We start from the raw sequence: 72,089 nt of genomic DNA on the forward strand, positions 1-72,089 counted from the left end.
TACTCCCTCCGTTCCTTGTTAATAGAGACATTTTTTTTCGGTACGGAGTTTAAGAATAGTGTGTTAGATGGATGGTGAAAAGTAAGAGAAAATAAAGTAAGAGAAAACAAAGTAAGAGAGAAAATAAAGAAAGAGAAAATAAAGTAAGAGAATAAAGTAAAAGGGAGAATTACTTTTTGCCAAAAATAGAAATAATTCAATTAACTTAGAACTTCCCGAAATAGAAAAATGACTCTATTAACATGGAACGGAGGGAGTAATTCATTTGTCTGTTCCAGTGTACTCCCTCCGTCCCGTGTTACTTGCACTTATTTCCTTTCTGGACGTCCCAAGTTATTTGCACTCTTTCCATTTTTAGTAAAAATTATCACCTACAGTCGCAATTGTTGACTTTGCTATACACTCATTCCTTAATCTCTGTGCCGAAAAGCAAACGTGCGAGTAGCACAGGACGGAGGGAGTACAATCATAATACTAGGATGCTGACAAAATAATAATAGATGCATTGAAGTAAGACAAATCAACCATTGCAAGTAATTTTTTGTGTAGAAAATTAATCTACATAGCAGGAGTAGCTGAAAAGTTTCGTCCCTACTAAAATTAATTTTAAAACTATATACTTCTTCCGTCCAACAATAATTGTCACTTTTTCATTTCGGTCTGTTCCACAATAATTGTCACATTTCATTTTTTCCATAAATGGTAAGTATGTCTCACATTCCACTAAATCATTTCACTCACATTTTATTATAAAACCAATATAAAAAAATGGATTTCACATTCCACTAATTTTTCCAACCAACTTTTATTTATATCTCTTAAAACGCGTGCCCACAATAAGAGTGACAATTATTGTGGGACAGAGGAAGTAAAAATTTTGACAGAGATTTAATTTAAAAGTAATAGGAATTGAATTGTAATCTGACACTAAATAATTACCGACCACATTCCATAGTAGTAGAGTAATTTTACTATTTTGTTCGTTCTATATTAATAGAGTTATTTCTTTTTTAGTAAGAAGGAACATCTTTTTTAGTACATCAACTATCTTAAATGAGCAAATTTGGTCTGTAACATTTCCTAATATCTTTTGAAGTATATCAACTATAAGTTAATATCAATTCAACTATAATTTGAGTCCGTTCTAAGAAATTGCATGCTACCAGTATAAAACGGATATAAAAATACGGTCACATTACCGTTGCAAAAAAAAAAAATTTTTATTAAATTCGTATTTTTTAAAAAAAAATTGAATTATTGCGTCACAGGGACGAAGCCCACTCGCGGGGCAGCGAGTGGGCTTCACGCGTCGAATGGGAGGCCGCCACGTCGCCTAGGCGCGTGGCGGAACGTTTCGTTCCGCGTTCCTCCAGAACGGAACGCGGCACGGCATAGGAACGGGGGCGGCACGGAATGGCGACGGAACGCACGCTGCAACGCGTGACGCCGCGGAACCGTTCCGCCGGAACGGCATAGGAACCGCAACGGCACAGCGTTGCGGGTGCCCTTACTCATCTCTTGATATGCATCTCTTTTGCTCTCCAACCTTGGCCCCACCTCGTTCCATTCAATACATGCAGTAAATAGTAGGAGTAGTACTAGAATGCAGATTTGAATATTTTTTGTAGCTTCAGTAATGATTACAACAGTATTTGCATTATTAATTATTACTAGTAAAAAAGAATTTGAAACATTAATATTTGTAAGAATAATATTTGAAGGTGAAAATTTGGCTAAATAAATACTACTCCTACTAGTAAGTAGTATTAGTTATAGTTTTTCAAATTGTATGATATTTCTTTATAACGACTTTTTTATTAGTATAATGCTTATGCTAATATATTATAAAGTTGATTTCAATATTTTTTGTGGTTAATGCTTTATTAATATATATAGAAGCAGTGCAATAAATGTATTTATATCAAAACTAGTTTCTATTTTATTTGTAAGTATTGATAGTAATACATAAAAACTAAGGAGTATTGTTGTAATACATAAAATATAGTATAATGAAATACAGCTTGAAAATAAATAATTAACTCACATATTGAAATCAAACAGCGTGAAACATAATCTAGTAAATGGACCGTGTAGTACTAGTATTTAATATTGGAGAGAAAGCATTTTACAAGGAGTATTAATGTACTAGTACTAGTATTTTTTACTCTATCCGACCATAAAAAATAAAGCACATTTACTATTTTTGGTCGTCATAGAAAATAGAACATATTCATTATGGAAAGTTTTCAATAAATAATAATCCTATACATCATTCCACTAACACAACTTTTGACTTAATTTTTTTCATTATCTCTTATTTTATTAATTTTATATTAAAAAGTCATGCCATACACCAATTGCTCTATTTTTTTATAAAAGGAGGGAGTAGTAAATGGAAAACGTGTAGTACTATTATTTAATATATTAGGGAGAAAGCATTATAATGAAAGTTGTTTAATTATTTTTTGTTTTGGGTTCCCAATGTAATGTTTGGGTTCCCAATGCCTCTCTTCACATGCAATGTTTGTGTTCCCAATGTAATGTTTGGGTGCCCAATGCCTCTCATATCTATTGAATTTCTCCGTACTCCTAATAATTAGCGTAGACATAATTACAACTCCATGCAATCACCTTTTTTTCATTTCCAATAAATTACTCCATCCGTTCCTTGTTAATAGAGACATTTTTTTTCGGCACGGAGTTTAAGAATAGTGTGTTAGATGGATGGTGAAAAAGTAAGAGAAAATAAAGTAAGAGAAAACAAAGTAAGAGAGAAAATAAAGAAAGAGAAAATAAAGTAAGAGAATAAAGTAAAAGGGAGAATTACTTTTTGCCAAAAATAGAAATAATTCAATTAACTTAGAACTTCCCGAAATAGAAAAATGACTCTATTAACATGGAACGGAGGGAGTAATTCATTTGTCTGTTCCAGTGTACTCCCTCCGTCCCGTGTTACTTGCACTTATTTCCTTTCTGGACGTCCCAAGTTATTTGCACTCTTTTCATTTTTAGTAAAAATTATCACCTACAGTCGCAATTGTTGACTTTGCTATACACTCATTCCTTAATCTCTGTGCCGAAAAGCAAACGTGCGAGTAGCACAGGACGGAGGGAGTACAATCATAATACTAGGATGCTGACAAAATAATAACAGATGCATTGAAGTAAGACAAATCAACCATTGCAAGTAATTTTTTGTGTAGAAAATTAATCTACATAGCAGGAGTAGCTGAAAAGTTTCGTCCCTACTAAAATTAATTTTAAAACTATATACTTCTTCCGTCCAACAATAATTGTCACTTTTTCATTTCGGTCTGTTCCACAATAATTGTCACATTTCATTTTTTCCATAAATGGTAAGTATGTCTCACATTCCACTAAATCATTTCACTCACATTTTATTATAAAACCAATATAAAAAAATGGATTTCACATTCCACTAATTTTTCCAACCAACTTTTATTTATATCTCTTAAAACGCGTGCCCACAATAAGAGTGACAATTATTGTCACGCCCGCATTTCCTAAGGATAGGAAGTACGGTGGACCGCGACTAGGGGAGGGATAAAGAAGCGGGGAAGAAAGGGGAGAACAGGAATATTTGACCCAAAAGCATTTATTAAAAAGAAGTTCACTTCAAACATTGTACTAAGAAGACATTTCTAAAGTTAATGTAAACAGAGTTAAATAAAAACAATGTATCGGATTACAAAGCAGCGGAAAAGGCCAAAAGACAGATGATGCCGGGTATGACAACACGACACCATCCAAGTTTATACGGTTAAAAATTCGTACCAAAAGGAGATCGTTTGCTCAGTCAAAACGGGGTCGGAACCCACTGTCAGTTACTAACAAAACATGCTCGACAACAACACATAATCACAAAACCTATTCAGCATCTAAACCTTCCCAAAACGTCCTACATGCATGTTTTTCGAATTAAACGAGAGTTGAGGCCTTGTATTACCTTTCCCGGATAGTTCAACGTAGTGTAAAAGCTTTACTTCCTCTTACGACTCCGATTCGCGACGAAGGAGGGTATCACCTTGAGGAATCCAAGAAGATGATGAGAGGGAGTGAATGGAAGAAGGTAAAAACTGAGAGGGAGAAGGGAGGAAGCTTACCGGTGTTGAGATTGTGAGGGAGAAGAGAGAACCGATGATTGATTGTGATTGGGAAGGGAAAGATATCGGTTTTGTGGGAGTGGGGGGGGGGGGTTGAGAAGATCGTGGGGTGAGGGAGAGAACCGAGAGAGAGAGGGAGAGAGAGAGAGAGAGAGATATTTAATTTATTAATTAGGATATTAATTTGCTTTTCAAAAACCATAAACTAAAAAATTCACACCCATAAATAATGTAAAACAAATAAAACATACCACACCATATCTTAAACAAGATATTCACAAAAAGCAAACACCCTTTAAATAAAAAAAACGGACATTACATTCCTCCCACCTTAAAAAAAATTTCGTCCCGAAATTTCCCTAGATTACTCAAACAGCTCCGGAAACTTCTCTCTCATCTTATCTTCTAATTCCCATGTTGCTTCTTCGACTCCATGATTCCTCCACCGTACTTTCACCGAAGCAATTGACTTATTCCTCAATTCTTGCACCCTTCGATCCAAAATGGCCTCGGGCTTCTCCTCATAACTTAGATCGGGATTTAGGACCATCATCTCTTCTTGGTGAACGACGTGTGTGGGGTCAAACACGTACTTCCTCAATTGTGACACATGGAAGACGTTGTGCACATTTCCAAAGCTTGGTGGTAGAGCCAACCTGTATGCTACCACGCCGACTCTATCCAAAATCTCGTATGGACCAATAAATCGGGGTCTCAGCTTTCCCTTCACTCCAAAACGAGTTATTCCCTTAGAAGGGGAAACTTTCAGAAAGACCTTTTCCCCGACCTCGAACTGTGACTCGGTCCTTCGAACATCCGCATAAGATTTCTGTCGGTCTTGTGCCTCTTTGATCCTCCCACGGATTTGTCGGACAATCTCTATCATCTCTTCTACAGAGTCTGGTCCGAGAATTCTTCTCTCACCCACTTCATCCCAATAAAGTGGCGATCTACACTTCTTTCCATACAAGGCCTCATATGGGGCCATCTTGATAGTCGCCTGGTAACTATTATTGTAAGCGAACTCTACCAAGGGCAACACTTCTTCCCAACCTACGCCTCGATCTAGCACCACGGCTCGTAGCATGTCCTCCAATGCTTGTATCGTTCTCTCCGACTGCCCGTCGGTTTGCGGGTGGAACGCTGTACTGAAATTCAACTTAGTCCCCAACTCGCTCTGCAGGCTTGTCCAAAATCTAGAAGTGAATTTAGCATTACGATCAGATGTGATTGTCGCTGGAACTCCATGCAAGCGTATAATTTCCCGTACATATACCTTAGCCAACTGATCGGATCCATAAGTGGCACGAACCGGCACAAAATGGGCAGATTTGGTGAGGCGATCTATAATCACCCAAATCACCGTGTTCCCTCGCTGGGATTTTGGCAGTCCTACCACAAAGTCCATTGCAATATGTTCCCACTTCCATTCCGGAATCTCGAGGGGTTGCAATTTCCCATAGGGCCGTTGGTGTAGCGCCTTTACTTGTTGACATGCCAGGCATCTCTCCACAAATGCCGCAACATGCTTTTTCATACCGTTCCACCAAAACTGTCTTTTCAAGTCTTGATACATTTTGGTGCTCCCTGGATGAGCAGCGTATGGGGTTTCATGTGCTTCTCTCATGATTTCCATCCTCAGGCCTTCATCCTTAGGCACACACAACCTTCCCTTGTATGTGAGACCATTATCCGCTGCCTCACGAAAATTTCCGAGTTCACCAGTCCTCACTTCTGAGCGAATCTTTTCTAGTAACGTATCTCGCCGTTGAGCTTCTACAATTCTGGCTCTTAAGTCGGGTTCCATCACCAACGTGGCTACTATCCCTTCCACAGTCTCGGGCATTCTCACCACTTCCAAGCGCATCTTACTGAACTCTTGGATTATACTCTCCTCGATAGTAAGAAAGGTGGCCAGCTGAGATTGAGACTTCCTACTAAGAGCATCGGCCACTACGTTTGCTTTTCCCGGATGGTAATTTATACCACAATCGTAGTCCTTTACCAACTCGAGCCACCTACGTTGGCGCATGTTCAACTCCTTTTGCTCAAAGAAGTACTTTAGACTCTTATGGTCCGTGTATATCTCACAACGGACTCCATAAAGATGATGTCTCCAGATCTTCAAAGCATGTACCACAGCTGCCAGTTCCAAGTCATGCGTCGGATAATTCAGTTCATGGGGCTTCAATTGTCTCGATGCATATGCAATCACTTTCCCCTTCTGCATAAGCACACATCCCAGTCCCACCTTCGACGCATCCGTATATACCGCATAGTCAGTCTCTGGCTCCGGCACAGCTAGGATTGGTGCGGTGGTCAATTTCTCCTTCAACAACTGAAAGCTCGCCTCACATTCTGGCGTCCAAATCATCTTGACTCCCTTTTTCAGTTGTTGCGTCATTGGCCTTGCTATCTTCGAGAATCCCTCGATGAATCTTCGATAATAGCCCGCCAGTCCTAAAAAGCTTCGGATTTCGTTTTGTGTAGAAGGTGACTTCCACTCCTGCACCGCTTCTACCTTGGCCGGATCTACACGAATTCCATCTGAAGTTACTACATGTCCAAGAAAATTTACTTCCTTGAGCCAAAACTCGCATTTACTGAACTTGGCATATAGTTTCTCGTCCCTTAGAGTTGCTAGGACGGTTCTCAAGTGCTCTTTGTGCTCCTCCTCGTTCTTTGAGTAAACAAGCACGTCATCGATGAAAACCAGGACAAACCGATCCAGAAATGGATGGAACACGCGGTTCATAAGGTCCATGAACACTGCCGGGGCGTTCGTCAGTCCAAAAGGCATTACAACGAACTCATAATGACCATATCTTGTTCGAAAAGCTGTCTTGGGTACATCTTCTCGCCGAACCCTCAGCTGATGGTACCCAGACCTCAAATCCATCTTAGAGAAGACTCCTGCCCCTCGAAGTTGGTCAAACAAGTCGTCTATCCTTGGTAGTGGATACTTGTTCTTCAGCGTTAGTTTGTTTAGCTCCCGATAGTCGATGCACATCCTCATCGTTCCATCCTTCTTCTTTACGAACAACACTGGTGCTCCCCATGGTGACACGCTAGGTCTAATGAATCCCAATTCCAGTAGCTCTTGCAGTTGTACCTTAAGCTCCTCCAACTCTTTTGGCGCCATTCTATAAGGTGCTTTGGATATTGGTGCCGATCCGGGCTCCAGATCGATCGTGAATTCTACTTGCCTGTCGGGTGGGGGTCCCGGCAATGCATCGGGGAAGACATCGGGATATTCACTCACTATCGCCACATCTTCTATCTTCCTGTCTTTCTTCTCCTCCCCATTCAAATAAACAAGGTACGCTGGACATCCCTTCCTCATCATTGTAGTGGCTTGCAGCGCAGAGATAATGGACTTGCGTCGGCTCATTGGGACTCCGTGAAACTTCATCGGCTCTTTTCCGGGGGTTTCAAACGAAATTTCCCTTTCTCTACAATGAAGGGTAACGTGGTTCTCCGCTAACCAATCCATACCCAAGATTATGTCTACGCTACCCATCGTCATTACTTGCAAATTATAAGCCACTAAACTGAGTTCACCTATTCCAAAGTTCACACATGCACAAGATCGGGATATATCTATAGTCCCGCCTACCGGTGAGGTCACAGTCATAGTGGGTTCGGTCTTAACAGTAGGTAATTCCAAAGTATCCACACAAGACGTTGATATAAAGGAATGCGACGCACCCGTATCAAACAAGACAACTATAGGCATATTGAGAAGTGTGCCCATACCTGCCAAGTTTCCTTGCTCAAAGGTTTCTTTCCCGTTTGCCGGCTGTTTCCCCTTCAAGGCGTAGGCCCTTGCTTGCGATGGTAATCCTTGGCGGCGTTGTTGCGGTGGAGGTGCAGGTAGTGCCTGGGATTGTGGACGGAAACCTAGCTGGTTCTGTCTCGTTCCCGTTCCCATGTTCTTATTTGGGCAGCTTCGGAAGTAATGGCCACTTCCACCACAGTTGAAGCACCTAGGGTCTCGACACTCCCCGGCGTGGTACTTGTAGCACCTTCCACATTGAGGGTTCCTCGGCGGAAAGTTTGCCCTCGGTTGGAAAGTATTCTGTCTCCCGCCATTGTAGGGTGGGTTCCTCATGTGTTGTGGCCTCTTACCACCATACTGAGCCTGGTCACCATCCCACCTCCTCTTCTCTTGGTGGCCCGGCTGAGCTTGTAGAGGTGTCGCGTTTGTTGTTGCCACAACTCTTGGCTTAGGGAGTGCATCTTCCACGTCCAGTGCACAAGTCAAGATCTCCGAGTAGGAGAGTTCTCCTCGACAGGCCAACGCGGCCTTTATCTCATCTCTGAGCCCGGCCCGGAACTTCACCGCCCATTTCTCATCGGTGTCCATCAACTCGGGCGCATATCGTGCCATCTGCGCGAGGGCTCGGTCATACTCGGTTACAGTCATTCGGCCTTGGCTTAGTGTGTGGAACTCTACCACCTTGGCCCGTCTGTACGTCTTTGGAACATACTTGTTATCGATCTCTACTTTAAACTCCTCCCATGTTAGCGCCTCCAGGCGGGCAGGATTCATAGTTCTTTGCCGAGACTCCCACCAGTAATCGGCAGCACCTGACAGTTGAAAGGTAGCACCAGCAATGCGCTTCCTATCTGTGCACTCCATGACCCTGAAGATACGCTCGAGGCCGCGTATCCACTCTTCCGCTTTGGATGGGTCTCCTTGTCCGTCAAATTTTGGGGGATTCTGCCTTGAGAACGTAACTATGAATCTTTCTTGTTGAGGCGGGGGTGGAGGTGGTGGTGGCGGTGGTGGTGGTGGAGGTGGTGCCTCCACGTTGGGTCCTTGTCGTGGTTGGCGTGCACGTCTTGGCGGCATTCTGATTCAATATCCAAAAAGTGTTACTACAATTCTCATCCAAAATTACCACTTTCTCAAAATTTTCTTATAAAATCTTCATGTAGTATAAGGTGCAACACATAGGATATATATATCAAAATCCAAATTCTCATTAAAAGAAAGAAGGCCAACATTGTTCCCAAGAGTAGATCGTACTGAAAGCAAAAACTGAAAAGACAACGAACTATTCTAATTCTAGACTACGACTCTATCATCCTCATCCATAGGCCCTTCCTCCGGGTCTTCGTCGTCGTCCTCCTCGGAGTTCCCTGGCAGAGCCTCCTCATAAACATCTTCATACCCTTGTTCACCCTCGTACATGCTCACATACTTGTCCTGATACACGACCCTCTCTTCCACCTCCTGTGGGGGCTGCTCCTCTCGAGAGTCCACCAGTGCACAATACACGGCTTTCCGAAAGCCAGCCATGTCACCCACCATGTCATCGGTAGCGGGCTCATGCCACGTGTACCTCCTCGTCGTTCTTTCGGCCCACTCCTTCCAGCTATCGGGAAGCAAATCTATTAGCTTCTCAATGCCGTCATGCTCTGTCACTCCGAACTCCTGAGCTGCCCTCCAGAGGGTGTCGAAGTGTGCCACGAACTCGATCAACGGTACGTGATCCTTCTTCCGGTACACTCTATAATCCCTGAGCACCCTCTGTGCCCTAAGTCTATCGCGATCACTCCGTCGCGGGGTTCGGAACATACGCGCCATCTATAGAAAAACAGAAACAACCGCCTCGCGTATAAAAAACAGAGTACATAACCGAAGAAGAGAGAGAGAGAGAGAGTGTATGCACGTATCGCTGTTCTAACCCAAACCCGCTGGTGTTCAAAGGCCAAAAGCTCTTATCTATCATAGGTCCAAGAAGCACTAGTGAAACTCTATCACGTCTAAGTTCAAACATTCAAAAGGCCAACACATACTCACATAAAAGCTCACATCAACATTCACGTCATCATATCATCACACATCAGCCACATGCTTTCATATAAGTTCATCATACATCAACAGTTCATAACACCATAACAGTTCATAACTCAAATAATTTCCAACTTTTCCACATCACGTTGTACCCTTCCACATGTCTCAACATTTACTTAAACTTTACATAAAAATCATTTTCAACACCAAAATCACAATTTCCTCCACTTCCATATACTTTCCAAAATTTCGAAATTTTCATTACCTCATTTCAGGTTGAGTGCGATGAGTCGGATGTTGAGCCAATGACACTTTTGAAAACTTACTCCAGTCAGAAAAAGAATTTTTTTTTTTTGGGTCCAGAGCAGAAAGAGAAAACCTAGGCTCTGATACCACTCTGTCACGCCCGCATTTCCTAAGGATAGGAAGTACGGTGGACCGCGACTAGGGGAGGGATAAAGAAGCGGGGAAGAAAGGGGAGAACAGGAATATTTGACCCAAAAGCATTTATTAAAAAGAAGTTCACTTCAAACATTGTACTAAGAAGACATTTCTAAAGTTAATGTAAACAGAGTTAAATAAAAACAATGTATCGGATTACAAAGCAGCGGAAAAGGCCAAAAGACAGATGATGCCGGGTATGACGACACGACACCATCCAAGTTTATACGGTTAAAAATTCGTACCAAAAGGAGATCGTTTGCTCAGTCAAAACGGGGTCGGAACCCACTGTCAGTTACTAACAAAACATGCTCGACAACAACACATAATCACAAAACCTATTCAGCATCTAAACCTTCCCAAAACGTCCTACATGCATGTTTTTCGAATTAAACGAGAGTTGAGGCCTTGTATTACCTTTCCCGGATAGTTCAACGTAGTGTAAAAGCTTTACTTCCTCTTACGACTCCGATTCGCGACGAAGGAGGGTATCACCTTGAGGAATCCAAGAAGATGATGAGAGGGAGTGAATGGAAGAAGGTAAAAACTGAGAGGGAGAAGGGAGGAAGCTTACCGGTGTTGAGATTGTGAGGGAGAAGAGAGAACCGATGATTGATTGTGATTGGGAAGGGAAAGATATCGGTTTTGTGGGAGTGGGGGGGGGGTTGAGAAGATCGTGGGGTGAGGGAGAGAACCGAGAGAGAGAGGGAGAGAGAGAGAGAGAGATATTTAATTTATTAATTAGGATATTAATTTGCTTTTCAAAAACCATAAACTAAAAAATTCACACCCATAAATAATGTAAAACAAATAAAACATACCACACCATATCTTAAACAAGATATTCACAAAAAGCAAACACCCTTTAAATAAAAAAAAACGGACATTACAATTATTGTGGGACAGAGGAAGTAAAAATTTTGACAGAGATTTAATTTAAAAGTAATAGGAATTGAATTGTAATCTGACACTAAATAATTACCGACCACATTCCATAGTAGTAGAGTAATTTTACTATTTTGTTCGTTCTATATTAATAGAGTTATTTCTTTTTTAGTAAGAAGGAACATCTTTTTTAGTACATCAACTATCTTAAATGAGCAAATTTGGTCTGTAACATTTCCTAATATCTTTTGAAGTATATCAACTATAAGTTAATATCAATTCAACTATAATTTGAGTCCGTTCTAAGAAATTGCATGCTACCAGTATAAAACGGATATAAAAATACGGTCACATTACCGTTGCAAAAAAAAAATTTTTTTTATTAAATTCGTATTTTTTTAAAAAAAATTGAATTATTGCGTCACAGGGACGAAGCCCACTCGCGGGGCAGCGAGTGGGCTTCACGCGTCGAATGGGAGGCCGCCACGTCGCCTAGGCGCGTGGCGGAACGTTTCGTTCCGCGTTCCTCCAGAATGGAACGCGGCACGGCATAGGAACGGGGGCGGCACGGAATGGCGACGGAACGCACGCTGCAACGCGTGACGCCGCGGAACCGTTCCGCCGGAACGGCATAGGAACCGCAACGGCACAGCGTTGCGGGTGCCCTTACTCATCTCTTGATATGCATCTCTTTTGCTCTCCAACCTTGGCCCCACCTCGTTCCATTCAATACATACAGTAAATAGTAGGAGTAGTACTAGAATGCAGATTTGAATATTTTTTGTAGCTTCAGTAATGATTACAACAGTATTTGCATTATTAATTATTACTAGTAAAAAAGAATTTGAAACATTAATATTTGTAAGAATAATATTTGAAGGTGAAAATTTGGCTAAATAAATACTACTCCTACTAGTAAGTAGTATTAGTTATAGTTTTTCAAATTGTATGATATTTCTTTATAACGACTTTTTTATTAGTATAATGCTTATGCTAATATATTATAAAGTTGATTTCAATATTTTTTGTGGTTAATGCTTTATTAATATATATAGAAGCAGTGCAATAAATGTATTTATATCAAAACTAGTTTCTATTTTATTTGTAAGTATTGATAGTAATACATAAAAACTAAGGAGTATTGTTGTAATACATAAAATATAGTATAATGAAATACAGCTTGAAAATAAATAATTAACTCACATATTGAAATCAAACAGCGTGAAACATAATCTAGTAAATGGACCGTGTAGTACTAGTATTTAATATTGGAGAGAAAGCATTTTACAAGGAGTATTAATGTACTAGTACTAGTATTTTTTACTCTATCCGACCATAAAAAATAAAGCACATTTACTATTTTTGGTCGTCATAGAAAATAGAACATATTCATTATGGAAAGTTTTCAATAAATAATAATCCTATACATCATTCCACTAACACAACTTTTGACTTAATTTTTTTCATTATCTCTTATTTTATTAATTTTATATTAAAAAGTCATGCCATACACCAATTGCTCTATTTTTTTATAAAAGGAGGGAGTAGTAAATGGAAAACGTGTAGTACTATTATTTAATATATTAGGGAGAAAGCATTATAATGAAAGTTGTTTAATTATTTTTTGTTTTGGGTTCCCAATGTAATGTTTGGGTTCCCAATGCCTCTCTTCACATGCAATGTTTGTGTTCCCAATGTAATGTTTGGGTGCCCAATGCCTCTCATATCTATTGAATTTCTCCGTACTCCTAATAATTAGCGTAGACATAATTACAACTCCATGCAATCACCTTTTTTTCATTTCCAATAAATTACTCCATCCGTTCCTTGTTAATAGAGACATTTTTTTTCGGCACGGAGTTTAAGAATAGTGTGTTAGATGGATGGTGAAAAAGTAAGAGAAAATAAAGTAAGAGAAAACAAAGTAAGAGAGAAAATAAAGAAAGAGAAAATAAAGTAAGAGAATAAAGTAAAAGGGAGAATTACTTTTTGCCAAAAATAGAAATAATTCAATTAACTTAGAACTTCCCGAAATAGAAAAATGACTCTATTAACATGGAACGGAGGGAGTAATTCATTTGTCTGTTCCAGTGTACTCCCTCCGTCCCGTGTTACTTGCACTTATTTCCTTTCTGGACGTCCCAAGTTATTTGCACTCTTTCCATTTTTAGTAAAAATTATCACCTACAGTCGCAATTGTTGACTTTGCTATACACTCATTCCTTAATCTCTGTGCCGAAAAGCAAACGTGCGAGTAGCACAGGACGGAGGGAGTACAATCATAATACTAGGATGCTGACAAAATAATAATAGATGCATTGAAGTAAGACAAATCAACCATTGCAAGTAATTTTTTGTGTAGAAAATTAATCTACATAGCAGGAGTAGCTGAAAAGTTTCGTCCCTACTAAAATTAATTTTAAAACTATATACTTCTTCCGTCCAACAATAATTGTCACTTTTTCATTTCGGTCTGTTCCACAACAATTGTCACATTTCATTTTTTCCATAAATGGTAAGTATGTCTCACATTCCACGAAATCATTTCACTCACATTTTATTATAAAACCAATATAAAAAAATGGATTTCACATTCCACTAATTTTTCCAACCAACTTTTATTTACATCTCTTAAAACGCGTGCCCACAATAAGAGTGACAATTATTGTGGGACAGAGGAAGTAAAAATTTTGACAGAGATTTAATTTAAAAGTAATAGGAATTGAATTGTAATCTGACACTAAATAATTACCGACCACATTCCATAGTAGTAGAGTAATTTTACTATTTTGTTCGTTCTATATTAATAGAGTTATTTCTTTTTTAGTAAGAAGGAACATCTTTTTTAGTACATCAACTATCTTAAATGAGCAAATTTGGTCTGTAACATTTCCTAATATCTTTTGAAGTATATCAACTATAAGTTAATATCAATTCAACTATAATTTGAGTCCGTTCTAAGAAATTGCATGCTACCAGCATAAAACGGATATAAAAATACGGTCACATTACCGTTGCAAAAAAAAAAAATTTTTTATTAAATTCGTATTTTTTTAAAAAAAATTGAATTATTGCGTCACAGGGACGAAGCCCACTCGCGGGGCAGCGAGTGGGCTTCACGCGTCGAATGGGAGGCCGCCACGTCGCCTAGGCGCGTGGCGGAACGTTTCGTTCCGCGTTCCTCCAGAACGGAACGCGGCACGGCATAGGAACGGGGGCGGCACGGAATGGCGACGGAACGCACGCTGCAACGCGTGACGCCGCGGAACCGTTCCGCCGGAACGGCATAGGAACCGCAACGGCACAGCGTTGCGGGTGCCCTTACTCATCTCTTGATATGCATCTCTTTTGCTCTCCAACCTTGGCCCCACCTCGTTCCATTCAATACATGCAGTAAATAGTAGGAGTAGTACTAGAATGCAGATTTGAATATTTTTTGTAGCTTCAGTAATGATTACAACAGTATTTGCATTATTAATTATTACTAGTAAAAAAGAATTTGAAATATTAATATTTGTAAGAATAATATTTGAAGGTGAAAATTTGGCTAAATAAATACTACTCCTACTAGTAAGTAGTATTAGTTATAGTTTTTCAAATTGTATGATATTTCTTTATAACGACTTTTTTATTAGTATAATGCTTATGCTAATATATTATAAAGTTGATTTCAATATTTTTTGTGGTTAATGCTTTATTAATATATATAGAAGCAGTGCAATAAATGTATTTATATCAAAACTAGTTTCTATTTTATTTGTAAGTATTGATAGTAATACATAAAAACTAAGGAGTATTGTTGTAATACATAAAATATAGTATAATGAAATACAGCTTGAAAATAAATAATTAACTCACATATTGAAATCAAACAGCGTGAAACATAATCTAGTAAATGGAACGTGTAGTACTAGTAATTAATATTGGAGAGAAAGCATTTTACAAGGAGTATTAATGTACTAGTACTAGTATTTTTTACTCTATCCGACCATAAAAAATAAAGCACATTTACTATTTTTGGTCGTCATAGAAAATAGAACATATTCATTATGGAAAGTTTTCAATAAATAATAATCCTATACATCATTCCACTAACACAACTTTTGACTTAATTTTTTTCATTATCTCTTATTTTATTAATTTTATATTAAAAAGTCATGCCATACACCAATTGCTCTATTTTTTTATAAAAGGAGGGAGTAGTAAATGGAAAACGTGTAGTACTATTATTTAATATATTAGGGAGAAAGCATTATAATGAAAGTTGTTTAATTATTTTTTGTTTTGGGTTCCCAATGTAATGTTTGGGTTCCCAATGCCTCTCTTCACATGCAATGTTTGTGTTCCCAATGTAATGTTTGGGTGCCCAATGCCTCTCATATCTATTGAATATCTCCGTACTCCTAATAATTAGCGTAGACATAATTACAACTCCATGCAATCACCTTTTTTTCATTTCCAATAAATTACTCCATCCGTTCCTTGTTAATAGAGACATTTTTTTTCGGCACGGAGTTTAAGAATAGTGTGTTAGATGGATGGTGAAAAAGTAAGAGAAAATAAAGTAAGAGAAAACAAAGAAAGAGAGAAAATAAAGAAAGAGAAAATAAAGTAAGAGAATAAAGTAAAAGGGAGAATTACTTTTTGCCAAAAATAGAAATAACTCAATTAACTTGGAACTTCCCGAAATAGAAAATCGACTCTATTAACATGGAACGGAGGGAGTAATTCATTTGTCTGTTCCAATGTACTCCCTCCGTCCCGTGTTACTTGCACTTATTTCCTTTCTGGACGTCCCAAGTTATTTGCACTCTTTCCATTTTTAGTAAAAATTATCACCTACAGTCGCAATTGTTGACTTTGCTATACACTCATTCCTTAATCTCTGTGCCGAAAAGCAAACGTGCGAGTAGCACAGGACGGAGGGAGTACAATCATAATACTAGGATGCTGACAAAATAATAATAGATGCATTGAAGTAAGACAAATCAACCATTGCAAGTAATTTTTTGTGTAGAAAATTAATCTACATAGCAGGAGTAGCTGAAAAGTTTCGTCCCTACTAAAATTAATTTTAAAACTATATACTTCTTCCGTCCAACAATAATTGTCACTTTTTCATTTCGGTCTGTTCCACAATAATTGTCACATTTCATTTTTTCCATAAATGGTAAGTATGTCTCACATTCCACTAAATCATTTCACTCACATTTTATTATAAAACCAATATAAAAAAATGGATTTCACATTCCACTAATTTTTCCAACCAACTTTTATTTACATCTCTTAAAACGCGTGCCCACAATAAGAGTGACAATTATTGTGGGACAGAGGAAGTAAAAATTTTGACAGAGATTTAATTTAAAAGTAATAGGAATTGAATTGTAATCTGACACTAAATAATTACCGACCACATTCCATAGTAGTAGAGTAATTTTACTATTTTGTTCGTTCTATATTAATAGAGTTATTTCTTTTTTACTAAGAAGGAACATCTTTTTTAGTACATCAACTATCTTAAATGAGCAAATTTGGTCTGTAACATTTCCTAATATCTTTTGAAGTATATCAACTATAAGTTAATATCAATTCAACTATAATTTGAGTCCGTTCTAAGAAATTGCATGCTACCAGTATAAAACGGATATAAAAATACGGTCACATTACCGTTGCAAAAAAAAAAATTTTTTTATTAAATTCGTATTTTTTTAAAAAAAATTGAATTATTGCGTCACAGGGACGAAGCCCACTCGCGGGGCAGCGAGTGGGCTTCACGCGTCGAATGGGAGGCCGCCACGTCGCCTAGGCGCGTGGCGGAACGTTTCGTTCCGCGTTCCTCCAGAACGGAACGCGGCACGGCATAGGAACGGGGGCGGCACGGAATGGCGACGAAACACACGCTGCAACGCGTGACGCCGCGGAACCGTTCCGCCGGAACGGCATAGGAACCGCAACGGCACAGCGTTGCGGGTGCCCTTACTCATCTCTTGATATGCATCTCTTTTGCTCTCCAACCTTGGCCCCACCTCGTTCCATTCAATACATGCAGTAAATAGTAGGAGTAGTACTAGAATGCAGATTTGAATATTTTTTGTAGCTTCAGTAATGATTACAACAGTATTTGCATTATTAATTATTACTAGTAAAAAAGAATTTGAAACATTAATATTTGTAAGAATAATATTTGAAGGTGAAAATTTGGCTAAATAAATACTACTCCTACTAGTAAGTAGTATTAGTTATAGTTTTTCAAATTGTATGATATTTCTTTATAACGACTTTTTTATTAGTATAATGCTTATGCTAATATATTATAAAGTTGATTTCAATATTTTTTGTGGTTAATGCTTTATTAATATATATAGAAGCAGTGCAATAAATGTATTTATATCAAAACTAGTTTCTATTTTATTTGTAAGTATTGATAGTAATACATAAAAACTAAGGAGTATTGTTGTAATACATAAAATATAGTATAATGAAATACAGCTTGAAAATAAATAATTAACTCACATATTGAAATCAAACAGCGTGAAACATAATCTAGTAAATGGAACGTGTAGTACTAGTAATTAATATTGGAGAGAAAGCATTTTACAAGGAGTATTAATGTACTAGTACTAGTATTTTTTACTCTATCCGACCATAAAAAATAAAGCACATTTACTATTTTTGGTCGTCATAGAAAATAGAACATATTCATTATGGAAAGTTTTCAATAAATAATAATCCTATACATCATTCCACTAACACAACTTTTGACTTAATTTTTTCATTATCTCTTATTTTATTAATTTTATATTAAAAAGTCATGCCATACACCAATTGCTCTATTTTTTTATAAAAGGAGGGAGTAGTAAATGGAAAACGTGTAGTACTATTATTTAATATATTAGGGAGAAAGCATTATAATGAAAGTTGTTTAATTATTTTTTGTTTTGGGTTCCCAATGTAATGTTTGGGTTCCCAATGCCTCTCTTCACATGCAATGTTTGTGTTCCCAATGTAATGTTTGGGTGCCCAATGCCTCTCATATCTATTGAATATCTCCGTACTCCTAATAATTAGCGTAGACATAATTACAACTCCATGCAATCACCTTTTTTTCATTTCCAATAAATTACTCCATCCGTTCCTTGTTAATAGAGACATTTTTTTTCGGCACGGAGTTTAAGAATAGTGTGTTAGATGGATGGTGAAAAAGTAAGAGAAAATAAAGTAAGAGAAAACAAAGAAGAGAGAAAATAAAGAAAGAGAAAATAAAGTAAGAGAATAAAGTAAAAGGGAGAATTACTTTTTGCCAAAAATAGAAATAACTCAATTAACTTGGAACTTCCCGAAATAGAAAATCGACTCTATTAACATGGAACGGAGGGAGTAATTCATTTGTCTGTTCCAATGTACTCCCTCCGTCCCGTGTTACTTGCACTTATTTCCTTTCTGGACGTCCCAAGTTATTTGCACTCTTTCCATTTTTAGTAAAAATTATCACCTACAGTCGCAATTGTTGACTTTGCTATACACTCATTCCTTAATCTCTGTGCCGAAAAGCAAACGTGCGAGTAGCACAGGACGGAGGGAGTACAATCATAATACTAGGATGCTGACAAAATAATAATAGATGCATTGAAGTAAGACAAATCAACCATTGCAAGTAATTTTTTGTGTAGAAAATTAATCTACATAGCAGGAGTAGCTGAAAAGTTTCGTCCCTACTAAAATTAATTTTAAAACTATATACTTCTTCCGTCCAACAATAATTGTCACTTTTTCATTTCGGTCTGTTCCACAATAATTGTCACATTTCATTTTTTCCATAAATGGTAAGTATGTCTCACATTCCACTAAATCATTTCACTCACATTTTATTATAAAACCAATATAAAAAAATGGATTTCACATTCCACTAATTTTTCCAACCAACTTTTATTTACATCTCTTAAAACGCGTGCCCACAATAAGAGTGACAATTATTGTGGGACAGAGGAAGTAAAAATTTTGACAGAGATTTAATTTAAAAGTAATAGGAATTGAATTGTAATCTGACACTAAATAATTACCGACCACATTCCATAGTAGTAGAGTAATTTTACTATTTTGTTCGTTCTATATTAATAGAGTTATTTCTTTTTTACTAAGAAGGAACATCTTTTTAGTACATCAACTATCTTAAATGAGCAAATTTGGTCTGTAACATTTCCTAATATCTTTTGAAGTATATCAACTATAAGTTAATATCAATTCAACTATAATTTGAGTCCGTTCTAAGAAATTGCATGCTACCAGTATAAAACGGATATAAAAATACGGTCACATTACCGTTGCAAAAAAAAAAATTTTTTTATTAAATTCGTATTTTTTAAAAAAAATTGAATTATTGCGTCACAGGGACGAAGCCCACTCGCGGGGCAGCGAGTGGGCTTCACGCGTCGAATGGGAGGCCGCCACGTCGCCTAGGCGCGTGGCGGAACGTTTCGTTCCGCGTTCCTCCAGAACGGAACGCGGCACGGCATAGGAACGGGGGCGGCACGGAATGGCGACGAAACACACGCTGCAACGCGTGACGCCGCGGAACCGTTCCGCCGGAACGGCATAGGAACCGCAACGGCACAGCGTTGCGGGTGCCCTTACTCATCTCTTGATATGCATCTCTTTTGCTCTCCAACCTTGGCCCCACCTCGTTCCATTCAATACATGCAGTAAATAGTAGGAGTAGTACTAGAATGCAGATTTGAATATTTTTTGTAGCTTCAGTAATGATTACAACAGTATTTGCATTATTAATTATTACTAGTAAAAAAGAATTTGAAACATTAATATTTGTAAGAATAATATTTGATGGTGAAAATTTGGCTAAATAAATACTACTCCTACTAGTAAGTAGTATTAGTTATAGATTTTGAAATTGTATGATATTTCTTTATAACGACTTTTTTATTGGTATAATGCTTATGCTAATATATTATAAAGTTGATTTCAATATTTTTTGTGGTTAATGCTTTATTAATATATATAGAAGCAGTGCAATAAATGTATTTATGTCAAAACTAGTTTCTATTTTATTTGTAAGTATTGATAGTAATACATAAAAACTAAGGAGTATTGTTGTAATACATAAAATATAGTATAATGAAATACAGCTTGAAAATAAATAATTAACTCACATATTGAAATCAAACAGCGTGAAACATAATCTAGTAAATGGAACGTGTAGTACTAGTAATTAATATTGGAGAGAAAGCATTTTACAAGGAGTATTAATGTACTAGTACTAGTATTTTTTACTCTATCCGACCATAAAAAATAAAGCACATTTACTATTTTTGGTCGTCATAGAAAATAGAACATATTCATTATGGAAAGTTTTCAATAAATAATAATCCTATACATCATTCCACTAACACAACTTTTGACTTAATTTTTTTCATTATCTCTTATTTTATTAATTTTATATTAAAAAGTCATGCCATACACCAATTGCTCTATTTTTTTATAAAAGGAGGGAGTAGTAAATGGAAAACGTGTAGTACTATTATTTAATATATTAGGGAGAAAGCATTATAATGAAAGTTGTTTAATTATTTTTTGTTTTGGGTTCCCAGTGTAATGTTTGGGTTCCCAATGCCTCTCTTCACATGCAATGTTTGTGTTCCCAATGTAATGTTTGGGTGCCCAATGCCTCTCATATCTATTGAATTTCTCCGTACTCCTAATAATTAGCGTAGACATAATTACAACTCCATGCAATCACCTTTTTTTCATTTCCAATAAATTACTCCATCCGTTCCTTGTTAATAGAGACATTTTTTTTCGGCACGGAGTTTAAGAATAGTGTGTTAGATGGATGGTGAAAAAGTAAGAGAAATAAGTAAGAGAAAACAAAGTAAGAGAGAAATAAAGAAAGAGAAATAAAGTAAGAGAATAAAGTAAAAGGGAGAATTACTTTTTGCCAAAAATAGAAATAACTCAATTAACTTGGAACTTCCCGAAATAGAAAAATGACTCTATTAACATGGAACGGAGGGAGTAATTCATTTGTCTGTTCCAATGTACTCCCTCCGTCCCGTGTTACTTGCACTTATTTCCTTTCTGGACGTCCCAAGTTATTTGCACTCTTTCCATTTTTAGTAAAAATTATCACCTACAGTCGCAATTGTTGACTTTGCTATACACTCATTCCTTAATCTCTGTGCCGAAAAGCAAACGTGCGAGTAGCACAGGACGGAGGGAGTACAATCATAATACTAGGATGCTGACAAAATAATAATAGATGCATTGAAGTACGACAAATCAACCATTGCAAGTAATTTTTTGTGTAGAAAATTAATCTACATAGCAGGAGTAGCTGAAAAGTTTCGTCCCTACTAAAATTAATTTTAAAACTATATACTTCTTCCGTCCAACAATAATTGTCACTTTTTCATTTCGGTCTGTTCCACAATAATTGTCACATTTCATTTTTTCCATAAATGGTAAGTATGTCTCACATTCCACTAAATCATTTCACTCACATTTTATTATAAAACCAATATAAAAAAATGGATTTCACATTCCACTAATTTTTCCAACCAACTTTTATTTACATCTCTTAAAACGCGTGCCCACAATAAGAGTGACAATTATTGTGGGACAGAGGAAGTAAAAATTTTGACAGAGATTTAATTTAAAAGTAATAGGAATTGAATTGTAATCTGACACTAAATAATTACCGACCACATTCCATAGTAGTAGAGTAATTTTACTATTTTGTTCGTTCTATATTAATAGAGTTATTTCTTTTTTAGTAAGAAGGAACATCTTTTTTAGTACATCAACTATCTTAAATGAGCAAATTTGGTCTGTAACATTTCCTAATATCTTTTGAAGTATATCAACTATAAGTTAATATCAATTCAACTATAATTTGAGTCCGTTCTAAGAAATTGCATGCTACCAGTATAAAACGGATATAAAAATACGGTCACATTACCGTTGCAAAAAAAAAAATTTTTTATTAAATTCGTATTTTTTAAAAAAAATTGAATTATTGCGTCACAGGGACGAAGCCCACTCGCGGGGCAGCGAGTGGGCTTCACGCGTCGAATGGGAGGCCGCCACGTCGCCTAGGCGTGTGGCGGAACGTTTCGTTCCGCGTTCCTCCTGAACGGAACGCGACACGGCATAGGAACGGGGGCGGCACGGAATGGCGACGGAACGCACGCTGCAACGCGTGACGCCGCGGAACCGTTCCGCCGGAACGGCATAGGAACCGCAACGGCACAGCGTTGCGGGTGCCCTTACTCATCTCTTGATATGCATCTCTTTTGCTCTCCAACCTTGGCCCCACCTCGTTCCATTCAATACATGCAGTAAATAGTAGGAGTAGTACTAGAATGCAGATTTGAATATTTTTTGTAGCTTCAGTAATGATTACAACAGTATTTGCATTATTAATTATTACTAGTAAAAAAGAATTTGAAACATTAATATTTGTAAGAATAATATTTGAAGGTGAAAATTTGGCTAAATAAATACTACTCCTACTAGTAAGTAGTACTAGTTATAGATTTTCAAATTGTATGATATTTCTTTATAACGACTTTTTTATTAGTATAATGCTTATGCTAATATATTATAAAGTTGATTTCAATATTTTTTGTGGTTAATGCTTTATTAATATATATAGAAGCAGTGCAATAAATGTATTTATATCAAAACTAGTTTCTATTTTATTTGTAAGTATTGATAGTAATACATAAAAACTAAGGAGTATTGTTGTAATAGCATAAAATATAGTATAATGAAATACAGCTTGAAAATAAATAATTAACTCACATATTGAAATCAAACAGCGTGAAACATAATCTAGTAAATGGAACGTGTAGTACTAGTAATTAATATTGGAGAGAAAGCATTTTACAAGGAGTATTAATGTACTAGTACTAGTATTTTTTACTCTATCCGACCATAAAAAATAAAGCACATTTACTATTTTTGGTCGTCATAGAAAATAGAACATATTCATTATGGAAAGTTTTCAATAAATAATAATCCTATACATCATTCCACTAACACAACTTTTGACTTAATTTTTTTCATTATCTCTTATTTTATTAATTTTATATTAAAAAGTCATGCCATACACCAATTGCTCTATTTTTTTATAAAAGGAGGGAGTAGTAAATGGAAAACGTGTAATACTATTATTTAATATATTAGGGAGAAAGCATTATAATGAAAGTTGTTTAATTATTTTTTGTTTTGGGTTCCCAATGTAATGTTTGGGTTCCCAATGCCTCTCTTCACATGCAATGTTTGTGTTCCCAATGTAATGTTTGGGTGCCCAATGCCTCTCATATCTATTGAATTTCTCTGTACTCCTAATAATTAGCGTAGACATAATTACAACTCCATGCAATCACCTTTTTTTCATTTCCAATAAATTACTCCATCCGTTCCTTGTTAATAGAGACATTTTTTTTCGGCACGGAGTTTAAGAATAGTGTGTTAGATGGATGGTGAAAAAGTAAGAGAAAACAAAGTAAGAGAGAAAATAAAGTAAGAGAATAAAGTAAAAGGGAGAATTACTTTTTGCCAAAAATAGAAATAACTCAATTAACTTGGAACTTCCCGAAATAGAAAAATTACTCTATTAACATGGAACGGAGGGAGTAATTCATTTGTCTGTTCCAATGTACTCCCTCCGTCCCGTGTTACTTGCACTTATTTCCTTTCTGGACGTCCCAAGTTATTTGCACTCTTTCCATTTTTAGTAAAAATTATCACCTACAGTCGCAATAGTTGACTTTGCTATACACTCATTCCTTAATCTCTGTGCCGAAAAGCAAACGTGCGAGTAGCACAGGACGGAGGGACTACAATCATAATATTAGGATGCTGACAAAATAATATAGATGCATTGAAGTAAGACAAATCAACCATTGCAAGTAATTTTTTGTGTAGAAAATTAATCTACATAGCAGGAGTAGCTGAAAAGTTTCGTCCCTACTAAAATTAATTTTAAAACTATATACTTCTTCCGTCCAACAATAATTGTCACTTTTTCATTTCGGTCTGTTCCACAATAATTGGTACATTTCATTTTTTCCATAAATGGTAAGTATGTCTCACATTCCACTAAATCATTTCACTCACATTTTATTATAAAACCAATATAAAAAAATGGATTTCACATTCCACTAATTTTTCCAACCAACTTTTATTTACATCTCTTAAAACGCGTGCCCACAATAAGAGTGACAATTATTGTGGGACAGAGGAAGTAAAAATTTTGACAGAGATTTAATTTAAAAGTAATAGGAATTGAATTGTAATCTGACACTAAATAATTACCGACCACATTCCATAGTAGTAGAGTAATTTTACTATTTTGTTCGTTCTATATTAATAGAGTTATTTCTTTTTTAGTAAGAAGGAACATCTTTTTTAGTACATCAACTATCTTAAATGAGCAAATTTGGTCTGTAACATTTCCTAATATCTTTTGAAGTATATCAACTATAAGTTAATATCAATTCAACTATAATTTGAGTCCGTTCTAAGAAATTGCATGCTACCAGTATAAAACGGATATAAAAATACGGTCACATTACCGTTGCAAAAAAAAAAATTTTTTATTAAATTCGTATTTTTTAAAAAAAATTGAATTATTGCGTCACAGGGACGAAGCCCACTCGCGGGGCAGCGAGTGGGCTTCACGCGTCGAATGGGAGGCCGCCACGTCGCCTAGGCGTGTGGCGGAACGTTTCGTTCCGCGTTCCTCCAGAACGGAACGCGGCACGGCATAGGAACGGGGGCGGCACGGAATGGCGACGGAACGCACGCTGCAACGCGTGACGCCGCGGAACCGTTCCGCCGGAACGGCATAGGAACCGCAACGGCACAGCGTTGCGGGTGCCCTTACTCATCTCTTGATATGCATCTCTTTTGCTCTCCAACCTTGGCCCCACCTCGTTCCATTCAATACATGCAGTAAATAGTAGGAGTAGTACTAGAATGCAGATTTGAATATTTTTTGTAGCTTCAGTAATGATTACAACAGTATTTGCATTATTAATTATTACTAGTAAAAAAGAATTTGAAACATTAATATTTGTAAGAATAATATTTGAAGGTGAAAATTTGGCTAAATAAATACTACTCCTACTAGTAAGTAGTATTAGTTATAGATTTTCAAATTGTATGATATTTCTTTATAACGACTTTTTTATTAGTATAATGCTTATGCTAATATATTATAAAGTTGATTTCAATATTTTTTGTGGTTAATGCTTTATTAATATATATAGAAGCAGTGCAATAAATGTATTTATATCAAAACTAGTTTCTATTTTATTTGTAAGTATTGATAGTAATACATAAAAACTAAGGAGTATTGTTGTAATACATAAAATATAGTATAATGAAATACAGCTTGAAAATAAATAATTAACTCACATATTGAAATCAAACAGCGTGAAACATAATCTAGTAAATGGAACGTGTAGTACTAGTATTTAATATTGGAGAGAAAGCATTTTACAAGGAGTATTAATGTACTAGTACTAGTATTTTTTACTCTATCCGACCATAAAAAATAAAGCACATTTACTATTTTTGGTCGTCATAGAAAATAGAACATATTCATTATGGAAAGTTTTCAATAAATAATAATCCTATACATCATTCCACTAACACAACTTTTGACTTAATTTTTTTCATTATCTCTTATTTTATTAATTTTATATTAAAAAGTCATGCCATACACCAATTGCTCTATTTTTTTATAAAAGGAGGGAGTAGTAAATGGAAAACGTGTAGTACTATTATTTAATATATTAGGGAGAAAGCATTATAATGAAAGTTGTTTAATTATTTTTTGTTTTGGGTTCCCAATGTAATGTTTGGGTTCCCAATGCATCTCTTCACATGCAATGTTTGTGTTCCCAATGTAATATTTGGGTGCCCAATGCCTCTCATATCTATTGAATTTCTCCGTACTCCTAATAAATAGCGTAGACATAATTACAACTCCATGCAATCACCTTTTTTTCATTTCCAATAAATTACTCCCTCCGTTCCTTGTTAATAGAGACATTTTTTTTCGGTACGGAGTTTAAGAATAGTGTGTTAGATGGATGGTGAAAAAGTAAGAGAAAATAAAGTAAGAGAAAAAAAAGTAAGAGAGAAAATAAAGTAAGAGAAAATAAAGTAAGAGAATAAAGTAAAAGGGAGAATTACTTTTTGCCAAAAATAGAAATAACTCAATTAACTTGGAACTTCCCGAAATAGAAAAATTACTCTATTAACATGGAACGGAGGGAGTAATTCATTTGTCTGTTCCAATGTACTCCCTCCGTCCCGTGTTACTTGCACTTATTTCCTTTCTGGACGTCCCAAGTTATTTGCACTCTTTCCATTTTTAGTAAAAATTATCACCTACAGTCGCAATTGTTGACTTTGCTATACACTCATTCCTTAATCTCTGTGCCGAAAAGCAAACATGCGAGTAGCACAGGACGGAGGGAGTACAATCATAATACTAGGATGCTGACAAAATAATAATAGATGCATTGAAGTAAGACAAATCAACCATTGCAAGTAATTTTTTGTGCAGAAAATTAATCTACATAGCAGGAGTAGCTGAAAAGTTTCGTCCCTACTAAAATTAATTTTAAAATTATATACTTCTTCCGTCCAACAATAATTGTCACTTTTTCATTTCGGTCTGTTCCACAATAATTGTCACATTTCATTTTTTTTCCATAAATGGTAAGTATGTCGCACAGTCCACTAAATCATTTCACTCACATTTTATTATAAAACCAATATAAAAAAATGGATTTCACATTCCACTAATTTTTCCAACCAACTTTTATTTATATCTCTTAAAACGCGTGCCCACAATAAGAGTGACAATTATTGTGGGACAGAGCAAGTAAAAATTTTGACAGAGATTTAATTTAAAAGTAATAGGAATTGAATTGTAATCTAACACTAAATAATTACCGACCACATTCCATAGTAGTAGAGTAATTTTACTATTTTGTTCGTTCTATATTAATAGAGTTATTTCTTTTTTAGTAAGAAGGAACATCTTTTTTAGTACATCAACTATCTTAAATGAGCAAATTTGGTCTGTAACATTTCCTAATATCTTTTGAAGTATATCAACTATAAGTTAATATCAATTCAACTATAATTTGAGTCCGTTCTAAGAAATTGCATGCTACCAGTATAAAACGGATATAAAAATACGGTCACATTACCGTTGCAATTTTTTTTTTTTTTATTAAATTCGTATTTAAAAAAAATTGAAATATTGCGTCACAGGGACGAAGCCCACTCGCGGGGCAGCGAGTGGGCTTCACGCGTCGAATGGGAGGCCGCCACGTCGCCTAGGCGCGTGGCGGAACGTTTCGTTCTGCGTTCCTCCGGAACGGAACGCGGCACGGCATAGGAACGGGGGCGGCACGGAATGGCAATGGAACGCACGCTGCAACGCGTGACGCCGCGGAACCGTTCCGCCGGAACGGCATAGGAACCGCAACGGCACTGCGTTGCGGGTGCCCTTACTCATCTCTTGATATGCATCTCTTTTGCTCTCCAACCTTGGCCCCACCCCGTTCCATTCAATACATGCAGTAAATAGTAGGAGTAGTACTAGAATGCAGATTTGAATATTTTTTGTAGCGTCAGTAATGATTACAACAGTATTTGCATTATTAATTATTACTAGTAAAAAAGAATTTGAAACATTAATATTTGTAAGAATAATATTTGAAGGTGAAAATTTGGCTAAATAAATACTACTCCTACTAGTAAGTAGTATTAGTTATACATTTTCAAATTGTATGATATTTCTTTATAACGACTTTTTTATTAGTATAATGCTTATGCTAATATATTATAAAGTTGATTTCAATATTTTTTGTGGTTAATGCTTTATTAATATATATAGAAGCAGTGCAATAAATGTATTTATATCAAAACTAGTTTCTATTTTATTTGTAAGTATTGATAGTAATACATAAAAACTAAGGAGTATTGTTGTAATACATAAAATATAGTATAATGAAATACAGCTTGAAAATAAATAATTAACTCACATATTGAAATCAAACAGCGTGAAACATAATCTAGTAAATTTAACGTGTAGTACTAGTATTTAGAGAAAGCATTTTACAAGGAGTATTAATGTACTAGTACTAGTATTTTTTACTCTATCCGACCATAAAAAATAAAGCACATTTACTATTTTTGGTCGTCATAGAAAATAGAACAAATTCATTATGGAAAGTTTTCAATAAATAATAATCATATACATCATTCCACTAACACAACTTTTGACTTAATTGTTTTCATTATCTCTTATTTTATTAATTTTATATTAAAAAGTCATGCCATACACCATTTGCTCTATTTTTTTATAAAAGGAGGGAGTAGTAAATGGAAAACGTGTAGTACTATTATTTAATATATTAGGGAGAAAGCATTATAATGAAAGTTGTTTAATTATTTTTTGTTTTGGGTTCCCAATGTAATGTTTGGGTTCCCAATGCCTCTCTTCACATGCAATGTTTGTGTTCCCAATGTAATGTTTGGGTGCCCAATGCCTCTCATATCTATTGAATTTCTCCGTACTCCTAATAATAGCGTAGACATAATTACAACTCCATGCAATCACCTTTTTTTCATTTCCAATAAATTACTCCCTCCGTTCCTTGTTAATAGAGACATTTTTTTTCGGTACGGAGTTTAAGAATAGTGTGTTAGATGGATGGTGAAAAAGTAAGAGAAAATAAAGTAAGAGAAAAAAAAGTAAGAGAGAAAATAAAGTAAGAGAAAATAAAGTAAGAGAATAAAGTAAAAGGGAGAATTACTTTTTGCCAAAAATAGAAATAACTCAATTAACTTGGAACTTCCCGAAATAGAAAAATTACTCTATTAACATGGAACGGAGGGAGTAATTCATTTGTCTGTTCCAATGTACTCCCTCCGTCCCGTGTTACTTGCACTTATTTCCTTTCTGGACGTCCCAAGTTATTTGCACTCTTTCCATTTTTAGTAAAAATTATCACCTACAGTCGCAATTGTTGACTTTGCTATACACTCATTCCTTAATCTCTGTGCCGAAAAGCAAACATGCGAGTAGCACAGGACGGAGGGAGTACAATCATAATACTAGGATGCTGACAAAATAATAATAGATGCATTGAAGTAAGACAAATCAACCATTGCAAGTAATTTTTTGTGCAGAAAATTAATCTACATAGCAGGAGTAGCTGAAAAGTTTCGTCCCTACTAAAATTAATTTTAAAATTATATACTTCTTCCGTCCAACAATAATTGTCACTTTTTCATTTCGGTCTGTTCCACAATAATTGTCACATTTCATTTTTTTTCCATAAATGGTAAGTATGTCGCACAGTCCACTAAATCATTTCACTCACATTTTATTATAAAACCAATATAAAAAAATGGATTTCACATTCCACTAATTTTTCCAACCAACTTTTATTTATATCTCTTAAAACGCGTGCCCACAATAAGAGTGACAATTATTGTGGGACAGAGGAAGTAAAAATTTTGACAGAGATTTAATTTAAAAGTAATAGGAATTGAATTGTAATCTAACACTAAATAATTACCGACCACATTCCATAGTAGTAGAGTAATTTTACTATTTTCTTCGTTCTATATTAATAGAGTTATTTCTTTTTTAGTAAGAAGGAACATCTTTTTTAGTACATCAACTATCTTAAATGAGCAAATTTGGTCTGTAACATTTCCTAATATCTTTTGAAGTATATCAACTATAAGTTAATATCAATTCAACTATAATTTGAGTCCGTTCTAAGAAATTGCATGCTACCAGTATAAAACGGATATAAAAATACGGTCACATTACCGTTGCAATTTTTTTTTTTTTATTAAATTCGTATTTTAAAAAAATTGAAATATTGCGTCACAGGGACGAAGCCCACTCGCGGGGCAGCGAGTGGGCTTCACGCGTCGAATGGGAGGCCGCCACGTCGCCTAGGCGCGTGGCGGAACGTTTCGTTCTGCGTTCCTCCGGAACGGAACGCGGCACGGCATAGGAACGGGGGCGGCACGGAATGGCGACGGAACGCACGCTGCAACGCGTGACGCCGCGGAACCGTTCCGCCGGAACGGCATAGGAACCGCAACGGCACTGCGTTGCGGGTGCCCTTACTCATCTCTTGATATGCATCTCTTTTGCTCTCCAACCTTGGCCCCACACCGTTCCATTCAATACATGCAGTAAATAGTAGGAGTAGTACTAGAATGCAGATTTGAATATTTTTTGTAGCGTCAGTAATGATTACAACAGTATTTGCATTATTAATTATTACTAGTAAAAAAGAATTTGAAACATTAATATTTGTAAGAATAATATTTGAAGGTGAAAATTTGGCTAAATAAATACTACTCCTACTAGTAAGTAGTATTAGTTATACATTTTCAAATTGTATGATATTTCTTTATAACGACTTTTTTATTAGTATAATGCTTATGCTAATATATTATAAAGTTGATTTCAATATTTTTTGTGGTTAATGCTTTATTAATATATATAGAAGCAGTGCAATAAATGTATTTATATCAAAACTAGTTTCTATTTTATTTGTAAGTATTGATAGTAATACATAAAAACTAAGGAGTATTGTTGTAATACATAAAATATAGTATAATGAAATACAGCTTGAAAATAAATAATTAACTCATATATTGAAATCAAACAGCGTGAAACATAATCTAGTAAATTTAACGTGTAGTACTAGTATTTAGAGAAAGCATTTTACAAGGAGTATTAATGTACTAGTACTAGTATTTTTTACTCTATCCGACCATAAAAAATAAAGCACATTTACTATTTTTGGTCGTCATAGAAAATAGAACAAATTCATTATGGAAAGTTTTCAATAAATAATAATCATATACATCATTCCACTAACACAACTTTTGACTTAATTGTTTTCATTATCTCTTATTATATTAATTTTATATTAAAAAGTCATGCCATACACCAATTGCTCTATTTTTTTATAAAAGGAGGGAGTAGTAAATGGAAAACGTGTAGTACTATTATTTAATATATTAGGGAGAAAGCATTATAATGAAAGTTGTTTAATTATTTTTTGTTTTGGGTTCCCAATGTAATGTTTGGGTTCCCAATGCCTCTCTTCACATGCAATGTTTGTGTTCCCAATGTAATGTTTGGGTTCCCAATGCCTCTCATATCTATTGAATTTCTCCGTACTCCTAATAAATAGCGTAGACATAATTACAACTCCATGCAATCACCTTTTTTTCATTTCCAATAAATTACTCCCTCCGTTCCTTGTTAATAGAGACATTTTTTTTCGGCACGGAGTTTAAGAATAGTGTGTTAGATGGATGGTGAAAAAGTAAGAGAAAATAAAGTAAGAGAAAAAAAAGTAAGAGAGAAAATAAAGTAAGAGAATAAAGTAAAAGGGAGAATTACTTTTTGCCAAAAATAGAAATAACTCAATTAACTTGGAACTTCCCGAAATAGAAAAATGACTCTATTAACATGGAACGGAGGGAGTAATTCATTTGTCTGTTCCAATGTACTCCCTCCGTCCCGTGTTACTTGCACTTATTTCCTTTCTGGACGTCCCAAGTTATTTGCACTCTTTCCATTTTTAGTAAAAATTATCACCTACAGTCGCAATTGTTGACTTTGCTATACACTCATTCCTTAATCTCTGTGCCGAAAAGCAAACGTGCGAGTAGCACAGGACGGAGGGAGTACAATCATAATACTAGGATGCTGACAAAATAATAATAGATGCATTGAAGTAAGACAAATCAACCATTGCAAGTAATTTTTTGTGTAGAAAATTAATCTACATAGCAGGAGTAGCTGAAAAGTTTCGTCCTACTAAAATTAATTTTAAAATTATATACTTCTTCCGTCCAACAATAATTGTCACTTTTTCATTTCGGTCTGTTCCACAATATTGTCACATTTCATTTTTTCCATAAATGGTAAGTATGTCGCACAGTCCACTAAATCATTTCAATCACATTTTATTATAAAAACCAATATAAAAAAATGGATTTCACATTCCACTAATTTTTCCAACCACTTTATTTATATCTCTTAAAAACGCGTGCCCACATAAGAGTGACAATTATTGTGGGACAGAGGAAGTAAAAATTGTTGACAGAGATTTAATTTAAAAGTAATAGGAATTGAATTGTAATCTGACACTAAATAATTACCGACCACATTCCATAGTAGTAGAGTAATTTTACTATTTTCTTCGTTCTATATTAATAGAGTATTTCTTTTTAGTAAGAAGGAACATCTTTTTTTTAGTACACAACTATCTTAAATGAGCAAATTTGGTCTGTAACATTTCCTAATATCTTTTGAAGTATATCAACTATAAGTAATATCAATTCAACTATAATTTGAGTCCGTTCTAAGAAATTGCATGCTACCAGTATCTAGTATTTAGAGAAAGCATTTTACAAGGAGTATTAATGTACTAGTACTAGTATTTTTACTCTATCCGACCATAGAAAATAAGAACAAATTCATTTATGGGAAAGGATCTTATGGAAAGTTTTCAAATAATAATCATATACATCATTCCACTAACACAACTTTTGACTTAATTGTTTTTCATTATCTCTTATTATATTAATTTTATATTAAAAAGTCATGCCATACACCAATTGCTCTATTTTTTTATAAAAGGAGGGAGTAGTAAATGGAAAACGTGTAGTACTATTATTTAATATATTAGGGAGAAAGCATTATAATGAAAGTTGTTTAATTATTTTTTGTTTGGGTTCCCCAATGTAATGTTTGGGTTCCCAATGCCTCTCTTCACATGCAATGTTTGTGTTCCCAATGTAATGTTTGGGTTCCCAATGCCTCTCATATCTATTGAATTTCTCCGTACTCCTAATAAATAGCGTAGACATAATTACAACTCCATGCAATCACCTTTTTTTCATTTCCAATAAATTACTCCCTCCGTTCCTTGTTAATAGAGACATTTTTTTCGGCACGGAGTTTAAGAATAGTGTGTTAGATGGATGGTGAAAAAGTAAGAGAAAATAAAGTAAGAGAAAAAAAGTAAGAGAGAAAATAAAGTAAGAGAATAAAGTAAAAGGGAGAATTACTTTTTGCCAAAAATAGAAATAACTCAATTAACTTGGAACTTCCCGAAATAGAAAAATGACTCTATAACATGGAACGGAGGGAGTAATTCATTTGTCTGTTCCAATGTACTCCCTCCGTCCCGTGTTACTTGCACTTATTTCCTTTCTGGACGTCCCAAGTTATTTGCACTCTTTCCATTTTAGTAAAAATTATCACCTACAGTCGCAATTGTTGACTTTGCTATACACTCATTCCTTAATCTCTGTGCCGAAAAGCAAACGTGCGAGTAGCACAGGACGGAGGGAGTACAATCATAATACTAGGATGCTGACAAATAATAATAGATGCATTGAAGTAAGACAAATCAACCATTGCAAGTAATTTTTTGTGTAGAAAATTAATCTACATAGCAGGAGTAGCTGAAAAGTTTCGTCCCTACTAAAATTAATTTTAAAATTATATACTTCTTCCGTCCAACAATAATTGTCACTTTTCATTTCGGTCTGTTCCACAATAATGTCACATTTCATTTTTTTCCATAAATGGTAAGTATGTCGCACAGTCCACTAAATCATTTCAATCACATTTTATTATAAAACCAATATAAAAAAATGGATTTCACATTCCACTAATTTTTCCAACCAACTTTTATTTATATCTCTTAAAACGCGTGCCCACAATAAGAGTGACAATTATTGTGGGACAGAGGAAGTAAAAATTTTGACAGAGATTTAATTTAAAAGTAATAGGAATTGAATTGTAATCTAACACTAAATAATTACCGACCACATTCCATAGTAGTAGAGTAATTTACTATTTTGTTCGTTCTATATTAATAGAGTTATTTCTTTTTTAGTAAGAAGGAACATCTTTTTTAGTACATCAACTATCTTAAATGAGCAAATTTGGTCTGTAACATTTCCTAATATCTTTTGAAGTATATCTACTATAAGTTAATATCAATTCAACTATAATTTGAGTCCGTTCTAAGAAATTGCATGCTACCAGTATAAAACGGATATAAAAATACGGTCACATTACCGTTGCAAAATTTTTTTTATTTATTTTTTAAATTCGTATTTTAAAAAAAAATTGAATTATTGCGTCACAGGGACGAAGCCCACTCGCGGGGTAGCGAGTGGGCTTCACGTGTCGAATGGGAGGCCGCCACGTCGCCTAGGCGCGTGGCGGAACGTTTCGTTCCGCGTTCCTCCGGAACGGAACGCGGCATGGCATAGGAACGGGGGCGGCACGGAATGGCGACGGAACGCACGCTGCAACGCGTGACGCCGCGGAACCGTTTCGCCGGAACGGCATAGGAACCGCAAAGGCACAGCGTTGCGGGTTCCCTTGCTCATCTCTTGATATGCATCTCTTTTGCTCTCCAACCTTGGCCCCACCTCGTTCCATTCAATACATGCAGTAAATAGTAGGAGTAGTACTAGAATGCAGATTTGAATATTTTTTGTAGCTTCAGTAATGATTACAACAGTATTTGCATTGTTAATTATTACTAGTAAAAAGAATTTGAAACATTAATATTTGTAAGAATAATATTTGAAGGTGAAAATTTGGCTAAATAAATACTACTCCTACTAGTAAGTAGTATTAGTTATAGATTTTCAAATTGTATGATATTTCTTTATAACGACTTTTTTATTAGTACAATGCTTATGCTAATATATTATAAAGTTGATTTCAATATTTTTTGAGGTTAATGCTTTATTAATATATATAGAAGCAGTGCAATAAATGTATTTATATCAAAACTAGTTTTTATTTTATTTGTAAGTATTGATAGTAATACATAAAAACTAAGGAGTATTGTTGTAATACATAAAATATAGTATAATGAAATACAGCTTGAAAATAAATAATTAACTCACATATTGAAATCAAACAGCGTGAAACATAATCTAGTAAATTTAACGTGTAGTACTAGTATTTAGAGAAAGCATTTTACAAGGAGTATTAATGTACTAGTACTAGTATTTTTTACTCTATCCGACCATAAAAAATAAAGCACATTTACTATTTTTGGTCGTCATAGAAAATAGAACATATTCATTATGGAAAGTTTTCAATAAATAATAATCCTATACATCATTCCACTAACACAACTTTTGACTTAATTTTTTCATTATCTCTTATTTTATTAATTTTATATTAAAAAGTCATGCCATACACCAATTGCTCTATTTTTTTATAAAAGGAGGGAGTAGTAAATGGAAAACGTGTAGTACTATTATTTAATATATTAGGGAGAAAGCATTATAATGAAAGTTGTTTAATTATTTTTTGTTTTGGGTTCCCAATGTAATGTTTGGGTTCCCAATGCCTCTCTTCACATGCAATGTTTGTGTTCCCAATGAAATGTTTGGGTTCCCAATGCCTCTCATATCTATTGAATTTCTCCGTACTCCTAATAAATAGCGTAGACATAATTACAACTCCATGCAATCACCTTTTTTTCATTTCCAATAAATTACTCCCTCCGTTCCTTGTTAATAGAGACATTTTTTTTCGGCACGGAGTTTAAGAATAATGTGTTAGATGGATGGTGAAAAAGTAAGAGAAAACAAAGTAAGAGAGAAAATAAAGTAAGAGAATAAAGTAAAAGGGAGAATTACTTTTTGCTAAAAATAGAAATAACTCAATTAACTTGGAACTTCCCGAAATAGAAAGATTACTCTATTAACATGGAACGGAAGGAGTAATTCATTTGTCTGTTCCAATGTACTCCCTCCGTCCCGTGTTACTTGCACTTATTTCCTTTCTGGACGTCCCAAGTTCTTTGCACTCTTTCCATTTTTAGTAAAATTTTATCACCTACAGTCGCAATTGTTGACTTTGCTATACACTAATTCCTTAATCTCTGTGCCGAAAAGCAAACGTACGAGTAGCACAGGACGGAGGGAGTACAATCATAATACTAGGATGCTGACAAAATAATAATAGATGCATTGAAGTAAGACAAATCAACCATTGCAAGTAATTTTTTGTGTAGAAAATTAATCTACATAGCAGGAGTAGCTGAAAAGTTTCGTCCCTACTAAAATTAATTTTAAAATTATATACTTCTTCCGTCCAACAATAATTGTCACTTTTTCATTTCGGTCTGTTCCACAATAATTGTCACATTTCATTTTTTCCATAAATGGTAAGTATGTCTCACATTCCACTAAATCATTTCACTCACATTTTATTATAAACCAATATAAAAAAATAGATTTCACATTCCACTAATTTTTCCAACCAACTTTTATTTACATCTCTTAAAACGCGTGCCCACAATAAGAGTGACAATTATTGTGGGACAGAGGAAGTAAAAATGTTGACAGAGATTTAATTTAAAAGTAATAGGAATTGAATTGTAATCTGACACTAAATAATTACCGACCACATTCCATAGTAGTAGAGTAATTTTACTATTTTCTTCGTTCTATATTAATAGAGTTATTTCTTTTTTAGTAAGAAGGAACATCTTTTTTAGTACATCAACTATCTTAAATGAGCAAATTTGGTCTGTAACATTTCCTAATATCTTTTGAAGTATATCAACTATAAGTTAATATCAATTCAACTATAATTTGAGTCCGTTCTAAGAAATTGCATGCTACCAGTATTCCAAAATGTACAATTTTCATTTACATTTATCACATTCATATCATGTGTTTTATTATGGGGTAATTAAGTTATTATTTTGATCCCGAATCCTCTGCTGTGCAGAAATTCAGTAAAGCAGCCCCTGCTGCACCTCACAAAAAACATAATATTCAAATAAAATCAAATAAATAAATATATCTTATGTATTTTAGGGCATTAGCAATGGGGCGCCCTAAGGCGCGCCACGTCAGCAGTTTTATCCTCCTACCTCCCTACCTGCAGTGGGGCACCCTAAGGCGCGCCCTATAGCGCGTCACGTCATCATTTTTTTAATATTTACAAAATCCATACGAATTTAAAAAAATAATACATTAAAATACGAATTTCATAAACTTCATTTCATTTAATAAAAATTAATACGTTACAATGCGAATTAAAAAAAACGCAAACTCAGCCACGGCGGTTACGAGCCCACACTTCTTCAATCATGTCACTCATGAGCTGCGCATGCTCCTGTTGGTTGCGCATTGAGGCCTGTCTAGATAGAACCTCTTCGAAGCCTAACGGTAACCCTCTATCGGGTGTGTCGGTCGATGTACCGGAAGAGCTAGATGCACGGTCGTCTTCATTCCAGTCGGTGATGCTTCCGCCTTCACTCTCGACTATCATGTTGTGCATGATTATGCACGCATATATGACATCGGCGATGACTTCCCTGTACCAGAAACGACCGGCCCTTTGCCCACCGTGATTGGAGCACCCCAAATGCCCGCTCGACATCCTTCCGCGCCACCTCCTGCTTTTGCGCAAATAAAACCCTCTTCTCACCAATTGGGCAGCTGACCGTCTTTAGGAAAACTGGCCACCGTGGGTAGATGCCATCGGCCAAGTAGTACCCCATATGGTATTGGTGTCTGTTGGCAGTGAACTCGATGGCCGGGCCGTTGCCGTTACATTGGTCGGTGAAGAGGGTGGACGAGTTGAGGACGTTGATGTCGTTGTTCAACCCGGCTACGCCGAAGTAAGCATGCCAGATCCAGAGCCGATGGTCAGCGACGGCTTCGAGGATCATCGTCGGGTGGCTGCCCTTGTATCCACTTGTGAATTGGCCTCTCCAAGCCGTCGGGCAATTCTTCTACTCCCAGTGCATACAGTTGATGCTCCCGAGCATCCCGGGAAACCCGTGCGTCCTCTCGTGCAACTGCATCAGACCCTGGCAATCAGTGGTCGTCGGCTTGCGCAAATATGTGTCGCCATAGGCCTCTACTATCCCCCGACAAAAGCTCTTCAGACACTCGCGGCCTGTAGTCTCCCCACAGTGGAGGCACTCGTCAAAAAGGTCCGCCGTGGTGCCGTATGCCAACTGACGAATAGCAGTCGTGCACTTTTGCAATGGTGTAAGGCCGGGTTTCCCGATGCCGTCCTCCCGAAACGTGAAGTATTCATCACGTGAAGACAATGTACGAACAATGCTGAGAAAAAGGTACTTCGACATTCTAAACCGGCGGCGGAAAACAGTCGGGCCCCATCGCGGTTGATCGGCAAAATAGTCTTCAACCAGACGTCTGTGAGCTTCCTGGTGGTCGCGTCGGACATACGACCTATGTCGAATAGGCCAATGGACTTGCTCAGCCGCCGCTGCCGCCGCCGCGGCCGCCGCCTCCTTCTCGCGCTGCATTTGCGCATAGCATGCCGCCATGGCCTCTTCAACGGCTGCATCTAATGCTTCGTCAAGCGAACCACCGGATTCAGACGAACTAGAACTATTGGTGTCGTCGCCGAGATTCATTTTGGTTGGATGTAGAGAGAGAATATGTAAAGAGATAGTCGATATGTTCGTATGCACAACTGAATGAGAAACGAGATTTAAATAGAAAATCAAAACCCTGTGCCATCGTCCGCGTCGATCGTCCGCGACCTCCACAATGGGGCGGACGATGGCGCGGATGATGACCATCGTCCGCGGCCATCGTCCGCGATAGCCGCAATGGGGCGGACGATGGCGCGGACGATGATCATCGTCCGCGCTATCCTCCGCGACCGAAGTATAGGGCGCGACTATCGTCCGCGCCCTATGGCACGCACCCGCAATGGGTGCGGACGATGGATGGCGCAGACGATGCGCGCCATCGGGCGTGCCATCGTCCGCCCATTGCGGATGCTCTTAATGGATTGTGAGAGGCATAAATTAAATGCTTAATACTTGATTATTTTAATTAAATGCTTAATACTTGGGGAGGGTACTGTGGATATAAATATATACTCCATTAATTAAATGCTTAATACTTGATTACTTTAATTTCTTAATTAGTGAAGAGTATGGGACACCATTGTGGAAGCCTATAATTTGAGTCAATTCTAAGAAATTGCATGCTAGTATTCTAAAATGTAATTTTCATTTACATATATCACATTGATATCATGTGTTTTATTTTGGGGGTATTAAGCACTGGCCCTGTTTCGATTTATGGTAAGAGATTGCAATAAAATCCCACAAAGGAATAGTAAAAAACAAGTAACTAAACAGAACACTTAAGGACAAGATATGAGTTTTTCAAAGACATACATTAAATTGAGTTTGCCGTTCATTATAGTACTGTATATAATTCTTTCCTTGCCCAAGATATGAGTTTTTCTATTCGTTTAAATTTAGCTGTTAGAATTTTTTTTCATGCAATGTTTTATATTTTCTTTTTTTTTCTTTTGCCTTTAATTGCATTCCATGAGTATATAATTATGTAGTCATCTATTCAATAGGTAAAAGTTGTACTCCACTAGAATACAAACGCTATAATTAACTCCCTCGAGCATTAATATATCTGTACAATATTTTTTAATTGAATCATTTTTCAAAAAAATTATTTCTGTTTATATTTCACTAACACAAAATTATCTGAAGTACATATTATAATAAGTTTACTAACATGATGTCATTTTTTTAATCTATAAAGAGCACCATTTATTATTTTCTAAATGCAGCATTATTATTTGTCTATACATTTATTCAAATTTTAGATTCTTTTAGATTTTTTTTAAAGAAATTACGAATTTATTTTGTTATAAAGCTTAACAAATAAATTCGTTTAATTTACTCATCCTTAAATATTAAGTTAATTAATTTATAGAAATAAGATTTATTTTCAGTCCACGGCAGTACATCAATATTTACCGAAATTGGTTATTATTGCAATTGCAATATTTTTTAAATGTGCAAACTTAGATAGTATCACTGTTAGGGATTCTTGTATTCATCTAATGAGCGCAGCGGAAATTGCAGACAAGAATAACAGATCTAGATTCATAATCATATTGCAAGTTGAGCACGTAATACACAATGGAACTAAATCTTACTTGTTGTGTTGTTTTCTTCTACGATTGAATCCTGCAAGTTGAATCCACTACTATCGAGGTCCACGTGTATTCCAATCCGAAGCAGGAACTATCCCGGTACAATTGCTCCGTAGAAGAAAGCTAGGAATTCTCTCTACAGAGCTTTACGTATTTTCTCTCTAATGTTACGCTATTTCTCTTCTCCCACAATGGAGAATAAATAACCATTATATATAGACAAAGAGTCATTAGGGTTTCATAATTGTTGGGCTTATGGACTAATTATAATTGTAGCCCAACTATAATTATTTAATCCATATTAATCTAATTTAGCTCATATCCTTTCAATCTCCCACTTGGACTAGCATTAGATATAATACGCAGTTCCAACTTTGTACCCTTGAGCGGATCAAAATACACATATAGTGTGACCCTTTAGGCCCTCATTATCGACGACGATCTAATCGAAGTCTGCACAAAACTCCTAGACTGCGTTGGCAGCGTAGCTCGATATATGAAGGACGTTTACGTGAATTCGGTAAATAAGCCTTTACACAAAGTTTATAGCAATATCCTTTCATTCACGAACCACCTGATTGAGCCTAAGATTTGTCATGTGTCATCCAAATAGCTCAATCACTTTATCTCATCTTTATTAAATGACTCATTCGATCATATTCAATTACTTTAATTGAATATATCTTTGCATTGGCCAATGACTTAATGGTAAAGTAATATAGAGAATTTGAGTATTCTCTCGAAATTCTAATCGATGAATGAATCTCATTATTGGCTCAACTACCATTTCCATTTATCTCATGATATACCCAACACAAGCTTGTGTCTCAATCTTCCTTTGGGAGGCAAAGTGTTGGACAAGATCAAAGCACACCACTCAACAAACAAAATGTGTAATGACCTCAGATCCAAGGACTATTACATACTTCATGTACTAATAAACTGTAGACACTTAACAAAACAGTTTAATAGTAAGGTATACCAATACTCTCCAAAGTATATCATGTGTCCATCACGAGTATCTAATATCTCATAGTTGTGAGAACAACTACATTCTCGAAGAATGTGATGCAAACCCCATGCTAACCTATAACATATCATCAATATCTCATTCTTGATTATCATTGGTTAGGGCTATTTTAGAATTATACTATATCATTAATGTCTCACACCATTAACAACAATCATAATTCAAGGGAACAAATATTTAGAATAAAATCAAACATTTAAAACAATTATTCCAATAAGTGCACAAAACTCATAAGAAATAAAATTTTCATATAATGTGATCAAGTAATATTGTCTTAACACAAAATGTTTCTAAGACATATAAAACTGTAACTCCCACTGATTCAAAGCCATCTACCAAAATGCTTAACACCTAAGCTCTCAAAGTGCTTGTTGTGTTTTGCTATACATAAAGGTTTGGTGAAAGGATCAACCAAATTATCATCAGTGGGTACTCTTTCTAATTTTATGTCGCCTCTTTCAATTATTTCTCTGATCAGATGATATGTTCTGGGAACATGTTTGTTCCTGTTCGTGGCTCTGGGTTCTTTTGCTTGCGCAACAGCACCAGTGTTGTCACAATACAAAGGTATTGCACTATTGGCACTCGGAATGACACCCAGTTCTTTAACGAACTCTAACAAAGCAACAGCTTCTTTGGCAGCTTCAAATGCAGCAATATACTCGGCTTCGGTGGTGGAATCAGCAGTTGTACCTTGTTTGGAACTATTCCAACTCACTGCTCCACCATTGAGGACACAAACATATCCAGACTGAGACTTATAGTCGTCATGGTCTGTTTGGAAACTAGCATCAGTGTACCCAGTAACTGATAACTCTGGTTGTCCACCATAGACTAAGAAATATTCTTTAGTCCTTCTAAGGTACTTAAGAATAGTCTTAATAGTTTTCCAATGCTCCTCACCGGGATTTTGCTTAAATCTGCTTGTCATGCTAAACGCATAGGCCACATCTGGCCTAGTAGAGATCATGGCATACATAATAGATCCTATAGCCGAAGCATACGGGATCCTTTTCATGTTGTCTCTTTCTTTATCATTAGAAGAACAATTCTTCTTTGACAATACAATGCCATGTCCCATAGGAAGAAAACCTTTCTTAGAATTCTCCATTGAGAAGCGCCTTAGCAACTTGTCTATGTAAGTGGATTGTGATAATCCTAACATCCTATTTGGTCTATCTCGATAGATCTTGATTCCAAGGATATAGGAAGCATCACCTAGATCATTCATCATAAAGGAACTAGACAACCATTCTTTCACGGATTGCATCATGGAACGATCGCTTCCCATAATCAAGATGTCATCAACATATATGATAAGCAAGACGACGTTTCCATTATCGCGTCTACTATAAACACATGGGCCCTCTTTGCTTCTAGGCCTATTGAGTTGGTTTTGCTCTGGTTCAGGCTGTTCATTCTGTATGTGAGAAGGTTCAGGAATATCACTATGATCTTCTTGAGGTAGAGGTGATGCAACTATTGTATCATCTTGTCTTTGATGCATCTCATTGTCTTGAGGTGGTCCTTCGAGAGTCTCTCTAAGGTCCTCTCTAAGAGTAATTTCCCCTCCCAATAGATCATCAAAAACTCCCACTGAGTTATTGTCCAATCCAGTGGATAATATCTCATCCTCATTGTTAACTTGTGGTTCTTGAATTTCTTCAAGATCTACTGTATTTTGACCTTGTTCCTTGCAGACATAACTGTCTTCAAGGAACGTCACATTCCTTGATGTTATCACCTTGTGATTTTCAGGACATTAGAAATCGTACCCTTTAGTTTCTTTAGGATATCCCACAAAATAACATTTCTCACTTTTAGTTTCCAATTTATCAGTCATCATTTTCTTAACAAAAGCTGGACAACCCCAGGTCCGGATATGGTTAAGACTTGCTTTCTTGCCACACCATAACTCATATGGTGTTTTCTCGACTGATTTAGAAGGAACCCTATTTAGAATTTAAATAGCCGTTAGTAAAGCATGACCCCAGAGAAATAAAGGAAGACTAGCTAAACTCATCATTGATCGAACCATATCTAATAATGTTTGGTTTCTCCTTTCAGATACTCCATTCATTTGTGGTGTACCAGGAGGTGTCCAGTCTGACTGAATTCCATGCGATTTCAAGTAATCAAGAAATTCTCGGCTCAAGTATTCCCCTCCTCGATCTGATCGAAGAGTTTTGATACTTTTTCCAAGTTGTTTCTCAACTTCACACTTAAACTCTTTAAATTTCTCAAAGGCCTCAGACTTGTGTTTCATAATATACACATATACATACCTTGTCAAATCATCAGTGAAACTAATGAAGTACGAATAACCATCTTTTGCTTGAGTTGGAAACGGTCCGCACACATCTGTGTGGATCAACTCTAGCACATCATTAGCACGCACCCCTTTCCCAGAAAGTGGCTTATTAGTCATCTTTCCTTTAAGACAGAATTCACAAGCATCATATGATTCAAAATCAAATGAATTTAGATAGTCTAACTTTCTCAATCTGGCTATCCTTTTCTCATTGATACGACCAAGTCTACAATGCCAAAGATAAGTAGCATTATTCGTATTACATAGCTTAAGTCTTTTATTTTGCACATTGAGAATATTCTGTTTGCATTCAAGCATATATAATCCATTCTGTAAAGAGGCATTTCCATAAAACAATCCATTAGTAGAAAACGAGCATCTGCTATTTGCAAAATGGAAGAAAAAACCTTCGATGTCCAACATCGGAATGAAAATAATATTCTTTGAAATAACTGGAACAAAATAACAATTATGTAAATCTAGTCTATGTCCTGAGGGAAGATCTAATCTATAAGTTCCCACACGTTCGGCAGCAACTTTTGCTCCATTTCCAACACGTAGGTCTACTTCCCCATGCCTCACTTTCCTGCTGTCAATTAAACCTTGCACATTATTACAAATGTGTGAACCACAAGCGGTATCCAATACCCAGGATTGTGAGTTATTCATAGACATATTTATCTCAATGACAAACATAGCTGAGCTCCCACTCATTGCGCCTTGTGCCTTGAGTTTTGGGCAGTCTCTCTGCCACTCCGTGAAATTTGACCTAGTCAGTTTGTTTGTTTCCATCATACACTCATAAGCTATGTTTGACATATTATCTGAACAGAAAATAAAACGAAAAGCAAATTAGAAAAGCATGCAAAGATCACATTCACATCACTAATCAAACAAGGGTTTATTGTATTGATTAGCTCCCACTAATTTTGACATATATTATGCCCCCAAACATAAAATACGAATTTATATCAAATATAAATTTTAGTGGTCCAACATCCAAGTCTATATTATTGCAGCCCCTGCTTTGGCTGATCACTACAATAATATCACAAGGTAGGCCTCCAAGCTAATTGCAACAACTATTTTGTAATTCTTGGTTTATTGATCCAATTAATATGCATCCATAAACTATTTAGGTCGCTTTGGCGTCACTAAACAATTTAAGCAAGTCAACCCCATCACACGATGCCAACCATGCATTTATGAATGAGCCTAGGCCTTGTAGATTGAGAGTAAACACTTTGGCGTAAAACTCGTGGTCGAAAAGGCTAGGAACATCAAACAATTTTGATAGACGATGCGTTTGTTTCAAAACAAGACTTATATTTTATGGGGAAAAGTGTGATACTAGTTCTGTGAATATAATATCCAATATTAAATTTCAAACAATTACTGGGCGCCGCCTACCCAGACATAGTATAACACGGACTACAAATACTGGGCGCCGCCTACCCAGACATAGTATAACACGGACTACACATACTGGGCGCCGCCTTCCCAGACAATAAAACGGTCTCTAACTACTATAGTTAAATAAATAAGCATAAATCAAATAGCATGCTTATCACATATGATATCAAATAATACTCAACAAATAAAATCAAATTTTATTCTCTAATTAAATGTGGATTTAATTATATTAATTCTAAATTAATACTCCCTCCGTCCCGGGCTACTCGCTCATTTCCTTTTCGACTCGGAGATTAAGGAATGAGTGTATAGGAAAATAAAAAATGACGGCTGTAGGTGAAATTTTTTACTAAAAATGGAAAGAGTGCAAGTAACTTGGGACGCCCAAAAAGGAAATAAGTGCGAGTAGTGCGGGACGGAGGGAGTATAATTATACATATTTAATACTAATTCCAAATTAATATTGTGTTGTGGAGTATATATTATCATTTCCAGATGATAACTATGTCCCAATTTGTTAATCTAATTAAAAAAATTTATCCAATCTATATTAATTCTAAATTAATAAATTTGTAAATCAAGTAATAACTCCAAATCATCATCATATATATTATTTATTATTCCAAAATAATAATATTAACAAATTCTTGCTCATTAATCCATTAATCAAATTAATAAATTCATCATCTAATTTATATCAATTCCAAACTAATATAAACAGATATTTAATATTAATTCTAAATTAATATTAATAATATATTTATTATTATTAGTATGCAGTAATCTATTGATGAAATCAAATAATAATATATATTAAAATAATTGTACCATAATCCTAGTGAAGCGCATGAATCGTCACAGCAACGACACTTATGCAATATCATTATTTAAAATAATAACAATGAATCATAATCTATTAATCTAATTAATATATTACCTCTCTGATCTATATTAATTCCAAATTAATTGGAACCCAATTTCAATTTTCGAAATTCAATTGCAAATATGGTTGAAAAACATTATCTTTTAATTGAAATCCAATTTCAATTTTCCAAAACCTTCATCTGTCAAAACCAGCGACAATAGCATAAGCATCATAAAATTCAATTGTTTCTTCATTATATTGCATCAACGGTACTGCTCAATTGTACAGTTGAAATCCAATTGCGTCAGCTGAAACAAATTTTCGAAACTACCATATATTGCGTCCTATGTTGCACTAAATTTCGAAAGAATTTTGAAATCCAATTTCAGAATTTTGATTTCCAAAATCATCCACAAATTAATTAGGAAACAAAATTAATTATGAATCGAGCCCTAAGCTCTGATACCACTATTAGGGATTCTTGTATTCATCTAATGAGCGCAGCGGAAATTGCAGACAAGAATAACAGATCTAGATTTATAATCATATTGCAAGTTGAGCACGTAATACACAATGGAACTAAATCTTACTTGTTGTGTTGTTTTCTTCTACGATTGAATCATGCAAGTTGAATCCACTACTATCGAGGTCCACGTGTATTCCAATCCGATGCAGGAACTATCCCGGTACAATTGCTCCGTAGAAGAAAGCTAGGAATTCTCTCTACAGAGCTTTACGTATTTTCTCTCTAATGTTACGCTATTTCTCTTCTCCCACAATGGAGAATAAATAACCATTATATATAGACAAAGAGTCATTAGAGTTTCATGATTGTTGGGCTTATGGACTAATTATAATTGTAGCCCAACTATAATTATTTAATCCATATTAATCTAATCTAGCCCATATCCTTTCAAGTATCAATATTCAAATATATACAACTTAGAAATATTTCAATATTGCATTAGTAATTACAAGTCACTTTGCTAATATACTCCCTCTGTCACAATAAATATGAAATGTTTGATTTTCAGTATACGATTTTAAGCCGTGGTTATTTTATGAGTTAATAAAGATAGATGAAAAAGTAGATATGATGTTATTTCCATTCTTGAAAAACGTTTTATTTTTAATGTAACAATCTAAAAAAGAAAAATGTTTCATTTTAATGGGACGGAGAGTATTTATTATTAAAAATGTATAATTTCTAAAATTAGAAAAAGGAAAACTTAATCACAGTTCACTTTGCAAAATCATGGAATACTATGTATGGATAAATACATGGAGATAGGTTTGTGTTAAAATGATAACACCTCTTAAAGTGACACTGTGACACCACGTATCCAGCAATATTATAAACGCTACACAACAATAGTATAAACGCTAGATAGCAATCTATAGATTGCTGTCTAGCATATTGGATATTGCTGGCCGAGAAAATTTACCCTTGAGCATTTTTTTATGATTGCCACATGGCAGCTGATTATTCATCCACGTGTACAAATTATTGGCTATGAATGGTGGCATGATGCTACTTTAAGAGGTGTTGTCATTTTAACGCACCCTATGCAGATATATGTTACATTATTCAAGAGACGATTGCATGTGAATCATCTAAATGTGAATATATATTTGGTTGAAGGCAATATTATTTTACTCATAATATACGTTTATTTTGTAGGAGTATATAATATTTCCGTCTTTGAATAGGACTTCAATTTCTTTTCAATATGAATTTGAAGAAATATTACGAAAAAATGATAAATAAAAGTTTGCGGTATGTAAATATCATACTTATATATTAATTTTAAAGAAAAAATAAATAAAATAAACTAATAGAATATAAAGCATAAGAGTGAACTACGCCAAAAGTCCTTAACGTTTTCAGAAGTCGCGTTTTTCGTGACTATATTGCCCTTTAGCCCTAAAAGGGCATTTCGGTCAGTTCCGTGAACTATCTGACGTTGGCCTGACCTGCATGATGACACTTTTACTGTGCCTGACACAGTCATGGTTGGGTTGGCACTTTTATTCTATTATTACATGCTAATTATATTTATTATTATAACAATAATAATTTATACATGATTCACACTATTCACATTAATTTATATAGCAATAATCAGATTAGCTTTTGATAATCCTATTATAAATAACTAAGTTCATGTCACTAAATTTGCATGATTTGCATGATGGCTGAAAGTGATATTCGTTTTCTTTGTCCTCAATTTTCATTATAATTCCATTCATTTTCTTCTTATATAAAGTTAAATTCATACGACTTATTAGTATACAACATTTTTTGTCATTAGTTATTAAAAATGAATTTGAATTATTAATATTTATAGGAGATAGTGAAATAATGTTTAAATATAGGGATATTAGTCCTTAATATTATGAACTTTATTCAAATTTTGATATATTTTACGAATTTTAAAATTGGTCTAAAATATCACAAACATATTCTATGTAGACAACCGTGAAATGTATATTATATTTTAAACCAAGCTATAAGTTCGTGACAAGTAGGATAAAAAATCACGTAAAAAAATACATTGATTTAGTAGTGCCAAGTAAGATAAAAAAAACTATACGTAAATTGGTCGGATATAGTGATAACATGTAAAAAACAACGAACAAAATATAAAATTTATGATATTTTAAACCAATTTTAAAGTTCCTCAAAAATACCAAAATTTCACCAAAGTTTTTAATTTTAGTACCAATATACCTGAAAAATATTTTTATACTAAAGTTGTTTTTTTTTGTCATGATTACTACAAATGAATTTGTAATAGTCATATTTGTAGGAATGAGAGTAATTGGGTAAAAACTAGAAAATCAACGAGTTATTTATTCCAAATCAAATTCTGCTTATGCCTGAAAATATTAATAATGCAACTTCATTTTAATTATTAATGACAAAAATATTTTATTATTAGATACGTAGTATGTAGTAGTAGTATTTCAGAGAATGAATCGGGTGAGTGGGCCCATGGGGAAATGGTGATTGAATTATGAATAAAGCCAATTATGCGGACAAGGCTAAATGTTGCGTTTCATTTGATATTTCATGCGTTTTAACCACATTGTGTGCTGTGAATTATAACACAGCAGATGATCTGCTCCGACAGGACAGAGGCTGAAAGTTCAATATCGGTCTGCAAGTCTACCCGGTAGGTATGAATAGAGTAGGTGCACGGGTTGGTTGCCATTTGATTAAAATGCCCTTAAATGCATTTTGGCACGAAAAATAAGTACAAATATACTATATGTCATTACGTTTAAGGTTAGGATTGTCTGACGATATTTTTTTTTATCAGGGGCCTGTAACGCAACTTCTGAAAACATTAGAGACTTTTAACGTAGTTCACTCAAAGCATAATAATTACAAATGGACAGAAATCTAAAAAGAGACTCATCTTTATATGCGGATGGAGTAAGCATATTAAAAGCCGTATGATTGACTAATAGTATGAATAAGACAATAGATTAACCAGCAGTTAATATAATTTATTCCCTCCGTCTCACAAAAGATGTCACACTTTCCTTTTTAGTTTGTCCCATAAAAGATGTCATATTTCCCTTTTTGAAAAAAGTTTTCTCTCACATGAATATAAAAATTATATTTTCTCTCTACATTTCACACACAAAACAAAACGTCCTAAAATCCCGTGTCGTCCTACAAATATAATATCTTTTATGGGACAGAGTGAGTAGTATATTAAGTTACTACTACTCTAATTTACAGGCTAAATGATTTTGGAATGGACTTAAAATGCACAAGTAAATATAAACTGACTTGCAGATTCCTGATCAGTGTGAAAGGCGCCTTGAGCAGTGAGCATTTTCTTCTACAAATTTCACTCTTTTTTTTATTATTAAATCTAGAAAGAGTGGGTTTGTAAAGTGTTCTCCATCATTTTTTTTCCAAACTGTCAGTAGCAACTGGTTTGTACACAACATATATTTTCCTTTTATATTTAGGATTCGTTCGCTTCTTGAGAGATGGAATTAGCATATATATTATATGAGCATAATTAAATGAGTAGGGCTCACAACCACCGAAATTATGTCTTGCGTTCGATTCATGTGTTTTGGGCCCAGAATTTGTCCATTATTCATTTTGTGTATAAATAAAAAACAATATATATTCAGGGGCGGAGCCAAGAATTGAACTTAAGAGGGACAAAAATATGCATAAGGAAATAATTTGAAGAATTGAGAAGGGGCATTTAAGAAGGAACTCAAATAAATATTCAAATTTGAAGAACAATTAGTATAGAAGTAAAATTTTGAGCAGGGGAAATTGCCTCACTACAAGTAGTCTATGTAGATCCGCCCCTGTATATATTACCTAATGACTTTTCTACCCTTAGCATAATTTCAAAACAATATTGACTCCCCCTCTCCTCAATTTATCGGCGGCAGTTTGGGCAAATTCAGCAGAATTCAAATTGACGACTTCGTGAGTGCAGTTTACCCCACCATTCAATCAATAGTAGCTGCATTAGGAGGTAAATACTCTTCGTCATCATGTTTATTCATACTTGTTCCGTGGATCGATTTTTTCCAACTAGTTGGTTATATATATTTGGTCTAGCTTTGTTCACTCTGGTGTGTGTTCGGGCCTTAAATCTTCAAATCGACCTTGCAAGCTGCAATATGGATAGTTATTACAATGATGTTTTTGATGTGAAGCGATTTGTGTTGTATGTTTGTTGTAGATATTATGGCGGAGGGTTCAAGGGGACATGTTGTTCGCTCAACCGGAAATCCCTCTGAAGGTTAGTTGCTCGTATAATCTAGAGATACTTGGTTTCAAGGATTTGTATCTGAGAGTTTGACAGGAACATTGTTGTGTTATGGTTGATTTGTAACTTCGGGGTCAGGTACCCCCTTGACTTCTCAACGGAAATTTCGTAAAGGCGACCGATCTCGTAGGATTTGGACGGTTCAAGAGAAAGAAATCCTTGCTGCATGTTTGCTGGATCTGGTCTCTACGGGATGGAAATCTGACAATGGCTTCAGGACTGGGTATTTAGGAAAGATCGAGGATGCTATTCGGAAGGAATTCCCAAACACGGACATCAAAGGCACTCCTCATGTAAATTCAAAACTCACTGCTTGGAAGAAGAGCTACCAAAGCCTGTGAGGTATACTTGGACGGAGTGGCGTGGGATTCAATTCTGATGGAGAATACCGGATTGAATGTGATGATGATCAATGGGAAGCAATCGTAATGGTAAGGATTACTACTGTTTTAAGTATTCATTCGTTGGAAAATTTCAAAGACTAATTGTCACTGCTTGAATCTATTGATGTAGGCCGATAAGGACGCCAAGTTTATGCGCCATAAGTCTTGGCCGTTATGGACAACGTGGAAGATGATATTCGGTAAGGATCGTGCGAGTGGTGGCGGGGCTGAGCAGATAAATGATGCGGCTGAGATCCTACGGAGCCAACCAGGCACACACAGTGAGGTTAATGAAAATGACTACCATCCAAGCCTCAACGACATTGAAGCAGATAAGTTCGTACCTTCATCTAATCCGACGGGCAATCAGGACATTAGCGAGGGAAACAGTATCAGAAAACAAACATCAACTAACAAGTCTAACTCTAGCAAGAAGCGCAAACTCGAAGGTTCAGATACTGCACTCATGGAGTTTCTAGCTAATCTGCACTCTGAGACAAACTCTCGCTTGGAGGTGATCTCGAGGCGGATCGGATACGAGTTTGATCTGGGACAGGCTAGACAAGATGTGTTTGCTAAGATGTGCGACGTCGACGGTCTAACTCTCGACCAAAGGTACGAGCTTTGTAACATTCTAGGTGACAAGCCGCAACGAATGGAGATCTTTATGGGAATGCAGAAGACCGCTCGTCTTGGATACCTGCTGAAACTAATAGAGGACAAACAGAAGGGGGCTTGATTGTGTGAAAATCAGCGTGTTTTCATGGTGTTGGTGTTTAATTAGGCGTATATCTATGATGCATATTTTGGGTTTTTTGCTAGCTTCTTATCGGGTATTAATCTTAGTTGAACTTAGGCGGCGGTTTGGTTGTCATTTTGATGTTATGCTGAGTTGTGGGTGCAGCCAATCTATGTAAAATTAACCTACTGTGTTTATATGTACATTATGGTATTTCATTCTGGTGCATTGATGTAGATCTAAGATGCATATTGATGATGATAGTAACTCTTGTATTCATTAAGATTATCGATAAATAGAACCAAGATGGAGCCTCACGAGAAGGCTTTATGATATACAAAATACTTTATAGCACTATTACCAAACTTTACATAGCTACACACCAAGATAACACTAATCCTGATGTAGACCAAACTTAAAACATCACAGAACCAAACGAGCATACAACCGAACAAACTACCACTAAACGAGCAAAACCATGCTAAGCCTCCCCAACTATAACCTGAGACTTGCTACTACACAATACAAAATATATATCCCATAATGTTTTCCCCAAAATGATCAGCTTAAATAGCTATATTAGAGTACCAAAAAACAGGGGATACCCACGCTCATATTAGGCCCACTAAAATGGTGGTCGCCTAAAGTTGTGCGGCCACCATTTTTTAGGAGAATTGGACGCAACTGAACTCGTGTTTGGTGAGCGAGTTGAAGGGCAAAATTTGTCTTGGTCTCTGATAAGTCGTATTCTAGGCCTTGGTTACAAGTCAGTATGATGTGCATATTTGAACTTTATCTGCAAAACAAGTTGCTTAAGCGTGCAGGTTGAGTGTTCTAACCAGTAGGGAAGCTTCGGAATAACTCAAGTGAAAAGGGTGTCAGGATGTTGCTATCCTGATCAGTATACATGCTAAAACGGTTCGAGATGGAGAAGACGGATAGCTGAGGCTGATTACCCATAATTAAGGGCAAAGGAGTCATCTTGCAATAAGGATTTACCCTAAAATCAAGGGTAAGCCTCCCTATAAAAGAAACCCACTTGGAGAGAAAAAGGGATATCTATTTTCACCATCATCACTTTTAGGTATATTTCTCTCGGTAGTTCAGTTCTTCAGCCCAGTCCAGTTTCTCATTCCTCAACACAACCATGATTACCTGAGTTCCAGAAGCTCCGGGAGTTTCAGTCATCCTCGTTCCAGCCAGCAAGATCATAGTTTAGGAGTTCCATCGCCCGGAGTGGTAAACACTTTTATTTCGCTTTCGTAGTTTAAATTTCTTGTTTTTCTTCACGATGGATCTGTGTTGCTTTTGATTTTCACGACTTAGAGCTAATTTGTTTGCAGATCCGAACTTGTTTTATGCTATGAAATTGTTTTCTGTTCAGTTTACCTCGCTGATCTCTTTTCCTTCTGCCTAGTTAGCTTAGATCTAGAGTTTCTGGTTGTTTTAAGTGTTAAATCGGTTGTTGCTGCTTTCGTCGTAATTTTCTCTGAGTTAGTACAATCGGGAAATGTTTGATTGTGAAGTAAATCGTTGCATGCAAAGTCTAGTTTGAGTTTCGATTCGTTTTCATGTTGACCGGTATGCGGAGTTACAGTGTTGGTGTTTGATTTCAGATTTGGAATTTTTATTTGTGGATCTGTGTTCGTGAGTTGTTATTCTGTGTTTTACGTGGCTTATCTGGAGTTGTCATTTAATTTTGATCAAGTGTGTTGAAGAAGATGATGTCCATGTCAATAGTTGGGGACCACTTTTACTTTTTAGATGTTTTTTGCCTTTAGTCCTTCACTTTTAGTTTGTACTCTGCAGATCTGTCAGCCTAGTCACACAATTCCCACTACCTTCGGATATTCCGTTTGGCCCAAAATAGAAACCCAGTACTTCTCGAATATATTCTGTTACACCAGGATTACCCATTTCCACGTACACAGCTGCATCTCTACACTTCTCCCCCATTCTAGTCAGTAGGATACTACTTTTAAATTCTTGCCTAGGTAGAGACTCAACCCGAGAGTGGTAGCTAACCAAACCCTCCAGAATATCACCGCAATAGTTTTAGCGCACCATCTCTATGGGATTCGACCCCTACCTTCACTATACTACCTAGTAGAAGAGGGTTGAGGATTCTTTGAAAGCAGGTTCTAGGCTAGCGGGGATTCTTATACTGATCAGTAGGATAGATCCTTGCTTGAGCGACACCTACGCAAACCTGAGATCTTTCAAATGGCGCCGTTGCCGGGGAATGGATGTCGTTATTTGAAGCTATTGTGTGTGATACTTTGGCGTATATATTGTGCATAACGTTTTCCTTTTCTTTTTATTTCAGTATATGAGAAGCAGCTCGGCTCCTGACCAGTGGAGGCCGAAGATACTTCAGCGAGGATCTATACTCGTAACCACTCGATCCGGTTTGTCGACGGCTCTGTCTGACTTAGGTTCGAGTAGCGACGAGGAGGAATACACCATAGAAGGACCAATACCAGAAGAGATACCACTGTTGAAAGGCAACCCATGGGAGATGGCTGCCAACGAAGATGATGATCCAGAGATCGGTACCCTGAACGCGCATACCGAGGGAGAACCACCGCAAGCCATTGTAGTCACCCCGGGGCAGACTGTCTGTGATGTGAAGCCCCATGTTATCGCAATTCTGCCTACATATTGCGGAAAGAGCTATGAAGGACCTTACGAGTTCTGCATGAGTTTTGTAAGATTTGTAGGGCGCAAAGGAGGCCAGCAGGGGCGACCGAAGATGACTATAGATTGAAGGCTTTGCCGTTTGTCCTAAAAGGGGAAGCCAACACTTGGTTCATGCGTCTGCCACCCAACTCCATTGAGAGTTGGGCCGATTTCAAGTCAGCATTCTTAGGTGAGTTTTTCCCATCGTCGAAGACAAGTGCGCTGAAGAGAGAGATAACTAATGTGAAGCAAGGGTACGATGAGCCTTTGAGTGATTACTGGGCGAAATATATGAGCCTCTTGGATGCGTGCTCCAACCATCGCATGGCGGATATTGAAGTACACCATGTCTTTTATGAAGGGATGAACAAAGCAACCAAGGATCTAGCGAATTCCTCGTCAGGAGGAAGCTTCACGCAGCTAAGGGTCAGCGAAGCTAAAAGGGTCCTAGGGAAACTGTTGAGCGCAAAAAAGGAGTATGACAATTCCAGAGATGGTTACAGCAGAGAAAGGATTGCCAGCGCCTTGTCTACTGACCAGGAGCAGAAGATAGAACAGAAGATGGATTTGAAGATGGACGAATTGAAGAAGACGCTCTTGAGCGCAATCGAGAAAAATGCGCCACCAACTTCCCCAGCTGGAAACTACAAGGGTGCAGAACAAGGGAACCAAGGGCCGAGCTATGATCAGCCCAATGACTTCGTGAATATGGAGCAAGTCAACGCTGCTGGGTATTACAATTCTAGTGGGCATTGGATCCAAGGGAGACAACGGGATGCACCATGGATGGATCATCGAAATTTTCGATGGGGAGATGGGAGCCAAAATCAAAACCAAGGTCAAGGTCAGAACCAATACAACCCCCACCCGAACTAGAATTTCAACTGTGGCCCGGAAAATCCAAACAACCAGTTCAACTGGTCAGGAAGGAACCAACAACTCCACAGTCAACAACCTCAAAACCAACACCCACAAAACCCAAACCCTGTTTATGTACCACCCCACCAGAGGAACTTTCAAAATTATCAGAGTCAACCTAACCAAGGACCACCACCTCAGCAAAACCCAACCCAGTTCCTAAACCAGAACCAGAACCAATATCATACTGACTAGTACAACCCTCCTGGCCAGTATAACCAATACCCACCTAACCCGAACCAGCAAAATTTCCAAAATTTCCAGCCCAACCAAAATTCCCAGTATAACCAGCACCAAGGGCCGAATCAATCCCAATATCCTAGCAGGTCAAGGAGATCTATGGAGGACATGATGGGAGAATTGCTCGCATCGCAGCAAGGTATCAAGGGTGAGTTACAATCCCATAATGAAGTAGTGCAAGGGATGCAGAGTGCCCAGAAGGAGCATAAGGCGAACATGGATATGATGAATAGGCAGTTGGCCCAACTGGCCAGTTCGATGGGTGAAATGAAAGGAAACTCAGGGAAACTCCCGTCCACAGTCCATGTGCCTGAAAAGGCGAATGTGAGCAAAGTCACACTACGATCCGGTACTACCTATGAAGGACCCCAGCCAAAGAAGTCTAGTGGAGAACCAAGTGGAGCAACATTATTGGGGGACGTTGTCTCGGAAGAAGAGCTACGCAGACCTCTACCCCAGATGCAGGACCCATTTTTCTTGGGAGAAACACCATGTGGAAAATGCGAGCCTGAGAACGTACTGGTCAAGAAGGAAACCCATCAAGAGGTAGAATCCAGAACGAAGGAAACTCAGACCCAGAATCTGCCCAAGGAAGGTCCCAAGAAGGTTGCTGAGGGACCGGTAGAGGAGAGAAAGGGGGAAAAACCATTCCCTTACCGTTTCGTAACTAAGAGGAAGAAGGAAAACCCAGTGGATTACTTGTCAATTTTCGGGAAGCTGGATGTTACCATACCATTCCTCCAAGCAGTGAAGATACCCCCACTTGGGAAATTTATTAAGGAGTTCATAGCCGGGAAAGCCCAGGAGGATGGAAAAATTATGGTAGAAGGGATCGCATCAGCAATAGTGCAGGAGAAGCTACCGCCCAAGAGGGCCGATCCAGGTATGTTCACCCTGCCTATAACTATAGGAGATGTGAAAGTCGAGCATGCAATGTGTGATCTTGGAGCTTCTATTAATGGCATGCCTTTGTCGATCTATAACCAATTGAAGGGGGTTAGATTGTCGAGTACTAGGGTGTTGATCCAACTGGCTGATAGGTCATGCATAAGTCCTGAGGGTGTTTTAGAGAATGTGTTGGTCAGAGTGCATGAGTTTACCTACCCTGCTGACTTTTATGTGATCAAAATGAGTGAGTCCGAGGCTAGGGAATCTAGTGGAATATTGTTAGGTAGGCAATTTTTTAGAACGGCCAAGACGATAGTAGACATGGCTGAGGGAACAATTTGCATTGATTTTCATGGGGAGAAGTTTACTTTTGATATTAATAAGGCCATGAAAAAGCCTATCGATTCTGAAAATTTATTCTATGTTGATGTGATTGACCCCTTAGTCTAAGATTTTCTTGAGACCGAACTATTGCAGGAAAAGCTCCAAGCTTTAGATGTCTATGAGCAAGCTGACGTAGAAGCCGCTGCATGGTGTGATCTGATCAGTAGCCAAGGGCTGACTGATGAAGAGATATAAGGAGCAATTAAGGACTTCTGCCAGAAATCAGAGTTCGTTGGAGCCGCAGGGGCTCAGCTACCAGTCAGTATAGTGGAATCTCCAGAGGGAGAATTAGAGAAAGGATGAGAGGCTGAGAAAAACCCTCTACCTGAAGACACACTTCCACCCCAAGTTGAGCTGAAGAAATTGCCATCGAATTTGAAGTATGCCTTCCTCGGAGAGGAGAACTCACATCCAGTGATCATCAGCAGCAGCCTTACGAAGGAACAAGAGGCTAGGCTACTGACCGTGCTGAGCAAGAACAAAAAGGCGATTGGATGGAGTCTCACAGATTAAGTTGGAATTAGCCCCGACGTCTGCATGCACCACATTAGGTTGGAGGAAGGAGCAAAGGCACATCGAGATGCTCAAAGGAAGGTAAACCCTAACATGCGAGAAGAGATATTGAAGGAAATCTTGAAGTTGTTGTCGCTAGGGATTATCTATTCAGTGCCGGACAGCGAGTGGGTCAGCCCCATTCACATGGTTCCAAAGAAATCAGGGATCCAAGTCGTGAAGAATGAGAAGAATGAGCTAATACCAACGAGGCTAGTCACGGGTTGGCGAATGTGCATCGATTACCGTAAGCTGAACAATGCGACCAGGAAGGACCATTTTCCCTTTCCTTTCATCGACCAAATGTTGGAGAGATTAGCTGGGAAGAAGTACTTCTGTTTTCTAGATGGGTACAACGGTTACTTCCAAATTTACGTGGATCCTGAAGACCAGGATAAGACCACCTTCACTTGCCCATTCGGAACCTATGCATACCGACGCATGCCTTTCGGTCTATGCAATGTTCCAGGTACGTTTCAACGATGTATGATGAGCATATTTTCCGATTTGATTGAAGACTGCATAGAGATATTCATGGATGACTTCACGGTCTATAGTTCTAGAAAGGTGTCAAGCAAAAAGTCTGGTGTTGAATTTTGAGAAGTGTCATTTTATGGTCTCGAAGGGATTGTTCTGGGACACGTGGTTTCAGAGAGGGGAATCCAGGTGGATCGAGCTAAGGTGGATGTTATATCCAAATTACCGTTCCCTACTGATCAGAAGGGGATAAGGGATTTTCTGGGGCACGCCGGATTTTATCGAAGATTTATCAAGGATTTCTCCAAGATTGCCCAACCCCTTACCCGACTCCTTCAGCATGAAGTAGAGTTTGTTTTTGATGAGCAATGCAAGGCTGCGTTCAACCTTCTCAAGGAAAAGCTGATATCCGCACCTATCATACGGGCTCCTGACTGGGACTATCCTTTCGAAGTGATGTGCAACGCCAGCGATTAAGCAGTGGGAGCCGTACTGGGACAGAAGATCGATGGGAAGAGGTATGTAATTTTTTATGCATCTAAGACTCTGAATCAAGCTCAGCGGAATTATGATACCACTGAGAAAGAGATGCTGGCAGTGGTGTATTCTTTCGAGAAGTTCCGGCTATACTTGTTGGGATCCAAGGTCATCGTTTATACTGACCATGCAGCGATTAAGTATCTGATTGCCAAGAAGGAATCCAAACCCCGCTTGATCAGATGGGTCCTTTTGTTACAAGAATTCGATTGGGACGTGGAAGATAAGAAGGGAGTCGAGAACAAGGTGGCGGACCATTTGAGTAGAATAGTGCAAGAGGGAAACAACGAAGAAGTGTACGACAAGTTTCCAGAAGAGCATTTATGTGAGGTAAATTTTGAGGCCAGGAAGATTGACTGGGAAGAAGTGATGAAGCTTACTGGCCAGTACAATACTGAAAAAGGAAAAGAAAAGGTAGGGCAAGAGCCGTGGTATGCAGACCTGGCCAACTACCTAGTGACTGGAGAACTTCCAGAGGTGCCAAGTATTACCAAGGCCCAGAGAATGAAAATCAAGAGTGAGGCAAAATACTACTTTTGGGACGACCCCTATCTGTGGAGAGTAGGGTCCGATCAAGTGATAAGGAGGTGCGTTCCTGACTTGGAGCAAGGGGACGTTGTGACACATTGCCACTCTTTGGCATGTGGAGGACACTTCGGTCCTAAGAAGATGGCAAGGAAGATTCTGGACAGCGGCTTTTATTGGCCAACGCTCAACAAGGATGCGTACGAGTTCTGCAGAACTTGTGAGCGCTGTCAACTGACCGGAGGAATATCTGCCCGGGATGAAATGCCGCAGGTACCCGTCATTATTTGTGAGCTGTTCGACATATGGGGAATGGATTTCATGGGTCCGTTTCCTTCGTCCTATGGCAATTTGTACATTTTAGTTGTAGTGGATTACGTCTCCAAATGGGTGGAGGCCAAGGCCACAAGCACGTGTGAAGCAAGGGAGGTGGCCAAGTTCCTAAAGAGTCATATCTTCAGCCGGTTCGGAGTACCAAGAGCGATCATATCGGACCAAGGTACACATTTCTGTAATTGCACAATTGAAGCATTAATGAAAAAATACGGCGTACACCACAGACTATCAAGCCCCTACCATCCACAAGCTAACGGTCAAGCGGAGATTTCTAACCGCGAGATAAAGAAGATCTTGGAGAAGACTGTAAATCCTTCTAGGAAGGATTGGAGTGCAAGGGTAGATGATGCTCTATGGGCATATTGTACAGCCTACAAGACTCCCATAGGAATGTCCCCATACCAGATCGTTTTTGGGAAGATGTGCCATTTACCGGTTGGAATTGAACACCGGGCATACTGGGCAGTACAGAAAGTGAATATGGATGCTACAGCCTGTGAAGAAGAAAGGAAGCTGCAGCTGCAGGAGCTTGAGGAACTTAGATTGGAGTCGTTTGATTCAGCTATGTGGTACAAGGAGCGAACCAAATTGTGGCACGACCGGAATCTGAGGACCAAGGATCTCCATGTTGGGCAGAAAGTACTACTCTTCCAGTCGAAGCTGAAGCTCATGCCTGGGAAGCTCAAGTCGAAATGGACAGGGCCTTATGTCATCACCTCACTCCGTTCCAATGGAGCAGTGGAAATTTTAGGGAGTTTTCCTAACTCTGAACCTTTCATAGTAAACGGACATAGGCTAAAAATATTTAGGGAGAATAGTGAGGTGGGTGTAGTGGATGAAATTCCACTGCAACCACTTACTATGGTTGTCTACTGATCAGTAAGATAGGAATTTGGAGTTCCACGTGGCTAGTTTCTTTTTGAAAATAGTTTGCATATACTGGCCAAGTAGAATTCCAAATTGCCTAAGGAAGATGTAAATATTGTAAATACGTAGTTAATCTCTGCATGCAAGATAATTTCTAAAAATCCAAAAAAAATTTCGGTCCTTAATTTTAATTTGGAGTACGTATTGATAAAAAAAAATTGCCTATCTGGTGCTATTTCAGATTTTATTTAAGGGCCCATTTGATTTATTTTCCTTATTAGGTAAGTATAGGGAGGATTGTGGAGAGGACGAAAATTTGAATTAAAGTTGGTGCAGCTTTTGCAGGGTGGCAGCGGCTGGGAGTGGCGCATGAGCAGAGAGAAGGGACACGCTGACCAATCAGAGGCCAGCAATCTCAACCGCCTCCCATCTGAAGCGTCGCGACCGACAACCCCTGATAACCGGTTACAACCACCTGCAACTGCTCTCTCTTACCCATATTAAACTCACCGTCCCAACCCTTTTCTCTCACAAACCCTCATTTACATTTTCTCTCCCAAAAGTTTCTTTCCCATTTCCACCAGTTCAAACCCTACTTTCCACCACCAAATCGTAAATTTCCGATCATGGGGAAGAAAGCGTTCGCCAAGAAAATCAAACCTCGCCGCCAAGAAACCCCGGAGGCACAACCACAACCAAATCCACCACTACCGGCACCGACCGCTCAGCCACCACCCATGATTTCCATGGATGCCATGATGGCATTTCTTCGCCAACAAGACCCGACAAGGGACTGGACGACGGCGCTGACCAGTTTCGGCCAAATGGGGGGCGTAGGAACCGCACCCAGTGAAATTCCGCCTGCGCCGGTCAGCTATACAGCAGTACATTCAGAGGAGGGAACTCCTCGGCGACCGTGCCATCGGAAACCTTAGTACCCAATTCGGCAGAACTTAACGCTGTCGCTGCCCATTACGACTCTAACCCTGAGGAGCGTGAGGCCAGGACGAGTCAGGAACAGGGAGACAAAGAAGGGAGCGGTGAGACAGAGAAGACACCGATAGCAGAGCCGGTTCCTCAAGGAGTAGCAAGAGAGACCATAGATCTAAATGAGACGGCCTTATGACGGATGAAGAATTTCAAGCGATTCTGGAAGGGGTATATCGGCAGGAAGAAGACGCTGCCAGGATGGTTGAGGGACCAGACCTCAAATCCGGGGTAGCAGGAGGAATGGTGGAAGACAAGTCAGAAACTCCCCAGCAAGAAAAAGGGGCAGTTGAGGAGCATACTGCTCAGAAGGAGACGACAGAGAGTTTAGAGGAATCTGAACAAGTAGTACCACCCGTGATAAAACCAAAGGTAGTTAAGAGGAAGTTAGTGTTGAAGGGAGACCAGAAGGAGGTACAACCGAAGCCGCAAAGGGTATCGCAGCGATGCCTGGGCAAATGGGCAGCAAGCAAGGCCAAGGCGAGCACAGTCAAGAGCCCAGTCGAGATCTCAAGCGAGGAAGAACAGGCCACTCGCAAGAAGGCAGAGGGTGAGCCTACACAGGCTACTGATCAAGAGGATACTGTGGTATCTCCTGTACAGAACGAGCAAGGCGCGGACACTGAAGGGGTGGCTGAGGGTCCGGACTTCGCACCCGGGTCAGTAAGGACAGAGGAAGCTGATGATATTGATGCTCAAGCCCCAGGAGAAACCACCCTTACTGCCCAAGAGGAGGAAGCCCAATACCATCGAGCCAGGAAGAGGAAAGGGAAGGCTCCAATCCAAAAGAAGCCGGTCACCAAGAAGTCCAGAGTAGCAAACACAGGAATCGTCATCACCGAAGCATCTCAACGAACTCCACCCAGCCGAGGGGAGTTAAGTGATAGTGAGTACGCCGCTAGTGCAGAGTCAGATTCAGATAGTGACATCTCCTTGGAGGGTGAGGAGTATGGGGAACAGTCGCTCCCGGGTGACCACCGAGAGCTTGTGCATCCACCAGTTGAGAGGCTCCGATACAAACACTGGACTGTAGACTTCACCAATGAGATTGCTGAGGAGATGAAACTCTTCGATACACAGAAGCTGAAGGATACCTTTGAAAGCTTGGACGATGGCAGCAAGGAAATTAAATGTGTGAAGGTAATGCACTATCCTTCTCTAGATGAGCTAGGTGTTCGTGAACAATTCCTTGCTTATATGAATGCTTTGGGCTTTGAATGGTTACTACCAAACGGGGATCCGCAAATTTGTGTTAGACTTGCAAATGAGTTCTTTACTACCTTTAGGTTCAAGGTGACGACGGATTTGGATGAATTGTCTGTTAGTTTTCGTTTGTTTGGAGGAGAGTTTAGAATGAATTTAATTGAGTGGACTTGCCGGCTGGGTATGTGTACCCTGGAAGAGGCGATAGGGTCTGATTGGAGGAACAGGGAGAGGGGTATCCCCCGTAGGCATATGGATTTTAATCCGCAGGAGGCCTGGGCTGAGCTAACCCACCCCGACGCTGGAGAATTCGCGTCCACTATCTCCCGTTCCATTCACTTCAATGATCCGGTTCTGCGATTAGTACAGCTTCATCTGGACGCCAACCTACTGGGACAATCTAATTTAGTCGTTCGCACTTCGATGACGGAGTTATATCTCCTTTGGTGCGTGAAATGAGGCCGTAGGTTGCATCTTGGATTCTGGACTGGATATCAATGCCATTTAATAGCTACTCACCCTGCCCCAGGAACCTCATCTTGTGCCACATTTTGGGAGCGTTCGTTGGAAACAACCTAATCATTACGGAAGCTGAGGACTTGTCTCCACTTCCTATGGTACGCCCACCGGGGTCATTCGACATACCCTACTTCGTCAGGACGAACACCGTTTATATGAAGGTAGGAAGGCCGCATTTTTATGCAATGGGAGAGAAAGCCACAGCGGGAGGGAGAGTTGCTATGTTGGAAAGGACGGTTACTGAAATGGCAGAAGAGAATCGGCAGATGAGAGCGGAGATAGTCCGATTGGCATCAGTCATGGAACGGATGTTGAAAGAGTCTGCAGGGCAGGGGACGCTGACGCAGAGACAGGCATCTATGGAAGTGATAGTGACCGACTTAGGTGAAGAGAACCGAAGAATGCAGACAGAGATGAACAGGATGTTATCCATGATCGATAACATATTAGAGGAAATGACCCACCAGAGGAAAGAAGAAGCTGCGGAAGTAAGGAGCCATGTAAGCCAGGATACCAGACCAAGTGTACCAACTGAACCCGAGACAGTGAGAGAGGAAGCCGAGGTGTCGGCAACTGCCGAGGAGCCGGCGAAGGATGATGAGGACCAAGCTAGAACGGAGAAGGAACAACTGGAGGAGCAACCTGCACCATCTGCCCCGCGAAGGAGCAGGAGACATCGATAGACCCCCCCAATACTGACAAGTTAGTTTTCTTTTTAGTTTTCTGTTTTTTTAGGTTTTCGTATTTGTTTCTTTTAATGTTTGTTTAGGTAGTTAATTTGTGTTTGTGCGTAGACTCCACTTCATAACACTTAGCCTATTCTATAGTCTAAGTGTGAGAAGTAAAGGTTTGTATCGTTTGAGCATGCTTTTCTATATTTTTCTTCTTATGTTTTCTTTCGTGTGCATGTTGACTCGCACTTAGTCCATGGCATGGCCTAAGTGTGAGAAGTGTGTATAAATGAGTTTGTGTCTTAGGTTTCTGTTTAGGTTTTTAAACTCTTCCATTTAGCCTTTTCTATAGTCTAAGTGTGAGAAGTTTCGTTTCTAGTATGTTGTTTTGTTGTTTGTCTGCATATCCACCATACTGACCATTACCTTTTCCACTTCACAGCCCTATCTGAGGGCAGACACTTGTGAAGTGGGAGGGGGGACGCAATGGTCAGTATGATGTATATGGTCTGTGTTTGTGCTTATGTCTTGTTAGGTCTAGTTCTTTGTGTTGATTGGGCTTAAAACTCAGCTGACTCGAGCTGACGGTGAGGGGAATTGAGGGAGATAAGACATGCTGGAAAACCGAAACCATCCTCCCTAGTACCTCCTAGTCAGGATAGATGATGTGAGTATAGGAGAAAAGCCCATACTTAGAGCCAAACACAAAAGCCCTCTTAAAATGTGAGTTATAAGCTTTAAGTGGAACCACTTTCCACACATATTGAAAAGAAAAGAGTGGCTGCCACAAATTGCCTAGGGTGAAGTGACCACGGGTAGCAAACACTGAAGGCAGTAGGAAACCCCCATAAAAAAAAACCCCACCTTTAGAACCCTTCTTTTTAGCCTTCTATATCCAGATAAACACCCCTAGCCACTGGGACTGTGTGTGCAAGGCATGAGGCGAATGAAGCTTACTGGCCATAACGATATACAAAAAGGCAGAAACCAGCTGGGCAAGGAACTTAGAAGAAAGTCGACCAGGGAGTCGTCCCATGTCCAAAGAAGAAGAAGGTATAAGGGTGGCGAAGCCACAAAGAAGAGGAAGGAAAGAGAAGGAACAGGGGAAAAATGAAGAAAATGGTTAAAAAAAATGATGAAGAAGGAATAAGGGTGGCGAAGCCACAAAGATGCTACTGACCAATTGGAGACCCAAGTCAGAAGCGCCAGAAAAGCAACTGATCAGAAGCCTAATGCACACAGTTCCCCCACATCAATAAAGAAGAAGTTTTGAACCTTAGAGCCTTAGGAACATCCACCCCAAAACACTACAAGCCAATAGCCCATTTACAAGCTTTTAAGTCCTTCAGTCGCTGCACGTGAGATCTAAGTCCGAAGCATTTTGCGGTCCAGCAATTAGAGAGAACAGTCATAATACTCTTGGTGAGGTATGAGTGACTGAGTGAACCTAGTGTTCGGCCGAGAGTGTGGGCGATCTTGACAAGCGGATGTACTGACTGGGAAAGAAAAGGGGAGAAGCAGAAGTTCAAGGCTGTCTAAGGCCGGATTGCACCTGATCCCGAGGGGAGGGATGGTTGAAAATATAGCCCGATCTTTGTGTTTTAGTCTTTTTATGTTTGTTTGTGTGTTTTTCTATGTTTGTTCAAGTGTTTTTCTTTGCGTCGTAGTACAGAGTCTAGTTTAGGTAGAGTCGGTCAGGGGAGTAACCAGGCTAGAATTCAACTTATTTCTTTTTGTTTGTTCTTCACGCTTGAGGACAAGCATGTGGTAAGTGTGAGCAGTTTGATAAGTCGTATTCTAGGCCTTGGTTACTGGTCAGTATGATGTGCATATTTGAACTTTATCTGCAAAACAAGTTGCTTAAGCGTGCAGGTTGAGTGTTCTAACCAGTAGGGAAGCTTCGGAATAACTCAAGTGAAAAGGGTGTCAGGATGTTGCTATCCTGATCAGTATACATGCTAAAACGGTTCGAGATGGAGAAGACGGATAGCTGAGGCTGATTACCCATAATTAAGGGCAAAGGAGTCATCTTGCAATAAAGATTTACCCTAAAATCAAGGGTAAGCCTCCCTATAAAAGGAACCCACTTGGAGAGAAAAAGGAATATCTATTTTCACCATCATCACTTTTAGGTAGATTTCTCTCGGTAGTTCAGTTCTTCAGCCCAGTCCAGTTTCTCATTCCTCAACACAACCATGATTACCTGAGTTCCAGAAGCTCCCGGAGTTCCAGTCATCCTCGTTCCAGCCAGCAAGATCATAGTTTAGGAGTTCCATCGCCCGGAGTGGAAAACACTTTTATTTCGCTTTCGTAGTTTAAATTTCTTGTTTTTCTTCACGATGGATCTGTGTTGCTTTTGATTTTCACGGCTTAGAACTACTTTGTTTGCAGATCCGAACTTGTTTTATGCTATGAAATTGTTTTCTGTTCAGTTTACCTCGCTGATCTCTTTTTCTTCTGCCTAGTTAGCTTAGATTTAGAGTTTCTGGTTGTTTTAAGTGTTAAATCGGTTGTTGCTGTTTTCGTCGTAATTTTCTCTGAGTTAGTACAATCGGGAACTGTTTGATTGTGAAGTAAATCGTTGCATGAAAAGTCTAGTTTGAGTTTCGATTCGTTTTCATGTTGACCGGTATGCGGAGTTACAGTGTTGGTGTTTGATTTCAGATTTGGAATTTTTATTTGTGGATCTATGTTCGTGAGTTGTTATTCTGTGTTTTACGTGGCGAATCTGGAGTTGTCATTTAATTTTGATCAAGTGTGTTGAAGAAGATGATGTCCATGTCAATAGTTGGGGACCAATTTTACTTTTTAGATGCTTTTTGCCTTTTGTCCTTCACTTTTAGTTTGTACTCTGCAGATCTGTCAGCCTAGTCACACAATTCCCACTACCTTCGGATATTCCCTTTGGCCCAAAATAGAAACCCAGTACTTCTCGAATATTTTCTGTTACACCATGATTACCCATTTCCACGTACACAGCTGCACCTCTACACTTCTCCCCCATTCTAGTCAGTAGGATACTACTTTTAAATTCTTGCCTAGGTAGAGACTCAACCCGAGCGTGGTAGCTAACCAAACCCTCCAGAATATCACCGCAATAGTTTTAGCGCACCATCTCTGTGGGATTCGACCCCTACCTTCACTATACTACCCAGTAGAAGAGGGTTGAGGATTCTTTGAAAGCAGGTTCTAGGCTAGCGGGGATTCTTATACTGATCAGTAGGATAGATCCTTGCTTGAGCGGCACCTACGCAAACCTGAGATCTTTCAGTCTCCTTCGGGTTTGCTGACCAATTCCCTTCCCCTCTCAAACCTTTGGCGCAATTGGCCATTGGGGCCTAAGTCAATGAAATATATGCCAAGTTCAGTTGACGACTCCCGATCAGTAGGCGCCTCGACCTCGTCGAGAAGTAGCTTGCGCCGAACTGTGCGAGGTGGGAACCCACAGGGTGAGTTCACTTCTGCGTCGCAGCCAGCAACCTCGTAACAGCTCGGCTCACCATCAGAGATCTTCTCTGTCTGGTCGGAGATGACAACGACTTCAGTTTCTCCTTCCTTCTTCACATTGTCCAATCCATACAAGCGAGCGAGCTTCGAGAAATGGGGGTCATCTCGGTGGTAGTATGCCCCTGCGAATGGAGTTTTCTGCTAAAGAATCAGAGATCAGTTGTTGGTTCGGCTACATAAATACCATGGTGAAGTATACATACCTTGAAAATCTTTTCCCATAGATCATCGTTGGCCCGCAAGTATTTTGCTACGACGTCCCAAGAAGCTCCTTCAGTCTGCACCTGCTTGAATGTTGTATACCTAAGTTTCATGAAATCCATACGCTGCTTGATCTCCGCCTCAGTGAACTGGATTCTGGTATTTGACTGCAGCTCCTTTTGCGCTGTCATGAAGAACCAGGGTGGAAAATCATGGTGCATCCACTGTGTTTCCTCTTTGAGCTTGATGATCGTGTTTAACACGATCTCGTCGACCTCAGCTGACCAGTTACCATAGTACAAGTATGCTGCTTGGGGAGGGATAATCATATTAGTAGCAAGTAGAAGAGAGCATGGTAGGCGTGAGATATCGTAGGAAGTGCGGAACTCATTCTTAAATAGAAGATTTATCTACCATTGATTACTAGGATTGACGTTTATCTACCACCATCGTAATAACATCTCTACTCATTTTTTTCCAACTGCAAGCTGCTGATGGAACGTTGCTTAATGGCGCCACAGTGCCAAATGAGGTCACAACATGGATTGGGGCTTCGTAATGTTGAATGGGAATGAATTAAATGCAGGTAGCGTTTTTTGTGAGCATTTGGAGTCATCTATAGCATTTATAAATAGAGTTATTCATATAGATTATTTACTTTATGCACTATATAAAATCGTTCCTTACAAGTATTAATTATTAATTCTAACATCTTGAAAGTTTCCTAACAATTTATAGACATCTCATGTCTAAAAAATTATACGTATAACTAACATAATATTCATATATTGATAATCATGGGTAGTGGATTTAATTTCAAATTTCTTACATGTTAGACAAGAAAAAATTAAATACAAAAAACTGTTACTTATTCCCTGACAACTATCATTTTATGATGTAAAAGTATCATTTTATTAGCAAAAAATCTAAAAATATCATTATGAAACAAAAAAATCATTTTATTACTGAACCCATCATTTTTACCCACTGAAACTATCATTTTAGTCCCCGAAACTATCATTTTATCCAACCAAAGAACTCAAACAATCAATTTATCATGCAAAAATATCATTTTATCATTTGAAACTATCATTTTATCCCCTCAAACTATCATTTATCCCCATAAATAGGCCAAAAGAAGCTGATGAGCATTTGGCGATGTACATGCCCGACGGTAACAATATTAAGCTTCGATATTCCCAAGAGGACTGCGACACTGGTTTGCGATGATTATGCAAATCAGGAAACTAAAGGATGATTATGCCATGAAGGGGAAAAAACTAAATTAGGAAGGACTGGTTATCAAAAGATTTAGTACATATTTGGAGCCGAAACTGGAAAAGAAGATATTGCGCTCAAGTTTTAGCAGATCCCAGAAGAATTCTCAATCCACTAGATTATAGCCAAATATAGTTCAAATGTTTTTGTTTGGATCTAGCCTGTATCAGCAATCACAGTGGGGCAGATGGAAATTTCGGCAATAAAATCAATAATTGATTTATGTCCATTTTAAGTTGTGCAAAATTAGACAAGTGGGGTTCACTAAACTAATTCTTGATGGAAATTTCGGCAATAAAATCAATAATTGATTTATGTCCATTTTAAGTTGTGCAAAATTAGACAAGTGGGGTTCACTAAACTAATTCTTTGCAATGGAGTACTAAATTCTTACAAGAAGTAGTAGGGACAAGCATTAAATACCAAATCTTCCACTGCAGTGGGAAAGCAACAGATGATTTTAAATACCTAGGTCATAAAATAAGTTGACTGTAATCTTAAGAGCATATATAATGGAATATTCCTTCCAAAGAAGAATTTCACGTGTATGATTCGTTCTGAAACCATATAGATTTAGATAAGTTAAACAAACAGTTCCAGAAAACCAGCCACTCAATAATGTGAATCCTTCATAATTATAATTATCAATCTTCCTTACAGACTAAAAAAGGAAACGAACCAACCGAATCAAAATTATCTATTCCAAGAGGGTAAATATGTCATTTCCCTCATTTAATTTCTGAATTTCGCTCCATTCTTCTTACCAGCCGGATAGAATGATAGTTTTGCCGGATAGAATGATACTCTGAGTAGATATAATGATACTTTTACTGATTTGTAGGTATGTACATAAAATGATAGTTTTGCCGGATAGAATGATAGTTTTGCCGGATAGAATGATACTGTGAGTTGATACAATGATACTTTTATTGATTTGTAGGTATGTACATAAAATGATAGTTTTGCCGGATAGAATGATACTCTGAGTTGATACAATGATACTTTTACTGATTTGTAGGTATGTACATAAAATGATAGTTTTGTCGGATAGAATGATACTCTGAGTTGATACAATGATACTTTTACTGATTTGTAGATATATATAAAATGATAGTTTTGCCGGATAGAATGATACTCTGAGTTGATACAATGATACTTTTACATATTATACTTTACTTTACAAGCAACATCACGAAATGGAGAAGGAACGTTTCATACATAGAAAAACACAAAGCCAAAGATAATATTATACCTAAACAAACCCCTCGCATAATTAATTAATCTAATAATTGAATCAACCAACAACGCCGATTCAACACAATCGTGAAAAAGGAAATCTCCTCAACAGCACATTTCAGCGAGAAAACTACATAGCACGAGTGCATCATCAAACGTATAATTCCTTTTCCCCCATATCTCGATTTCTTTATTAGTACTTACATGAAAACAAAGATAACAAAATAAAAACCGATTAACAGCAAATTATGTATGACCTCTACTTGTCAATAGTTTGTATATGAGTCGTACAACTTATCAGGCAAAACGTACTGCGGGTTGAGGCCTTCCATTTCGATTTGCTCCCTTCGCCGGCTGATTGGTGGAGAATGATCGTGTTTGCTAAACTGAGAAGCCAATTCAACCCCATAGCTGCTGCTGTTGCTAATTAGAGGTTTTTCCTTCAGTTGGACTGAAGTGGGAAACCAGAGAAATGACAATTTTGCCCTTAATATATCCGAAATATGATAGTTTTATTTGATAAAATGATAGTTTTGTTAGATTAAATCTGGACCACATAATACAAAGATGATCGAATTCAAAGTAACATAATACAAGTATAAACTTTTTTAATACTAAATTGGTGATGATGTAGGCCACATGAGTTCTAATTATCTTTCTTTCTTGTGCTCGTCTAAATCAATTACAGCGATAAAATAGTTGCAAACATAATACATATCTATAGGTGAAGTTCGCCTACATGTTACATAATCTTGCCAATTAAAATTCCAAATACAACCAAGAGGATTCCAATAAACCCAATTACGAAGAGGGTCTTCACATCAAGTGGTGAGTTGCTGACGCAACATTGGCGACATCCAGCTGCGAAGTCTGATCCAGCAATCAAATGTGGGCGTTTCTCACCTAATTGTAGAGTGTTTCCACGGTCATCAAATGTACGCTTTGCGCTCATACCTCTGACGTACCCATCACACCACATAAATGAACCACGGTGGTTGACATTTGCGGGGCATTTGAAGTAATACCTTCCGGCGTTGATAGCTTCTTTACTTGCACGACGCATCTCCATCATCCCCGATCCACACCCACACTGGGGAATGCCATCAATGTTTCCAATGAGATGAGACATTTGCTGAGAGGAAAACAACAAGCTCAGTATTGTATTAGCCCCATAAACAAGTGCATAACGACACAGGCTGAAAAAAACATCACAACAAATAGTCTGGTATTGGTAGTAGTACATGGATCCCACAAGTTCATAATAAGCATTAATAAATTACTAATTTCAATCTATCTACTGTTTCACATGTTCAGGGCCATGGTATCACGCAGTGCAGTCCACTCTTGCGAAGGTTCCACAACATCAATGTGTTGTTGTGCGACGTAATTGTCATCACGAATGTTTGTAGAAGCAACTTCTGCAAGGGAGTCTTCTAAGGGATCAGTACTCATCTCACGCCGAATGAAATTATGCAAAAGGAAACAAGCCATGATCAGCCTGATCTGGGTTTGAATTGGTTAAAATGATGGACTTCGCAAAATCCCCCAACGCATCTTAAGCACAGCAAAGGCTCGTTCGATTACATTCCTAGCCTTGTTGTGATCCATGTTAAACAGTTCTTTGGGATCTTGTGGAGCTGCATCTCCGACCCCTCATTCCTTGAGATGATAGCGGACGCCTTTGTAAGGAGTTAAGAAGCCGTTGCAGTTAGTGTATGCGTTGTCGCATAAATAATAGCAATCTGTAGAAGAATACACCTTAGGGAGACGACCTTTGATATATAATTGATTGATGTCCTGCAAACATGCTATCTATAACGATAATCAGATACAGTTCATTGATTATGTTAACCTTGGGGAACTCTGAAGCCATTTTGTCTGGACACCGCATCCCTTAGCACACGAGAATCCCCCGCGGACCCCTCCCATCCAGGTAGGATATACACAAACTGCATGTCTCAGTCGCACACAGCTAACACGTTGATGGCAATAGACCCTTTGCGCGTGCGATACCGTGGTTTATCGCTGGTGCTCACCAAGACGTCGATGTGTGTTCCATCAAGGCAACCCTGGTCGGCAAATATAATGCATCAAACACCTTGGTACACAATTAACCACACTATTATAATGAGATGAGTTATAACACTAGACTAACCTTGAACCATTTCCATCTGTCGT

At 37.7% G+C, this 72,089-nt stretch overlaps 3 protein-coding genes and 1 long non-coding RNA gene across 5 annotated transcripts in view; 1 reads left to right on the forward strand and 3 right to left on the reverse strand.

The window, feature by feature from the left end:
* Positions 1 to 41,745: 41,745 nt before the first annotated feature.
* LOC121784621 (secreted RxLR effector protein 161-like) lies at positions 41,746 to 42,399 on the reverse strand (the record flags this gene model as incomplete). The annotated part of the gene is made up of 1 exon (XM_042182803.1): positions 41,746 to 42,399. A coding segment is annotated over exon 1 (654 nt), but the record flags the coding sequence as incomplete, so codon positions are not given.
* A 7,904-nt stretch (positions 42,400 to 50,303) lies between these two features.
* Positions 50,304 to 52,124, forward strand: LOC121783826. Its single transcript, XM_042182002.1, has 4 exons — positions 50,304 to 50,487; positions 50,698 to 50,757; positions 50,863 to 51,215; positions 51,298 to 52,124. Exons 3-4 carry the CDS (start codon positions 51,213 to 51,215, stop codon positions 51,904 to 51,906), a joined length of 612 nt encoding a protein of 203 aa, XP_042037936.1. The 5' UTR covers positions 50,304 to 50,487; positions 50,698 to 50,757; positions 50,863 to 51,212; the 3' UTR covers positions 51,907 to 52,124.
* A 14,721-nt stretch (positions 52,125 to 66,845) lies between these two features.
* On the reverse strand, positions 66,846 to 67,742 carry LOC121784513. The gene is made up of 2 exons (XM_042182666.1): positions 67,400 to 67,742; positions 66,846 to 67,334 (listed from the first exon to the last, which is right to left on the reverse strand). Exons 1-2 carry the CDS (start codon positions 67,724 to 67,726, stop codon positions 66,957 to 66,959), a joined length of 705 nt encoding a protein of 234 aa, XP_042038600.1. The 5' UTR covers positions 67,727 to 67,742; the 3' UTR covers positions 66,846 to 66,956.
* Positions 67,743 to 70,551: 2,809 nt separating this feature from the next.
* The window catches only part of LOC121784914, a 2,898-nt gene continuing 1,360 nt past the window's right edge, over positions 70,552 to 72,089 (reverse strand). For both annotated transcript variants that reach the window (XR_006046852.1, XR_006046851.1), the window contains 3 exons: positions 72,067 to 72,089; positions 71,764 to 71,980; positions 70,552 to 71,653 (listed from right to left, as the gene is read on the reverse strand). The exon at positions 72,067 to 72,089 is cut by the window's right edge. This is a non-coding gene — a long non-coding RNA (uncharacterized LOC121784914). The remainder of the gene's footprint in view (positions 71,654 to 71,763; positions 71,981 to 72,066) is intronic.

The sequence above is a fragment of the Salvia splendens genome, chromosome 21 (genome assembly GCF_004379255.2).
Source record: "Salvia splendens isolate huo1 chromosome 21, SspV2, whole genome shotgun sequence".
Lineage (NCBI taxonomy): Eukaryota > Viridiplantae > Streptophyta > Magnoliopsida > Lamiales > Lamiaceae > Salvia > Salvia splendens.

Coding starts and splice junctions, on each gene's coding strand:
- LOC121784513 (XM_042182666.1), bottom strand. CDS start 67,726: ATGATTATCCCTCCCCAAGCAGCATACTTGTACTATGGTAACTGGTCA. Junction 67,335..67,399: donor TATGGGAAAAGATTTTCAAG/GTATGTATACTT, acceptor ATTCTTTAGCAG/AAAACTCCATTCGCAGGGGC.